General features: G+C 37.8%; 1 non-coding gene and 1 pseudogene across 1 annotated transcript; one reads left to right on the top strand and one right to left on the bottom strand.

Annotated features, from left to right (window-relative positions):
• The first annotated feature begins 56,851 nt into the window (after positions 1 to 56,851).
• LOC124972808 (U6 spliceosomal RNA) lies at positions 56,852 to 56,958 on the top strand. Its single transcript, XR_007106581.1, has one exon. It is a non-coding gene; the product is annotated as a U6 spliceosomal RNA (small nuclear RNA).
• Positions 56,959 to 63,890: 6,932 nt separating this feature from the next.
• LOC124972406 (elongation factor 1-alpha 1-like) lies at positions 63,891 to 65,638 on the bottom strand (annotated as a pseudogene).
• Positions 65,639 to 70,643: the final 5,005 nt, after the last annotated feature.

Below are 70,643 nucleotides of genomic sequence, written 5' to 3'. Positions count from 1 at the left end.
TTCATAACCAGAACTCTAGGATGTTGTTACCTAGAACACAGCATCCAGGGTCTAGCAAAATGAAAGGTAAATATCATCAGATAGCACTCAGACTCCAACAGTATGCTGCTTGGTAAACATGGCTAGGTAGAGCACATAGATAATGTTATCAGGTTGGGGAAATGGGAGTGATAATGACTAAGAGTTAACTTTTGTGACAGGATGTATAGATTAGAAGTCTTTTCTACATGGATCTCATCTGATTCTTGCAAAACCCATGAGGTAGTTTTAGTATGATATCTTTTTTATTGTGGTAAAATGCACCTATAAACTTAAAATTTACCATTTTAACCATTTTTAGGAATGAAGTACATTCATAAGGTTGTGCACTTGTCACTGTCATCCATCTCTAGAACTTTAAGAAAATCTTCCCCAAATGAAACTCTATACCTATTAAACACTAACTCTCCATTCCCTCCTCCCAGCCCCTGGTAACCACAATTCTTTGTTTCTGTGAATTTGACTACTCTAAGTACCTCATATAAGTGGAATCATACAATATTTGTCCCTTTGTGGGTGGCTTATTTCACTGAGCATGTCTTCAATGTTCATCTATGTTGTAATATGTGTCCAAATTTCTTTACTTTTTAAGACTGAATATTTCATTTTATGTATATACCACATTTTTTATTCATTGATTTGTTCAACTTCTGCCTATTGTGAATAAAGGTGCTGTGAACGTGGGTGTACTTTGAGTTTCTACTTTGAATTCTTTTTTTTTTTTTTTTTTTTACGTTTACATAGGGTAATGATGTTTATTATCTACTTTGAATTCTTTTGTGTTTATATCCAGAAGTAGAACTGCTGGATCATATTTTTTGAGGAACTGTCATACCATTTTCAAAAGTGGCTGCCACTATTTTTCATTGCTCAATGCAAAAAGGTTCCAATTTGTTCACATCTTTGCCAATACTTGTTATTTCTAAGTAATAGCCATACTAATAGGTATGATGTGGCATTTCATTGTGGTTTCTTTTTAAAAAAATTTTTTTGTTACTGGGGATTGAACCAAGGGATGCTTTTACCACTGAGATACAATCCCAACCCTTTTTTTTTAAATTTGAGACAGGGTCTTGCTAAGCTATTGGGGCTCGCCTCAAACTTATCATCCTCTTCCCTCAGTCTCCCCAAGTCACTGGGATTACAGGTGTGTGCTGCCACACCCAGTAATCATTGTGGTTTTGATTTACATTTCTCTAATGATTAGTGATGTTGAGTATCTTCTCCTGTTTTTGTTCATTTGTATATCTTTGGAGAAATCTCTATTCATGTCCTCTGACCATTTTTCTTTTAAAAAATTTTTATCTATTTATTTTTATTAGAACTTTATAGTTATATGTAGTAGGTTTATCCCAACACACTCATTCATGAATGGAATTCGATTTCAATTCTCTGATCATTTTTAAATCAAACTTTGCTTTCATTTAATTTTCAGTCATAGGAGTTCTTTATACTCCAGATATTAGCCCCTTATCACATAGATGATTTGCAAATATTCTCTCGCATTCCTTGAGCTGTCTTTTCACTTGGTTGATAATATCCTTTTAAAAAATTTAGGCTGGTCCTAACTCCTGTGCTCAAGGAATTCTTCTGCCTCAGTTTCCCAAGTACCTGGAACTTCAGGCATGTACTACCACACCCAGCTTAAATTAATTAATTAATTAATTAATTTATTTATTTATTTTTGCAGTGCTGGGGATTGAACCCAGGGCCTTGTGCTTGCAAGGCAAGCACTCTACCGACTGAGCTATCTCTCCAGCCCTTAAATTTATTTTTAATTGACAAATAAAAACATAAAATTGTACATATTTAAGTGGTACCTTGTGATGTTTCAAGGCATGTATACATTATGTATTGTTTAAATCAGGGTAAGCATATCTACTCAAACATTTGTTTGTGTTGAGAACATTCAACTTTCTTCTTGCTTTTTGAAATGTAGAGTACTTTATCAATATCTATATTCGCCCTACTCTGTAATAGCACACCAGAACTTCTTACTCCTATCTAACTATAACTTAGCACCTTCTGATCAACCTTTCCCCATCCCTCAACCCTCCTCAACTCTCCCCAAGACTCTGGAAACCAGCATTCTATTCTCAACTTTTATGAGATTAAATCTTTAGATTCCACATATGAATGAGACCGTACAGCACTAGTTCTGTGCCTGACTTATTTCACTTAGTAAAATGTCCTCCAGGTTCATCCATGTTTCACAAATGATAGAATTTCATTTTTTACCATTGAATAATATTCCATCGTGCATATGTACCACATTTTGTCTGTCCACCAGATAATAACACGTTCAGGTTGTTTCCATTTCTTGACTATTCTGTATGGTGCTGCAATAAATATGGGAGTGCTCTAGGCATGGTGGCGCATGTCTGAAATCCCTGTGGTTCGGGAGGCTGAGGAAGGAGAATTGGGAGTTCAAAGCCAGCATCAGAAACTGCAAGGTACTAAGTAACTCAGTGAGACCCTGTCGTTAAGTAAAATACAAAATAGAGCTGGGGATGTGGCTCAGTGGTCGAGTGCCCCTGAGTTCAATCTCTGGCACCAGAGGGAAAAGAAAAAAAAAAAACATAGGATGTACTGATTTCATTTCCTTTGGATATATATATCTAGTAGTGAGACTGCTGGATCATATACTAGTTCTATTTTTAGGTTTATTTTTTTGAGGAACACCCACATTGTTTCCCATAATGGCTGTGCTAATTTATAGTCCCAGTGTGCAAGACTTTCTTTTTCTCCACATTCTTACCAGCACTTATTATCTTTTGTCTTTTTGATAATGGTAATTCAAACTAGAGTGAGGTGAAATCTCATTATGGTTTTGATTTTCATTTCCATGGTGACTAGTGATGCTTCCATTTTTTCATACACCATTGTTGGCTAATTTTTTTCAGAAATGTCTATTTAGGTCTAGTGCCCATTTTAAAATTGGGTTATTTGGTTTTTTTTTATGTTGAGTTTTTTTAGTTCAATATGCATTCTAGATATAAACATTTTGTCAGATGTATAGTTTGCAAATATTTTCTCCAATTATGTAGGTCATCTCTTCACTTTGATGATTATTTCCTTTACTGTGCAGATTTAGTTTGAAGCAATCCCATCTGTCTGTTTTTGCTTTTGTTTCCTTTCCTTTTGGAATTTTGTTAAAAAAAATCCTTGCCCATTTCAATGTTCTTAAGTATTTTGCCCATGTTTTCTTTCACTAATTTCATAGTTTTGGGTTTTACACTTAACTTTTTAATCCATTTTGACTTGCTTTTTGTAGTTGGTGAGAGGTAGGGATCAAGTTTCATTCTTCTGTATGTGGGTTTCTGATTTTCTTAGCACTATTTATTGAAAGAACTGTTCTTTCTCCAATGTGTGTTCTTAGCACATTTGTGAAAGATCAGTTGCCAGTAGATATATGAATTTGCTCTCGGCCCTTTATTCTGTACCATTGGACTATTTGTCTGACCTTCCTCCAAAATCCCCAGTGCTATAGATTGGACTCACGGTCTATACATGCTAGACAAGATCTCTACTCCTGAGACACACCCCCAGCCCTCTTTCTGTTGTTGTTATTGTTGTTTTTTGTACTGGAGATTTAACTCAAGGGTTCTTAATGACTTAGTTGTATTTCCATCTACCTCTTTTTTTTTGAAGATTAAAGAAGAATTTTAATATTTAAAGCAAATATTGTCATCATCTAAAAACAACAGCAACAACAAAAACTTTTTTTGTACTCCTTATTCCACAAATATGCCAGATAAATTAAACTGTGCTAAATTTTACTGGTTTTTAGGTTTTTTAAAATTCATTGTACACAAATGGGAGACAACTATTGTTTCTCTGGTTGTACACAAAGTAGAGTCATACCATTTGTGTAATCATACATACACATAGGGTAATGATGTCTGTCTCATTCTATAATTTCTATATAATTCTATAATTTCCTTCCCCCTGCCCCTCCCTATCCTTCATTTTCATCTATACAATCCATTCTTGTTCCATTCTTCCCTTACCTCCTTGTCCCCCACCACCATTATGTATCATCATCCATTTATTAGAGAAATCATTCAGCCTTTGGTTTTTAGGGATTGGCTTATTTCACTTAGCATGATATTCTCCAACTCCATGCATTTACCTGAAAATGCCATAATTTTATTCTTCTTTATGGCTGAGTAATATTCCATTGTATATATATACCACAGTCTCTATATACATTCATCTATTGAAGGGCATCTAGGTTGGTTCCACAATCTAGCTATTGTGAATTGAGCCACTATAAATATTGATATAGCTGCATCACTGTAGTATGCTGATTTTAAATCCTTTGGGTATAGGCCAAGGAGTGGGATAGCTGGGTCAAATGGTGGTTCCATTCCAAGTTTTCTAAGGAATCTCCACACTGCTTTCCAGAGTGGCTACACCAAATTGCAACCCCACCAGCAATGTATGAGTGTACCTTTTTCCTCACAACCTTGCCAACACCTATTGTTGCTTGTATTCTTGATAATAGCCATTCTAATTGGAGAGAGATGGAATCTTAGGGTGGTTTTGATTTGCATTTCTCTCATTACTAGAGATGTTGAACATTTTTTCATATATCCGTTGATTGCTTGTAGATCTTCTGTGAAGTGTCTGTTCATTTCCTTAGCCCATTTGTTGATTGGGTTATTTGTATTCTTTTTTTTTTTGCAGTACTGGGGATCAAACTCAGGGCCTTGTGCTTGTGAGGCAAGCGCTCTACCAGCTGAGCTATCTCCTCAGCCCGGGTTATTTGTATTCTTGGTGTAAAGTTTTTTGAGTTCTTTATAGATTCTGGAGATTAGTGCTCTAGCTGAAGTGTGTGTGTTAATAATTTTCTCTCACTCTGTACGCTCTCTCTTCACATTGCTGATAGTTTCCTTTGCTGAGAGAGAACTTTTTAGTTTGAATCTATCCCAATGATTGATTCCTGCTTTTATTTCTTGTGCTTTGGGAGTCTTGTTAAGGAAGTCTGATCTTAAGCCGACATGATGAAGATTTGGACCTACTTTTTCTTCTGTTAGGTGCAGAGTCTCTGGTCTGATTCTGAGGTCCTCGATCCATTTAGAGTTGAGTTTTGTACAGGGTGAGAGATAGGGGTTTAGTTTCACTCTGCTGCATATGGATTTCCACGTTTCCCAGCACCATTTGTTGAAGAGGCTATCTTTTCTCCATTGTATGTTTTTGGCACCTTTCTAGTATGAGATAACTGTATTTATTTGGGTTTGTCTCTGTGTCCTCTATTCTGTACCATTGATCTACCTGTCTATTTTTTTTTACTGTAAACAAATGGGATACATGTTGTTTCTCTGTTTGAACATGGAGTAAAGGCATACCATTTGTGTAATCATAAATTTACATAGGGTAATGTTGTTTGATTCATTCTGTTATTTTTTCCCTTCTCCCCCACCCCTCCCACCCCTCTTTTCCCTCTATACAGACCTTCCTTCCTCCATTCTTGCCCCCCTCCCTAGCCCTAACTCTAAACCTAACACTAAACCCTCCTACCCTCCATTATGTGTCATCATCCACTTATCAGCAAGATCATTCGTCCTTTGATTTTTTGAGATTGGCTTATCTCACTTAGCATGATATTCTCCAATTTCATCCATTTGCCTGCAAATGCCATAATTTTATCATTCTTTATGGCAGAGTAATATTCCATTGTATATATATATACCACAGTTTCTTTATCCATTCATCAATTGAAGGGCATCTAGGTTGGTTCCACAATCTGGCTATTGTGAATTGAGCAGCTATGAACATTGATGTGGCCGTATCTCTGTAGTATGCTGATTTTAAGTCCTTTGGGTATAGGCCAAGGAGTGGGATAGCTGGGTCAAATGGTGGTTCCATTCCAAGTTTTCTAAGGAATCTCCACACTGCTTTCCAGAGTGGCTGCACTAATTTGCAGCCCCACCAGCAATGTATGAGTGTACCTTTCTCCCCACATCCTCACCAACACCTGTTATTGCTTGTATTCTTGATAATCGCCATTCTAATTGGGGTGAGATGGAATCTTAGGGTGGTTTTGATTTGCATTTCTCTCATTACTAGAGATGTTGAACATTTTTCCATGTTTGCTGATTGCTTGTAGATCTTCTTCTGTGAAGTGTCTGCTCATTTCCTTAGCCCATTTGTCGATTGGGTTATTTGCATTCTTGGTGTAGAGTTTTTTGAGTTCTTTATAGATTCTGGAGATTAGTGCTCTGTCTGAAGTATGATTGGCAAAGATATTCTCTCACTCTGTAGGCTCTTTCTTCGCATTGCTGATAGTTTCCTTTGCTGAGAGAAAGCTTTTTAATTTGAATCTATCCCAGTTATTGATTCTTGCTTTTATTTCTTGTGCTATGGGAGTCCTGTTGAGGAAGAATGATCCTAGGCCGACATGTTGAAGATCTGGACCTACTTTTTCTTCTATAAGATGCAGGGTCTCTGATCTGATTCCGAGGTCCTTAATCCATTTTGAGTTTAGTTTCGTGCACAGTGAGAGATATGGGTTTAGTTTCATTATGTTGCACATGGATTTCCAATTCTCCCAGCACCATTTGTTGAAGAGGCTATCTTTTCTCCATTGCATATTTTTGGCCCCTTTGTCTAGTATGAGAAAATTGTATTTATTTGGGTTTGTGTCCGTGTCCTCTATTCTGTACCATTGATCTACCTTTCTACTTTGGTACCAATACCATGCCATTTTTGTTACTATTGCTTTGTAGTAGAGTTGAAGCTCTGGTATTGTGATACCCCCTGCTTCGTTCTTTCTGCTAAGGATTGTTTTAGCTATTCTGGGTTTCTTATTCTCCTAGATGAATTTCATAATTGCTTGCTCTATTTCTGTAAGGTACGTCATTGGGATTTTAATTGGAATTGCATTGAATCTGTATAGCACTTTTGGTAGTATGGCCATTTTGACAATATTAATTCTTCCTATCCAAGAACATGGGAGATCTTTCCATCTTCCAAGATGTTCTTTAATTTCTTTCCATAGTGTTCTGTAGTTCTCATTGTAGAGGTCTTTCACCTCTTTTGTGAGATTGATTCTCAAGTATTTTATATTTTTCAATGCTATTGTGAATGGGGTAGATTTCCTAATTATTCTTTCCAAAGATTCATCACTTATGTATAAAAATGCATTAGATTTATGTGCATTGATCTTATATCTGACTACTTTACTGAATTCATTTATGAGTTCTAAAAGTTTTCTGGTGGAATTTCCTGGTTCCTCTAAGTATATAATCATATCATCAGCAAATAGGGATAGTTTGAGTTCTTCTTTTCCTATTCATATCCCTTTAATTTCTTTGGTCTGCCTAATTGTTCTGTCTAGAGTTTCAAGGACGATATTAAATAGAAGTGGTGAAAGAGGGCATCCCTGCCTTGTTCCAGGTTTTAGGGGTAGTGCTTTCAGTTTTTCACCATTTAGAATGATATTAGCCATGGGCTTAGCATAGATGACCTTTACAATGTTAAGGAATGCTCCCACTATCCCTATTTTTTCTAGTGTTTTGAGCATGAAGGGGTGCTGTATTTTATCAAATGCTTTTTCTGCGTCTATTGAAATAATCATGTGATTCTTGACTTTAAGTCTATTGATATGGTGAATTACATTTATTGATTTCCTGATGTTGAACCAACCTTGCTTCCCTGGGATGAAACCCACTTGATCATGGTGCACTATCTTTTTAATTTGTTTTTGTATGTTGAGAATTTTTGCATCAATATTCATTAAGGATATTGGTCTGAAATTTTCTTTCCTCGATGTGTCTCTGTCTGGTTTAGGTATCAGGGTAATATTGGCTTCATAGAATGAGTTTGGGAGGGTTCCCTCTTCTTCTATTTCATAGAATACTTTGAGAAGTATTGGAATGAGCTCTTCTTTAAAGGTTTTGTAGAACTCGGCTGAGAACCCATCTGGTCCTGGACTTTTCTTTGTTGGTAGGCTCTTGAAGACTTCTTCTATTTCATTACTTGAAATTGGTCTATTTAATTTGTGTATGTCCTCCTCGTTCAGTTTAGGCAATTCATATGTCTCTAGAAACCTGTCGATGTCTTCGAAATTTTCTATTTTGTTGGAGTATAGATTTTCAAAATAGCTTCTAATTATGTTTTGTATTTCAATCGTGTCTGTTGTGATATTTCCTTGTTCATTCCGAATTTTAGTGATTTGGATTTTCTCTCGTCTTCTCTTCGTTAGTGTGGCTAAAGGTTTATCAATTTTGTTTATTTTTTCGAAGAACCAACAATTTATTTTGTCATTTTTTTGTATTGTTTCTTTTGTTTCAATTTTGTTGATTTCAGCTCTGAGTTTAACTATTTCCTGTCTTCTACTACTTTTGGTGTTGGTCTGTTCTTTTTCTAGGGTTTGAGCTGTAGTGTTAGTTCGTTTATTTGTTGAGTTTTACTTCATTATTAAATGTGTTCCATGAAATAAATTTTCCTCTAAGTACTGCTTTCATAGTGTCCCAGAGATTTTGATATGATGTTTCTTTGTTCTCATTTACCTCTAAGAATTTTTTAATTTCCTTCCTAATATCTTCTGTTATCCATTCATCATATAATAGCATATTGTTTAATCTCCAGGTGTTGGAGTAGTTTCTGTTTTTTACTCTTTCATTTATTTCTAATTTCAATCCATTATGATCTGATAGAATACAAGGTAGTATCTCTATCTTCTTGTATTTGCTAACATTAGCTTTGTGGCATAATATATGTTCTATTTTAGAGAAGGATCCATATGCTGCTGAGAAGAAAGTGTATTCGCTCTTGGTTGGATGGTATATTCTATAAATGTGTGTTAAGTCTAAATTATTGATTGTGTTATTGAGGTCTATGGTTTCTTTGTTCAATTTTTGTGTGGAAGATCTGTCCAGTGGTGAGAGAGGCGTGTTAAAATCACCTAGTATTATTGTGTTACGGTCTATTTGGTTACTGAGATTGAGAAGGATTTGTTTGACATACATGGATGAGCCACTCTTTGGGGCATAGATGTTTATGATTGTTATGTCTTGCTGATTTATGCTTCCCTTAAGCAGTATGAAATGTCCTTCTTTATCCCTTCTGACTAACTTTGGCTTGAAGTTCACATTATCTGAAATGAGGATGGATACTCCAGCTTTTTTGCTGAGTCCATGTGCATGGCATGTTTTTCCCCATTCTTTCACCTTTAGTCTATGGGTATCTCTTTCTATGAGGCGAGTCTCTTGCAGGCAACATATTGTTGGATCTTTCTTTTTAATTCAATCTGCCAGTCTATGTCTTTTGATTGATGAGTTCAGGCCATTAACAGTCAGGGTTATTATTGAGATATGATTTGTATTCCCGGTCATTTAGCTCATTTTATTAATTTTATTTATTTATTTATTTTTTGACACTATTTGGTTCCTCCTTTATTTGACAATTCCTTTAGGATAATTCCTCCCTTTGCTGATTTGCTTCTTTGTTTTTCATCTCTTCCTCATGGAATATTTTGCTGAGAATGTTCTGTAATGCTGGCTTTCTTTTTGTAAATTCTTTTAGCTTTTGTTTATCATGGAAGGATTTTATTTCATCATCAAATTTGAAGGTAAGTTTTGCTGGGTATAAGATTCTTGGTTGGCATCCATTTTCTTTCAGGGCTTGAAAAATGTTGTTCCAGGTTCTTCTAGCTTTTAGGGTCTGGATTGAAAAATCTGCTGATATCCGTATTGGTTTCCCCCTGAATGTAATTTGGTTCTTTTCTCTCACAGCCTTTAAAATTCTGTCTTTATTTTGTATGTTAGGTATTTTCATTATAATGTGCCTTGGTGTGGGTCTGTTGTAATTTTGTGTATTTGGAGTCCTATAAGCCTCTTGAACTTGATTTTCCATTTCGTTCTTCAGATTTGGGAAGTTTTCTGAAATTATTTCATTGAATAGATTGTTCATTCCTTTGGTTTGTTTCTCTAAGCCTTCCTCAATCCCAATAATTCTCAAATTTGGCCTTTTCATGATATCCCATAGTTTTTGGAGATTGTGTTCATGATTTCTTACCATCTTCTCTGTTTGTTCAACTTTGTTTTCAAGGTTAAGTATTTTGTCTTCAATGTCTGAAGTTCTGTCTTCCAGGTGTTCTATCCTATTGGATATGCTTTCTATGGAGTTCTTAATTTTGTTTATTGTTTCCTTCATTTCAAGGATTTCTGTTTGTTTTTTTTTTCAATATCTCTAACTCTTTATTGAAATGATCTTTTGCTTCCTGTATTTGCTCTTTTAACTGTCAATTGGTGTGATCATTCAGTGCCTGTATTTGCTCTTTCATCTCATCATTCAATGCCTGCATTTGCTCTTTCATCTCATCGTTTGCTTCCCTGATCATTTTAATTATGTACATTCTGAACTCCCTTTCTGTCATTTCTTCTGCCATGCTGTCATTGGATTTTATTGATGTAACGTCTAGATTTGTTTGGGGCATTTTCTTCCCTTGTTTTCTCATATTGTTCAGGTGTCAGTGGACTGCAGAGATGTTGCAGATTTCCTCTATTGACTTATAATGTCCCTGAAGATTGCTAGTATATCCCCTCTTATCCTTCAGTAGCCTGAAGTCTTGGAAGAAGTTGATAATGCAGTGCTCCACAAGGAAGCTGCCTCTCTAGGGGAGGTGGCTTTCAGATGGGGTATATTCCCTGCTAGTGGGCAGAGGCGCCTCCACTTGTTGACCAATGGTCATCCAAAGGGGAACTAGGCTGCGGGCTGAGGCAAGGCCTGTTTGGGCCTGTGTCTCTGGTTTTACTGTCCTTGTGGGAAAACCTCACCTGGCGGGGAAGACTCAGCCGGTGGGGAGGTCTCGCTGGTCAGTTCCCCTCCTAAAGGTTCCCCTCAATCTACAACTACCGCCTGGGCTGGGCTGCCTTCCTCTGCAACGTTCCCAGAGGCCCAGACCTACCTCCTGGGCCTGGGAGCCTCACCCTTCACAGACGAGTCTCCTTAGGCTGCCTCTCCTCAGAGAATCTGCCTGCAGTCCTGGAAACTTCGCTCCGCCCTAAGTGTGTCTCTGTGCGGCTCTTCCACCTAGAAGCCGCCTAGGTCCTGGGACCCTGCTCTGCACCTAATCACCTGGTTATGCGGCCCCTCCTCTGAGCAGCCACCTGGAGCCCCGTACAGACGCTCTGAGCCCCAGCGACCCGCCGCATGCCTCTTCCTCCAGGCAGCCGCCCGGTGTCCGGTGCGGTCGCTAGGAGTCCAAGCAACTCACTGCGCACCTCCTCTTCCTGACAACTGCCCCATAGCCCTGGTGCAGTCACTCCCAGTCCAAGTCACCTGCTGCGCTCCTCCTCCAGGCAGCCCCCCGGGTGTTCAGGAGCGGTCACTCTGAGTCCAAACAACTCACCGCGGGCCTCCTCCTCTGGGAACCACCCGTAGCTCTGGTGCGGCCGCTCCGAGTCCAAGCGACCCGCGGTGCTCCTCCTCCTCCTCCCGCCAGCCCCCCAGTGTTCAGGAGTAGTTGCTCTGAGTCCAAACAGCTCGCTGTGCAGCTCCTCCTCTGGGCAGCCTCCCGGAGCCCCGGTGGTTGCTCTGAGTCCAAGCGCTGTGCTGAGCGGCCTCTTCTACGATGCTCCCAGTTGTCCGAGTTCACTGCTCCAGCGGGGAGAGGGGTGTCTCGCTGGGCAGCTCTACTTCACAAAGTTCCCTGTGTTCTGGGGCTACCACCCCATCCGGGATGCCTCCCCAATGGGAGAGACTCACCCGGTGGTTTTGAATTGATCCCAAGTCTCTCAATATCTCCTCTTTTGAATCCTGAGTCCTAGAGCAACATGAAATGCATCCACCCTCTAGTCTGTCATCTTGAAAACCCCCCCCCCACCTGTCTATTTTGATGCCAATACCATGCTGGTTTTGTTACTATTGCTCTGTAGTATAGTTGAAAATCTGGTATTGTGAAACCACCTGCTTCACTCTTCCTGCTAAGTATTGCTTTAGCTATTCTGGGTCTCTTATTCTTCCAAATGAATTTCATGATTGCTTTCTCTATTTCTATGAGGTATGTCATTGGGATTTTAATTGGAATTGCATTGAATTTGTATAGCACTTTTGGTAGTATGGCCATTTTGACAATATTAATTCTGCCTATCCAAGAATATGGGAGATCTTTCCATATTCTAAGATTTTCTTTCATTTCTTTCTTTAGTAGTTCTGTAGTTCTCATTGTAGAGATCTTTTGCATCATTTGTTAGATTGATTCCCAAGTATTTTTTTTTTGAGGCTATTGTGAATGGGGTAGTTTTCCTAATTTCTCTTTCAGAGGGTTCATCACTTATGAATAAAAATGCATTAGATTCATGAGTGTTGATTTTATATCCTGCTGCTTTTCTGAATTCATTTATGAGTTCTAGAAGTTTTCTGGTGGAAATTTTGGCACCTCTATATATAGAATCATGTCATTGACAAATAGTGATAGTTTGAGTTATTCTTTTCCTATTATATCCCTTTAATTTCTTTGGTCTGTCTAATAGCTCTGGCTAGAGTTTCAAGAACGATGTTGAATAGAAGTGGTGAAAGAGGACATCCCTGCCTTGCTCCAGTTTTTAGAGGGAATGCTTTCAGTTTTTCTCCATTTAGAATGATGTTGGCCATGGGTTTATTTTAGATAGTCTTTACAATGTTGAGGTATGTTTCTACTATCCCTAATTTTTCTAGTGTTTTAAGCATGAAGGGGTGCTATATTTTATCAAATGCTTTTTCTGTATCTATTGAAATAATCGTGTGATTCTTTTTTTTTCAGTGCTGGGGATTGAACCCAGGGCCTTGTGCTTGCAAGGCAAGCACTCCATTGACTGAGCTATCTCCCCAGCCGAATCATGTGATTCTTAACATTAAGCCTGTTGATGTGGTGAATTACATTTATTGATTTCCAGATGTTGAACAAACCTTGCATCCCTGGGATGAAACCACTTGATCATTGTGCACTATCTTTTTAATATGGTTTTGTATGCGATTTGCTAAAATTTTGTTAAGAACTTTTGCATTCGTGTTCATTAGGGATATTGGTCTGATGTTTTCTTTCCTTAATGTGTCTCTGTCTGGTTTTGGTATCAGGGTGATATTAGCTTCATAGAATGAGTTTGGAGGGGTTCCCTACTCTTCTGTTTCATGGAATACTTTGAGGAGTATTGGAATGAGTTCTTCTTTGAGGGTCTTATAGAACTTGACTGAGAATCCATCTGGTCCTGGACTTTTCTTGGTTGGTAGGCTTTTGATGACTTCTTCTATTTCATTGCTTGAAATTGATCTATTTAAATTGTGTATGTCCTCCTGATTCAGTTGGGTGGATCAAATGTCTCTAGAAACCTGTTGATGTCTTTGAGATTTTCTATTTTGTTGGAGTATAGATTTTCAAAGTAGCTTCTAATTATGTTTTATATTTCAAAAGTGTCTATCATGATATTTCCTTTTTCATCATGAATGTTAATAATTTGAGTTTTCTCTCTTCTTCCTTTTGTTTAATGTGGCTAAGGGTTTATCAATTTTGTTTAATTTTTTCAAAGAAACAACTTTTTGTCAATTTTTTGAATTGTTTCTTTTGTTTCAATTTCATTGATTTCAGGCCTGATTTTTATTATTTTTCCAGTCTTCTACTACTTTTGGTGTTGATCTGTTCTTTTTCTAGAGCTTTGAGTTGTAATCTTAGGTCATTTATTTGTTGACTTTTTCATCTTTTATTGAATTGCTCCATCCAATGAATTTTCCTCTGAATACTGCTTTTATAGTGTCCCAGACATTTTTATAATTTGTATCGTTGTTCTCGTTTACCTCTAAGAAATTTTTATCTCCTCCCAATGTCTTCTGTTATCCATGCATCATTCAATAGTGTATTATTTAGTCTCCAGGTGTTGGAGTAGTTTCTGTTTTTTATTTTATCATTGATTTCTAATTTCATTACATTATGATCTGATAGAATACAGGGCAGTATCTCTATTTTTTTGTTTTTGCTAAGAGTAGCTTTGTGGCATAACATATAGTCTATTTTAAAGAAGGATCCATGTGCTGCTTAAAAGAAAGTGTATTCACTCATTGATGGATGGAATATTCTATATATGTCTGTTAAGTCTAAATTATTGATTGTGTTATTGAGTTCTATGGTTTCTTTGTTCAATTTTTGTTTGGAAGATCCCTCCAAAGGTGAGAGAGGTGCGTTAAAGTCACTTAGTATTATTGTGTTTTGGTCTATTTGGTTCCTGGAATTGAGAGGATTTGTTTAATGTACATGAATGCACTATTGTTTGGGGCATAGATATTTAGGATTGTTATGTCTTGCTGATTTATGCTTCCCTTAAGCAGTATGAAATGTTCTTTTTTATCTCTTCTGACTAACTTTGGCTTGATGTCCACTTTATCTGATATGAGGATGGAAACCCCTGCTTTTTTACTGAGTCTATGTGCATGGTATGTTTTTCCCACCCTTTCATGTTTAGTCTGTGGGTGTCTTTTTCTATGAGGTGAGTCTCTGAAGGCAGCATATTGTTGGGTCTTTCTTTTTAACCCAATCTGCCAGTTTATGTCATTTGATTGATGATTTTAAGCCATTAACATTCAGGGTTATTATTGAGATATGACTTGTATTCCTGGTCATTTTGGCTTATTTTTGACTTTTAACTTGACTTGGTTTCTCCTTTAACTGACTATTCCTTTAGGGTAGTTTCTCCCTTTGCTGGCTTACATTGTTGATTTTAATTTCTTCCTCATGGAATATATTGCTGAGAATGTTCTGTAGTGCAGGTTTTCTATTAATTCTTTTAGCTTTTGTTTATCATGGAAATATTTTATTTCATCATCAAATCTGAAGATAAGTTTTGTTGGGTATAAGATTCTTGGTTGGCATACATTTTGTTTCAGAGCTTGAAATATGTTGTTCCAGGCCCTTCTTGCTTCTTGGGCTGAGAATTCTGCTGATATCTGTAATGGTTTCCCCCTACATGTAATCTGATGCTTTTCTCTCATAGCCTTTAAAATTCTTTATTTTGTATGTTAGGTATTTTCATTATAATGGGCCTTGGTGTGGATCTGCTCTAATTTTGTATATTTGGTGTCCTATAAGCCTCTTATATTTGATTTTCCCTTTCATTCTTCAGATCTGGGAAATTTTCTGATATTATTTCATTGAATAGATTATTCATTCCTTTGGTTTGTATCTCTGTGCCTTCCTCAATCCCAATAATTCTTAAATTTGATCTTTTCAGGATATCTCATAATTATTGGAGGGTCCATTCATGATTTCTTACCATCTTCTCTGTGAGGTCAACTTTGTTTTCCAGAGTAAATATTTTGTCTTCATTGTCTGAAGTTCTGTCTTCCAAGTGATCTAGCCTGTTGGTTATGCTTTCTATTGAGTTCTTTTTTTTGTTTTATTGTTTCCTTCATTTCAAGGATTTCTGTTTGATTTTTTTCATAATCTCTATCTCTATTGAAATGATCTTTTGCTTCCTGCATTTGCTCTTTTAACTGTTTATTGTTTATTCATTGCCTGCATTTGCTCTCTTATCTCATCCTTTAATTATTGGATCATTTTAATTATGTACATTCTGAACTCCCTTTCTGACATTTCTTCTACCATGCTGTCATTGGATTTTATTGATGTAGCATCTAAGTTTGTTTGGGATACTTTCTTCCCTTGTTTTCTCATATTGTTCTTGTATCTTCCCCCCTAGGAGTGCAAATCTGAGGTATTGCAGTTCACCCCCTATAGACTTATAATCTCCCTGCAGGTTTCCAATTCCTCACCTTGAGGTGAGAGATCAATATTTGCAGCACACCATACAAACAATATGCATTCTTGACCCAAACAGTCCCTATTAAGATATTAACCATATTCTTAATAAGCACAGGTGATGAGTTCAATTATTATCTACAGCATAACCAATAGGTTTGCAATAAGGAGCACAATTTCTAGTGGTGGACAAAGAGGATGGGAGGGGTAAGACATAATGTTAATGAGATAAGATGTGAGTCTATAGAGGTATTATGTCGTAGGAATAGTGAAAGCAGAATTAAAAGAAATAGGTTGTTAGAATGAGAGAAGGGAGAAAGAGTCTCCAAGAAAACAGATAGACAAGAGGAAAATAGAGTGAGAAAAATATTAATAAAAGATAAAAGTAGGAATAATAGTAGGTATAATAGGAATAATTATAATAATACTACTAATAAAAATTCTACAATAAAACTATACTGTACTGTTCAAACGTCCTAATCTTCAGTAACCTGATGCCTGAGAGGAACTTAATAATATGGTGTCCTATGAAGAGTGCTGTCCCACTATGGAGGGCGGCCTCCAGGTCAGGAATAATCAATGCTAGCAGGCAGTGGCGACCCTACATATTGATAGATGGTCAGCTGCAGCACAGGCACTAGATCACAGGCTGGGGTGCAGGCACTGGAGACTGCATGCATGGGCTGGGGTGTGGGCCTCAGTGCTGGAGATGGTGGGTTGTGGGCCTGGTGGCTGGACCTGGCCTCGATGGTGCGAGAGATTTTCCCTCCCTTTTTTTTTAACTGGGTTATATGACAATTTTATTTTCAATTTTTTGAGAAACTTCCAGATTGATTTCCATAATGGCTATAACAATATACATTCCCACCAACAATACCATCATTGTGGTGTGTAAATTTCATCACCAGCACTTAGTTTTTGTTGGTAATAGCCACACTAACAGGTTAGAGATCATATCTCATTGTGATTTTCTTTTCTTTTTTTTCTTTTTGAGCCTAACTTCTCATTCCTCTGGTTTTACATGTGCTGAGTCATATCAGTAGTGTAATCATACATGTATATAGGGTAATAATGTCTGTCTCATTCTACCATCCTTCCCATCCACACCACCCCACTCCTCTCTGCACAATCCAAAGTTCCTTCATTCTTCCCTACCTACCCTCCACTATGGATCAGCATCCACTTATTAGAGAAAATATTTGGCCTTTAGTTTTGGGGGATTGGTTTATTTCACTTAGCATGATATTCTCTAGTACCATCCATTTACCTGCAAATGGCATAATTTCATTCTGCTTTAAGCCAGTCTCCTTTTTTTGAGACATGGTCTTGCTAAGTTGCTTAGGGCCTCATTATGTTGTTGAGGCTGGTTTTGAACTTTCAATCCTCCTGCCTCAGTCTCCAGAGTCACTGGGATTATAGGTATGCACCACTGTGCCTAGCTAATCTGTTTTGTTTTTGATATGGGGTCTCTTTATGTTGTTCAAACTAAACTGGCTTCAAACTCCTGGACTCAAACAATCCTGTCTCAACCTCTTGAGCAGTTGGGACTACAGGTGTGTGCCACCCTGCCTGGCATTACATACCTGATTTTATGCCAATACCATACTGTTTAGATTACTGTAGCTTGTAGTATATTTTGAAGTCTGTTAGTATAGTGTCTCCTCTTTTGATCTTTTTGCTCAAAATTGCTTTGACTATTAATTTGTTTTTGTGATTCCATGCAGCTTTTAGGATTTTTCCTAGTTCTGTGAAGAATATCATTGTTATTTTGATAGGAATTGCTTTTAATCTGTATATCATTTTGGGTAGAATGGACATTTTAACAATATTGATTATTTCAGTGCATAACATGTGATATCATCCATTTTTTTGTCCTCTTTAATTTTTATCAGTATTTTATAATTTTTTACTACAGAAATCGTTCACCTCTTTAGTTAAATTTATTGTTTACTGTAGATATTGTAAGTGGATTGCTTTCTTAATTTGCTTTTGGTATATAGCAACACTACTGATTTATGTATGTTAAATTTGTATCCTGCAACTTTGCTGAATTTATTTAGTAGTTCTTATAGATTTTTGGTGAAATCTAAAGGGGTTCTACATATAAATTATGTTATATGCAAACAGTTACAATTTGGATTCCCTTTCATTCTCTTGCATGATTACCCTAGCTAGAACTTCCAGTACTGTGTTGAGTAAAAGTGACAGCAACAGGCATCCATGTCTTGTTCCAGTTCCTAGAGAGAAAGCTTTCAGCCTTTTCCCATTAAAAATGATATCAGTTGTTGGCTTATTATATATGATCTTTATGAATTTTCTTAAGGACTATGTTGAGGCACATTCCTTCTATAACTAATTTTTTTCAGAGTTTTTACCATGAAGTGATGTTGAATTTTATCAAATGCTTTTTCTGCATCTATTAAGATGATCATATGTTTTTTGTCCTTCATTTTGTTGATGTGTTGTGTCACATGTATTGATTTGTGTATGCTGAACCATTCTTGCATCCCTGGGACGATCTCGTTGTATCTTATTTTATTTTTTTATTTTTTTTATTTTTTTTTATTTTTTTTATTTTTTTTTATTTTATTTTTTATTTTTTTACGTTTACATAGGGTAATGATGTTTATTTTATTTTTCCCCTCCCCCCCACCCCTCCCACCCCTCTTTTCCCTCTACACAGTCCTTCTTTCCTTCATTCTTACCGCTCTCCTTAGCCTAACTCTAAACCTAACCCTAAACCTAATGCTAGCCCGTCCCACCCCCCATTATATGTCCTCATCCGCTTATCAGCGAGATCCTTCGTCCTTTAGTTTTTTGAGATTGGCTTATCTCACTTAGCATGATATTCTCCAATTTCGACCATTTGCCTACAAATGCCATAATTTTATCATTCTTCATTGCGGAGTAATATTCCATTGTATAAATATGCCACAGTTTGTATCTTATTTTAATATGCTTTTATATTTGGCTTGTTTCGTTGGGGATTTTTGCATCTATTTTCATTAAAGGTATTGGCCTATAGCTTTTTGTTGTTGTTGCATCCTTGTCTAATTTTGTTTTCAGGGTAATGCTGGTTTCATAAAATGAGTTTGGAAGAACTCTCTGTTCTTCAAATTTGGGGGAATAATTTCAGAGGATTTATATCGTTTCTTCTTTAAATGTTTTGTAGAATCTAGGAGTGAAGCTATCTGGTCCTGGATTTTTCTTTGTTGAGAGACTTTTTATTACCAAATCAATCTCTTTATTTTTTTCTAGGTCTGTTCAGGTATACTATTCCCACCTTGGTTAGATTCTATCTTGGTAAGGCATATGTGTCCAGGAATTTGTCCATTTCTTCTAGGTAATCAAATTTCGTGACACTTTATTTTCTTGATTTGAATGGGCCTATTTTCCTTTTTCTTTGTACTCTTTGTGGGTTTTTTTGTTATTGTTGAAAATTGGGCATTTGAAAAAATTTTCACCTTCCACTTTTTTGTGGGTAGGTTCTGTTTCAGGGAAAACCTTCAATGATTATCAGAGCATATTATAAACCTTGGGAATGGCCTTAAGTGAGTTCTTAAGTCTTCTTAAGACATTTGTGGGCATGTATCTTGCCTTGGCCTGTGTATGTGCTTTTTTTCAAGTCCCTGAATACACAACTGCTATTTATTTACTTATTTATTTATTTTAAGAGTTGTTCTAATTAGTCATACATGACAGTAGAATGCAGTTTGACACATTGTACACAAATGGAGCACAATTTCTCATTCCTCTGGCTGTACATGGTACAGAGTCACACCAGTAGTGTAATCATTTCCCTAAGAACCTTAGTCCTGTTTCCTGTGGAAGTTTTAGATGTTCTATTATATTCTTCTACCTCTAATGTCTTGCCCCAGATGTCTGCAAGTATGTTGCTCTCCTGTCAGGAAGTCTTTGTATTCCTGTAGCTTTTATGGGCAGTGCCCACCATTTCCTGTGGCTTTTTATAGCCTGAGTTGTAAGCTTTGCTTTTTTTTTTTAAAGGTGAAACTGAGACCAGTACCTCAGGCAGCCACCATACAGGTTAGAATGTTGCAAATAAAATCCACTTTTCCCTAAAGTCCCAGAGAAGAAATTGAAAGCTGGGCCATGGCTCCCCCTAGTGCCAAGAGGGAGGGAGTGACAAGGAATAGGCAGGAAAAGATGCCACAAAATTTCCTATTGTTTTGAATGTGGCTTTTTCTTGATTAGGTATTTTCTTGATTGATGTGGAAGTTCGACTATTTCCTAGATCTCATATAAAGTTATTTTAGACAATCTCTCTTTTTAAAAGTTTTCATGGGGTGAGGAGTGTCTGAAGCTTCTTTGTCTGCCATCTTGCAGATGCCACTCAAAACAAAAAGTGATTAATTACATACTCAGATAAAGAATACAGCTGGGATTTGATTCTATTTCTTCTTTTATCTGCTTTTGTGTGTTCTTTTAAAAGAAACTTTGTATTCTGGAGTAGTTTTAGATTCATCAGAAAGTTGCAAAGATAGTACAAAGAATTCATATATCTGTTACTCTTTTTAATCACACACAGAGCCCTTTTCTTAACAACTAATATTAGATACATATGTTACAATTAATAAACCAATATTGATGCTTAATTATTAACTAAAGTCATACTTTATTCAGATATCCTTAGATTTTACCTAATGTCATTTACTGTTCTAGTATCTAATTCATGATATCACATTCTATTTTATTGTTGTAACTTCTTAGGCTACACTTGACTGACAGTTTCTCAGACTTTTCTTGTTTGATGACCTTGTCAGTACTGAGGAGTACCACTGAGGTATTTTATTGATTGCTCCTCAATTGGAATTTGTCTGATGCTGGAGTAATGGTGTTTAGGAGGAGGGAAAGGGAAGTAAAGTACTATTTTTATCACATAGTATCAATGCTTTGATCAACAGGACAAGTTAGTGTTCGCTAGGTTTTGCTAGTAAAGTTACTTCACCCTTTTCTACATTATATTCTTTGGAAGGGAGTTACTAAGTCCAGACCAAATTTAAAAGGGGTTGGAGGATTAAGTGCCACTTCATAGAGGGAAAACAACCACAAAAATCACTTAGAATTCTTCTTAAGGAAGAATTATTGTTTCTCACAATGTACCAGCTGTATTACCAATTGGAAGTTCTTTAGTTTGGTTTTTATGTCCCGTTGGCCTGCCCTTATAATTTTGGTTGGTTGAGCACTTCCTTATTTTTTTGTTACTATAAGAGACCAATTATATATATATATATATATATATATATATTTTTTTTTTTTTTTTTTTTTTTTTTTTTTTTTTACCATAGCCCTAGAATGCCCCCTGTGACTCGAAACAGAAACCAACATACTACAAGAAAAAAGGGGGCATATGTTGAGGTGGATCTTCTCTTTCTATCTATGGATTCCTTTCCCTCTCTTCTCTATATCTTTTCTGTTCCTTCACCATCTTGCTTTGTCCTGACCCCTATATGATTTCATGACATCCTTTTACTTTCAACTCCAGTGCTAACAAGATCTGTCCCTGTTCCTCAACTCCTATTCCTAACAATAAAGTTTCATTGATCTAGTTTTTCTTATGCTGCAAGTCAGATGTGGTTGCTGGCCAGTCTATGGAATGGGGTGGCTTATCCTTGGGTTAGGTGACAATCCCTTGGTAAAACAGTTAATGTGATTGTAAATTAGAACTTGGATGCTGAGGCAAGAGAAGGATATGAAATCCTTTAGAATAGAATTATGTCATATACAGAGTAGACAATCCTTTATACCTCTAATATGGAAAATTCATCTCTTGAGGACCCTATTTTGTGGCATTTTGTGGCTTGAGTTGCAGGCCTAAATGAATAGGTTTGGATAATGAGTTTCAGTTCTACCATGGAGAAATTATAGGAGAATTATTAGGTGAATATGGGTCAAGTAATATCAAGATTCTTAATGCTTCAGTGAACACCATGGAATGTACTATGGTCTGCAAAGAAACCTTCACTCAGATCTCTGTTGCCTCCATTGCTTTGAATTGGAACTTCTTTGGCTCTGACCATGAAACATCTGGTCACTTGACAGTTGCACAGCCCCCTCTTCTAAAAAAAAGACAATATTGCTTTTAATGAGACCAGAGAAAATGGGAGGTGAAGAGTTTAAGTAGGTCAGTTTAGCATCTCCAACATGGTGTGTATTTTCAAAATTTGAAATGATATTCGTCCTCCTCATTCCACTACAAATAACTCTTTCCTTAGCCTGTTGTAAGGCAGGAAGTCCCTACCATCAGAATTATTCCTTTGAGCAAAAGCACTGTCCCCAGAAGCCATGGTTCAATCCCATTGTTACTTTGTGGTGGTGAAGGGGTGAGGAGTTGATCTTCTGTCTGGGGAGGGAGGGGGAGTAATTCATCAACCCACAATCACCTGCTTCTCATATTCTCACAGAGAGCATGTCCAGAGAGATAGGAAGCCAGCAGAGGTAAATCTGAAGGTGGGGCAAAAACACAAAGATCTGTAACAGGTGCATCTGGTAAAAAAGGGTAGTTAGAATAGGCTGCTGCAGCAGAGGACTCTGAAAAACAGGAGAAGAGGAGTGCGTGGGGCATTTGGAAATGGACTGGAGCCAAAATAAGTTCCTAAAGGAGAAGATTTAAGACCCATTTGATCCACCCCAATTCTCTCCCCAGACACACTGAATTAGAATTTTCATTTAAACAGGATCATGAGGTGATTTAAGTGCTTTGCTCCAAGGGGTCCGCAAACCACAAGGACTTAAAGCCACTGACTTAAGCAGGTTGGAGAAAAGATTCAGAAAGTTGGGGATTGATCTCAAAAAATGGTTTAAGCTCCTTCTTCCCGTTCTTTAAAAGATTGTTGTCTTTTTTTTTTTTTTTTTTTGTACAGGAGATTGAACCCAGTAATATTATACCACTGAACTACATCCCAAGTCTTTTTTATTTTTTATTTTGAGACAAGATTTTGCTAAGCACCCACAGCCTCCCTTGAACTTGCTGTCCTCCTGCCTCAGCCTCCCAAGTAGCTGGGATTACAGGCATGCCCCACTATACCCAGCCAGCTAAGAAGATTTGTCTTTTCAGAGAAATAGCTTTTAAAAATCAACCTTCCTCCCTACCTTTTAAGACAACTAGTTTTTCAAAACCACCTTTCCTCCCCATCTTGCTTCAATCTTCACAAACAATCCCTCCTTTTTTATTACAGGAAAAGCCCAACTTTAGTTAGATAAACATTAAAGATGTCGGTTAGAGGCCTCTTTTGATTGTTCAGGAGATATGAAAATAAACGAGAATGAAAAAACCCAAGAGGCTTTGTCAAGATATCCATTTATCTTAGCACCTGTCATAGGTCCCACAGCCTGGAGCTGGGAGGCAGCTGGGAGTTCCTTAGGTTTCACCCCTCTATGTTCAGGCTGGCCAGAACTCAAAGTGGACAATTCTAAAAAACAAAACAACAACAACAACAAACCAATAACCTTATGAGGAACAAATCAGAACCACCACTTTGATTCAAGGTCTTGGGCCTTTCTGAGTCAGTTGATCTAATGGAAGGGATTCTCTTTTTTCCTTCCAAGTTGTTGAGTCTGGCCCATTAATGCGTGCCTCCTGGACCTGTAAAGAACTAGCAAGGCAGAAGAGACAGCAGGTGATGGACAGTCTTTGAGTAAAGCCCGAAAATATATCTCTCTCTGGGAACAGACCTCTCTCCAGTTGACCCTATTTCTGCTGCCACCAGGTGGTTTCCTGGTAGTACAAGTAGAGGGAAAACAGGTAACTTTTGGAGAAAGGAGTAAAATTATTTTATTGTTTTATAATTGGTGCCTTAGATAAGATTGATTTACTTCACAGGGAGGAGAATGAGTATCTTCAGGAGTTTTAGATAAGCACCATTTCCCTCAGGGAAAACTTGATTCCATTGTACTTTCCAGAGACTCAATCAGAGAACAAAGTGAGCATTCACTCATTCAGTGTTCACTCAAGAAACATTTATTCTTTAACTTGTAATGGAATCTAAACTGTATTGAAGTAAGTAACTATAGTATAAAATCAATAACTTTATATACTATATATATTATATATCTGTATAAAACTTGGGTCAGCAAAGCCAAAGGGGCAGAGCTGCCCAAGCCCACACCTCATCTGGTCACCTTGTGCCCCGGTGCTCAACCTAGAGCTGCAGGGCATGTTTGCCTGGCTGGTTTTATGTCTTGCTTTGGTCCCATTCTTTTTTTGCCCCGATTCCTCCCTTTTGGAATGGCAATGATTACCCTGTGCCATTGCGTATTGGAAGCATTAAACTGGATTTTGATTTATACTGGAGGTCACAGATAAGAGTTTGCCTTGAGTGTAGGAGGAGACTTTGGACTTGGACTTTGGAGCAATGCTGGAACTCTTAAGATGTGGGGACTCTTGGAAATGAACTTAAAACATTTTTCATTGCAAGATGGGCACAACCTTTGGGGACCAGGGCCAAAGTTTGGATCTGGAATGCCCCCAAAAGTCCATGTTGGAAGCATGGTCTCCAATATAGCAAGGTTCAGAGGTGGGACTTTTAGGCCATGATGACAGCTGTAACCTCATCAGGGGATTAATCCATTCAATGGATTGGTAATTTGAATGCTCTACTGGGTGGTGACTGTAGGAAGGTGGAAGTGGCTGAGGAAGGCATGTCACTGGGGGTATAGCATTGGACTTGTCTAGTATCGCGTCCCCTCTGGCCGCAGAGAGAGACACGACAAATGTCTGAAGCTTTGGAAGTTTATTGTGCACAGTTCCTCTCCTACGCTTCTCTTACCCCTAGCTTCTGTGCACTCCCAGCTTCCCTTCTCCCAGCTTCTTCCAGCTCCCGCGTACTCCCTGCTTCCAGCTCAGCTCCAGCCTCTGCCGCTGCCGCCGCCGCCGCCGCCGCCGCTTCTTCCGTCCCCCCTCGCTCTCCCACCCACCAGGCTTATATACACTTCAACCAATCAGGGGAGAGTACACGAGATAAATGCGGACAGCTGCAGGCACAGGATGGGTACACGAGGGGGGCATGCTCTAGTCACATCGTTAACTAGCCAATCATTGGAATTCGCTGGTTGTTTACTGTATAGCTGGCCGCTTTTGGCTCAGCGTCAGGCGCCATCTTGACCATGCCCAAGGCTGGGGGCTCTAGAAACCCCGACAGATCCCCCTTCTTTAATATTAAACTAAGGCTCGGGACCGTGTCTGTCTTAGGCTGAGTGGTCAGCATATGTCCTTACCCGTCATCAGAGCCTGCAGAGCATGCTGCAGCTCCTGTCTTAGGTCGGTACACAGCCACCTCCTTCATTACCCGTCTTTGACTACCGATCCAGCATCAAGAGCCATACTAATGGGGGGCTGTCAGCCTTTAGGGCAGTCATGGCCTGATAAAAGATAATTTGATCTCTCTATTGGCTAGCTTGTAGATGCATGCCAAAACGAATGAAGAGAAGAAGGCCATGGCAGAGGAGTACCACCATAGCTCCTAAGCTTGCCCGCTGTTTGACAAATCTATAAACAGAAGAAAAACCATATAGCCATATTAAATACAGAAACAATATACATCCCAATGGAGTTACAATATGGGTAACACAAAGCAGCTCTCAGGGAATAAACGCATCCCAGTCCCAAAAGTTCTTGCAAGGTATCCACTTGTTCTTATAATGAGTCCATTCTCTGATAGAGTCTCTATGGTCTGTAAGGCTGCAGCTGCATTCTCGGCCGAATGATCGTTGTTATGGTTGTGTCAATGCTGCTACTGCAAGGACTGTGATGACAATGATCACGGCTGTTGCAATGTCAAAGCATCTTCTGTTTCTTGATAATAGCACTGGCAATTCTATATCTGCAACAGAAACTAGGACTGGTAGGAAGATAGAAATGTGCAAATTGCACGGGTGGCAAAAGAACCATTCCAGCATTGTGAGAGATAGGACACAGTTAGTGAACAGTTAAGAGGTGTTATTAGAAATGTTAGTTGGTAGAAACATAAAAAAGAGGAAATACACAAGCTGACGTGGGAGGAAAAGCAACATCACAGCTAGGGTCAGCAGAACGAGTTGCTCTACTCTGGGTCTGATTTGTAGCATGATTCCAACGGCAAAGTGCAGAAATTCCTCCTGTTAAAGCAAAGAAAGGCTAGAAATATCCTTGTCACCAAAAGCAGCACGACCTGAAAAATCATCAGTAGAATTGACAGACTTGTAGAGAAATTGGTGAAAAACAAGAAAAGGAAGGATAAAAAATGTGTTAGTTAGAAATGAAAAATATGGCCAGGCTAACAATGGCCCATAGGTTCCGGGTTTGCCTTTCCGTCTGAGTTTTTGTTATTGGAGGAAGGCTCAGACTCGCCATTGTGAGGAGGAGCAGCATCACTTGCATGCTGTAAAACTCTGATTAGCCTTTCTGGAATCCAGACTGGAGTCTGTTGATCCTGTGGGAAAATACAAACAGACCCTCGGACCCAACGAAGGACTGGATCCGGTCCTTTCCAACAACCTGTCAGGATATCTTTCCATTTTGCCCATACTTGAGGAGTATTATGGGGATTATAATGTCGATCAGCTGCAGAATGGCCGTCCCTATCCAGAGTTAAGAAATTTAGAATGAAAAGAACTAAATTAAGTTTATCTTTAGGAGACTTGTAGGAGGCTCCTATTCCCCCTTTTTGTTTATTTAAACAATTTTTTAAAGTAAGATGTGCTCTTTCCACAATGCCCTGTCCCTGAGGATTATAGGGGATGCCAGTGACTAATTGGATGTTAAATGTTTGTAAAAACAACCAGAAGCTTTTGGAAGTATAAGCAGGACCATTATCTGTTTTAATAACTTTAGGTATGCCCCAGCCAGCAAATGCTTGTAGGCAATGTTGAATGACATCTTTTACCTTTTCTCCAGAATGAGCGGAAGCCATAATGACCCCTGAAGCAGTGTCTACTGACACATGTACATACTTAACAGTACCAAATTCAGAAATATGGGTTACATCCATCTGCCAAATATGACCAGGCAGCAGTCCCCTGGGGTTAACTCCAAAGGATTGTACTGGAATTAAAGGAGCACAATGTTGACAATTTTTTACTATTTGTCAAGCCATACATTTAGATATAGGAAATTTTCTGCTCAAAGTAGTGGAATTTACATGAAATTTTTCATGAAAGAGTTTTGCCTGTTCCTCTATGGAAAAAACAAAAATTGATTTGGTGGCCATATCTACCAAGTCATTAGCATTGGCCAAAGGTCCTGGTAAATTAGAATGAGCTCTAATATGTCCTACATAGAATAGATGTTTACGCTGTAGGATAAGGTTTTGTAGCGTAGTAAAGTAAGAAGCTACCGTGGACATGGAAGAAATATGGGGTACCGTTTCAAGAACCTGTAAAGCGTTAACGATATATAAGCTATCAGATAGAAGATTGAATGACTGATTATCTGCTAATTTAAAGGCTAATATTACAGCTGCAAGTTCAGTAACCTGTGCGGAGTTGGGTGGAACTATTATGGTGTGAAGTTGTTTACCGATAAGTACTGCACCTACTCCATTTTTGGAGCCATCAGTAAAAATGGTTACACAGTCTTTAAGAGGCTGGACACTAGTCACTTTTGGAAAAACTATGGGAGTATTTTTACAGAATTGAATCCAGGGATGTTGGGGATAATGGTTATCGAACTGAGCTGAAGTGGAACAATATAATACTGACCAATCATCATCATTATTAATTAACCATTTTATTTGCTGAGTGGAATAAGGAGTTATAATAATAGACGGATGGATTCCAAAAACAGTAATGCAAGATTCTATTCCCTTGAATATTACCTGAGCAATAGCTTGGGGATATGATTGTAATGTTTTAGCCGGAGAGCTAGGGAGATTTATACTTTGCAGAGGTCCTCCTTGCCAAACTATGCCAAAAGGGGTATGCTTCTCTGAGATTATGATTAAACTTAATGGTTGAGTAGGATCACAACGATCAACGTAACACTGCTGAAGTCTATTCTCTACTAGCTGTAAGGATATCCGTGCTTCAGGAGTAAGTTTCCTAGGGGAATTCAAGTCAGGATTACCTTTTAATATATCGAATAGAGGTTTTAATTCCCCTGTGGATAATTTTAAATAGGATCTGATCCAGTTAATGTCACCTAAGAGTTTCTGAAAATCGTTCAAGGTATTCAATTGATCTGTCCTGATGGTCAACTTTATTGGTCTGACTGTAGTAGCAGTGAGCCTTGTACCCAGATATTCTTGGATCTCCTCTAATTGTAATTTTTCAGGAGCTATCATTAGTCCTCTCTCTTCTAATGCTTGAGTTATAAATTGTAATGCTTCTAACAAGACTTCTTTTTCTGGATGGCAAATAAGTATGTCGTCCATATAGTGATAAATCAACAATCTCTTAAACTTTTGTCTAGTAGTTGTTAACGCTTTATCTACGTATATTTGACATATAGTAGGACTGTTAGCCATACCTTGAGGCAACACAGTCCATTCGAATCTCTGGTCAGGCTGAGTGTGATTAAGAGAGGGCAAAGTAAAGGCAAATCTCCAGCAATCATTTTTGTGTAAGGGTATAGAGAAAAAGCAATCTTTTAAATCCAAAATAATAGTAGGCCAATTTTTTGGTAGTGCAGTGACAAGAGGGAGTCCACATTGGATGGGTCCCATAGGGTACATTTGTTCGTTTATGGCTCTTAAATCATGTAATAACCTCCATTTTCCTGATTTTTTCTTTGTTAAGAATATTGGAGTATTCCAAGGAGAGGTAGAATGTTGTAAATGACCTGCTTGTACCTGCTCTTGTACTAACTTATGAGCTGCCTCTAGCTTTTCTTTTGTTAGGGGCCACTGTGGAATCCAGCGAGGCTTATCATCTTTCCATATTATAGGGATTGATGGTTTATCAGTGGCCCCTAGGAAAAACCCAATCCATGAGAATCATTTTTTGGTGGAAGTAAAGGCAGTGGTTGGGTAGATCCTTGACTATGTCTTCCTAATCCTTTTTTATCATCATAGTTCATATTTTGTAACATATTTCTTACAGGAGTCCCTTGGTAAATCTGGTCAGTGGTGAGTTTCATATCCATTTGCTGCAGGACGTCTCGTCCCCATAGGCTAATAGGAACATTACAGACATATGGCTGAAATATTCCTGTGTGTCCCTCTGTATCTTTCCACGATAATGAGGAAGCACTTTGATTGGGGCTCTCTGCTACTCCTAAGCCTCTCAAGCTCTGAGCTGCTGTGATCAATGGCCAGTGCTTTGGCCAGACCATTGCGCTAATAATACTTTTGTCTGCTCCCGTATCTAATAAACCTGTAAATTCCATATTTCCCACTTTTAATTTTAGGAGGGGCCTCTGTTCCATATCCATAGTAAGGTTTATTAAAGTGGTTCCTGTTGATCCAAAACCTCCTTGTCTTTTATTTGTATTTTTACTGGGCCACAAAGAATGTTGACTGGGCAATATAAGCATTTGTGCAATGCGATCCCCTGAGAGATGACCGTAATTCCTTTTGGTGAAGAGACCAAGGCTTTTATTTGTCCAGTGAAATCAGGATCAATAACCCCTGGGTGTACTATAAGTCCTTTTAGTGTTGAGGAACCTCTACCTAGTAATAGTCCTACACTGTTCTGTGGGATTTTTTCATGCCAATCAGTATCAATCATCTGCACCCCCATATCTGGGGTTAGTATGAGTCTGGAGGTGGCACAGATGTCCAATCCGGCACTTCCTGAGGTGGCTCTGCGCTCCCCTTCTCTGTGGGAGGATACCACCATCGGGGAACTTGTTGAATTACCCCGTATATTTGTTGCAGGCCCCGGGGAGGGCCCTGTCTCCCGTTTTTTTGAAGTTCAGGATTCAACCCTAGGAAATTATCCTCCCTATCTCTAATAGGCTGACAGGCACTATTCCGATGACTTCCTCTTCTGCATCTTGGACATAGCCCTGGGGCATAAGGTGTAACAGATTTTACTATAGTTATCTCTTATCTTTTGTTAGGGCATTATCTCCTTGCTGCTGATTTTGTGCATCTATTGAAGCGTATTGGCCTTCTCCTATTAACATTTCTATCGGGAAACCTTGCCACTATGTTTCTGCAAGCAGTTTCAACAGCTGAGCTCTCCAATTAGCCATTGTTCTCCAAATAACACTGCTCTGCATAGTCTTAACTGCCTCTTTAAAGTTTTTTCAATGGTTGATGGTATCTCCATTTGCTCCTCAAATACAGGCAGGTTCTACAAATTTTGAAGCTCTTTTTATTAGGCTTAGGTTTCTCCTACCTTTTTCCCTTGTTCTTAAGTTTTCACTACCACTTGGTTATTCCTTTTTGGGGGGGTTCTTTATGTTAGACTTAATTCCCCTTTTTTCCCTTGTTCTTAGATTTTTTGAGCAATTATTTTTTAGGTCACTACCACTCAATTTTTCCTCACTTTATTCTCTTTAAGGGTTCTTTTCTGTTACTATTAGATCCTGTTCATGAAGATCCCCCTTGTGGCACACTAAGCAGCTTTTCTTACTTAGCTGTTTTTTTCCCTTTAATGGCGTCCCATTGTTTTTTAATAGTTCCCTGAGGGGTTGCTGCATTCAGACCCCATTGTTACTAATTTGAATAGCTTTAGTTATGGCAATTACAATAACAAACAGTAGCCTAGCCGCCAGGAGCAACAAAATTACTGAAGGGAAAACTATCAAGTGCGCATTAAAATTTTTATAGCGGCTTTTCACGTACTACCTAATTGGACCGCTCCAAGCGTGTTTCTACTTTCACTTTAATTAGACCGCGTTCCACGCGTCAGGACCGCTGATGGCGTGTCCCGATACCCCCCGACCCGTGTTCTACGTGTTAGGATCCCGATACCCTTCAACCCACGTTCTACGCGTCAGGACCGCTGATGGCGCGTCCCGATACCCGCGTTCCACGCGTCAGGACCCCGATACCTTTCAACCGGACCGCACTCCGTGTGTCCCCAGGACCGCCAATGGCGCATCCTGACACCCTTTAACTTTTTTATAACCGGTTTAACTTGTATACAAAAAAATTTTTTCAAATATCTTACCTTGTTTTCTTTTATAAGGCCTTCATCTTCCCGGGTCTCGGCACCAGTTATCGCGTCCCCTCTGGCCGCAGAGAGAGACACGACAAATGTCTGAAGCTTTGGAAGTTTATTGTGCACAGTTCCTCTCCTACGCTTCTCTTACCCCTAGCTTCTGCGCACTCCCAGCTTCCCTTCTCCCAGCTTCTTCCAGCTCCCGCGTACTCCCTGCTTCCAGCTCAGCTCCAGCCTCTGCCGCCGCCGCCGCCGCCGCCGCCGCCGCCGCCGCTTCTTCCGCTTCTTCCGTCCCCCCTCGCTCTCCCACCCACCAGGCTTATATACACTTCAACCAATCAGGGGAGAGTACACGAGATAAACGCGGACAGCTGCAGGCACAGGATGGGTACACGAGGGGGGCATGCTCTAGTCACATCGTTAACTAGCCAATCATTGGAATTCGCTGGTTGTTTACTGTATAGCTGGCCGCTTTTGGCTCAGCGTCAGGCGCCATCTTGACCATGCCTAAGGCTGGGGGCTCTAGAAACCCCGACAGTCTAGGAATCCTCTGCAAGGCATCCTTATACAAGGGAGAACATTCGAACACAGACATGCACAGGGAGAGCCCCATGCAAAGATGAAGACAGAGACACGCTTCTACAAGCCAAGGGAATGCCAAAGATTGCCAGCAAACCACCAAAAGGTAGGAGACAGGCCTGGAATGGATTCTTTCTCACACCCCTCAGGATGTATGAGACAACAATTTTGGTTGTTTAAACTACTACTTAGTCTGTGGTACTTTGTTATAGAAGTACAGTAAACTAACAATATCAGTTTTGTTGGAGAGAAGTGAGGGTAGGTGGTTAGAGAGGACTGCAGGGAGGTACATAGGTCAGGTTACCTAGCGCCTCGCAGGCCTTTGCAAATGCCTTTACCAAAATTCAGTTTTGGTAAATTTGGGTAGCTTCTGAAGATTACAAGTAGGTGAGGGCTATACATTTCTTGTCCCACAACCTCCTTGCTTTGTGGAATATTATAATGAAGTAATTACCTTCATTATTTTATCAAACTGAATGTGATGACACATACAAGTATTAGCAATCAGGAACAAAAACAGTCATACAGTGTCTTCTTATAAACTGGGTCAAGTACATGCTCCCTGAGTTTTATGAACTCCTGTAAGTTCCTGAAAGATTCACCTGAAATAGCTTAATATTATGGTAACAGATCATCCTAATCTCTGGTTAGGTCAAGAAAATCTTCCACCTATGAGTTATATTTGCTGTGTTACAAATTGCCCCAACTTGTTCTGGCTAAAAACAACAAACATTTATTATTGTGGGGGACCATGTGTCAGGCTGCCAACCACATGGTTGGACATAGGGCCACACAGTGTCTGAGACCTAGATGACACTCCAAAGGAAGCTGAGACATTGGGTTGACTTGTCAAATGTTTTTAAAAAATTTTTAGATGTTGATGGACATTTATTTTATTATTTATATGTGGTGCTGAGAATCAAACCCAGTGCCTCACACATGCTAGGCAAGCACTCTACCATTGAGCCACAACCCCAGCTGTGACTTGCCAAATTTTTATGTGCTATTCATCTAGGGTGGAGGCACCTGGTCTATATTTCTAGTCATTTCACTTTGTTTTGGGAGAGAGATGGGGATTGAGCACAGGGCCTTGTTCATGTTAAGCATGATTCTACCACTCAATTACACCACCAGCCCTTTATTCCACATACTTGGGACACAATTTCAACAATTAAACATTATTTCTTACACCCCTTTTACTTAGTAATGGACTCTGCTATAATGTTTCCTAACCTTGAGTTTTATGGAGAGAATTCAGATTGACCTATGAACTTTGATGGGAAAAATACATCCTTATTTTGATCAATTTCCAACTGAAGGCCATCAACATATCCAAGTCTTTTTAGCAATGACTGCGACTTTGTCACTAACAAAGAGCAAACATATTTTCACATCACATTACAGCTGTTGTCAATATCTCAAAAGATCAATTATGCTCATCCTTACTTCAAATTATGGAGATTATTAGGCTTGCCCCTAGGTTTTTTCTGGGTTAATAAGAACATGCATACAAAATTATTAGAATGTCCACACTGAGCTGAGGGTGTGGCCCAGTGGTAGAGCACTTGCCCAGCATGTATGAGGCCCTGTGTTTAATAGCCTGCACCACAAAAAAGTATCCATAGTAACCACTGAATTTACAGGCTCAAGCAGCCCCTACCAAAATTCTAATGACATTTTTTACAGAAATAGAAAAAAATCCCAACATTCAAATGGAACCACAAAAGACTCTGAATAGTTAAATCATCTTGACCTAAAAGCCCAAAGCTGGAGGCATTACACCATGTGCTTTTATAATATACTGCAAGGGTATATGGAATGGTTTAGATAAGAGGTGACCCCCCAGACCTTGATTGGGAGATAATGCAAGAAAGCTTAGAGGTGAAATGATCAGGTTAGGAGAGCCTTAATCTAATCAGCACATTAATCCACTGATGTGGATTAACTGAGTGGTAACTGTAGGCAGGTGGGGTGGGGCTATATGAGGTGGGTCATTGAGGGTATATATGCTTTCGGGGTGTATATTTTGTCAGTGGTGGTGGAGTCTCTCTCTCTCTACTTCCTTGTTCCATGTTATTAGCTGCTTTCCTCTGAGACACTGTTCCTCCTTGATGTTCTTCCTCACCTCATGCCCAGAGTAATGAAGTCAGCCATCTAAGGAGTGGGAACTCTGAAACCATGAGCCCCCAAATAAACTTTTCCTTTTCCAGTTGTTCTTGACAGGTCTTTTGATCACAGTTGTGAAAAAACTGCCGAAACACTAAGAATTTCTTTGGCTCTTCTGGATCTTTTATTCTTCCATATGAATTTTAGACTTTATTTTTCTGGTTCTATCTGCCTACATTTACCACTTTATCAGGGATAAATTTGTTGATTGGGTTAAGGCTCTCATAACCCAATCATTTCACCTCTAAATTTCTTGCCTTGTCTCACACATGAGCTTTTTGCGGGAGTAACTCAAACCTAAATCAGAAGATTCTGCCTCAGAACCCCAAAGCTCATGATTATATCACAATGCAAAATACATTTGGTCCATTTTCCATAGTCCTTGTCATCTCCACAGTTCCAAGAATCCAATGTCTCCTCTGAGACTCAAAGCAGACTCAGTGAGCTCCAGTAAAAATAAGAAAGAAGTTACATATATACAATAGATAAAGGTACAGTAAACATTTCCAGTCCAAAAGAGAGAAATTGGGGCATAGAAAGAAGGGATGGGATCAAAGCAAGACCAAAATCCACCTGGGCAAACAAGTCCTGTGGTTTCACGGCCAGCATCTGGTGCACATGGCAATGTGATGTTCTCTCCAAAGGTCTTATAGCTCCACCCCTTTGCTTTGCTGGTTGCAGTTCATATGGCCTCTCTGCTAGCTTGTCTGTGCTCAATTTTTGCAGCTTTCCTTGGCAGATGTTCCTTGGTACTTTTTTTTTTCTTTGTAAATCTCAGATATCTCTGCAGCAGTTTCAGCTTCCTCCTCACATCTCCATGTATGGCCCTATCAGGGAAGGCTCACAGGGCTCTTGACCCTGTTGCACTTTTCCTGGCCTCCTAGGCTTTCTTTTGAAATCTCAGTGGAAGCCTCTGTAGCCTCTAACTCCAGCATCCTGTAATGCTGCAGAAACAAAACAGTACCACATGGTTACCTCCAGGTTGTGCACCACCATCTTGAGCAGTAGCCAAGCCTCCAGAGACCATGGCTGTGGCAGCCCCTGAGTGCCTGATTGACTGAGTATGGTGAAACAACTTCCTAGGCCCCTCCGTACAAGTAGGATGCCCTACTGGTTCCCCCTCCCACTGGTTTCTTATCAGAGGAATTTTTACATTGATGCCCTTGAAACTGAGATGATTATGGTCTTGCAAATTCCTGAGATGTCCTCAATCCATCTTTCCTATTGTCTCTGGGTAGAATCTTTAGCTTTTCTTTAGTGGCTTTAATGTCTGTAACAACCACACTTTCCTTAGCCCCAGTTTTACTCACAGTTTTCTAGCTAAAGTGCAAGTTTCCCAAGTCTTTCTGCTCCTGATTATCACAATAAACTTGACTAAGAATAACCAGCAATATTCATGCCACTGTCTGAATGCTATACTGCCTAGAAATTTCTTTCACCAGATTGATTAGTCCATCATCTTTAAATTCAACCTCACTAAAAGTCTCAGGACAAAGGAAAAATGCAAACACAACTTCTTAGTCAGAACGTTACAGGAATAGCTTCTAGTTCATTTTCCAATAGAGTCCTCCTTCTCCTCTGAAACTTCACGAGACTCATCTTCACTGTCCACCATCCTGTTGGCATTCTGGTCTTCTAAGCTCGCACTGGAATTATCCATAAACCTCTGGTTACAACAATCTAAAGTTTTTCACGCTTGTACCACTAAACTTTACATTGCTTGTGGAGTTGCAAATTGGCGCAACCACTCTGGAAAGCAGTATGGAGATTCCTTAGAAAACTTGGAATGGAACCACCATTTCACCCAGTTATCCCACTCCTCAGTTTATACCCAAAGGACTTAAAATCAACATACTACAGTGATGCAACCACATCAATGTTTATACCAGCTCAATTCGCAATAGCTAAATATGGAACCAATCCACATGCCTTTCAACAGATGAATGAATAAAGAAAATGTGCTATATTTGCACAATGGAGTTTTACTCAGCCATAAAGAAGAATAAGGAGCTGAAGAAATGGCTCCTTCTGGAGAGCGCTCGCCTTTCATGCCTAAGGACCCCGGTTCAAATCCCCTGCCGGGAAAATGAGAGGGAAAAAAAAAAACTACAAAAAAAAATTTTAAAAAAAAGAAGAATAAAATTATGGCATTTGCTGGTAAATGGATGGAACTGAAGAACATCATCTTAAGTGAAATATGTCAGACTCAGAAAGGGTCAAATATTTTCTCTCATATGTGGAAGCTAGAACAAAATAAGGGGAAAAGGGAGGTGACACCATGAAAATAGAGAGATCAGTGCAGTAGAGGAAGGAGATGAAAGGAGAGGGAGGAGAGACAGGAAAAGGGAGGAATAATGGAATAAAATTGACCAAATTATGCTATGTACACATATGGATATACCATTGTGATTTTCACCTTTATGTATATCTACAAAACATCCATTTAAAAATAAATACGTAGAAGGAAGACTAGTGGAGTAGAGGAATGGGAACAGGGGGAGGGAGCAGAGAAGGGAAACTGGAAGTACTGGATATTAAAATGGAGCAAATGAGACTCCATGCATGCATGAATATCCCAAAATGAAACCCACTATTATGTATAACTATAAAGCACTAATAAAAACATCAAAAACTACAGACCAGGGACTGGGGTTGTGGCTCAGTGGTAGAGCACTTGTCTAGCATGTGTGAGGCACTGGGTTTGATTCTCAGAATCACGTAAAAATAAATGAATAAAATAAAGGTCTATCAATATCTAAAAATATTTTTAAAATTACAGATCATATTCCTTATGAATATAAATACAAGATTCCTCAACAAGGTAATTCCTATTCCAACTTGATGAGACTTGTTTTGCTGAGACTTTAAAAATAGATTTACACATGGGTATTGAATCATCAAATGTTTTTCAGAATGAATTGATATCACATGATTTTTTCTTTAGCCTGTTAACATAATGGATTACATAATTGGTTTCCAAATATTAGACCAGTTCTACATACTTTGAAGAAATTGGTTTTGGTATATATTTCTTTTTAAATAGTACTGGGTTCAATTTGTTAATATTTTGTTGACTGTTGTTGCATCTACTTAAACAAAATAAATTTATATATTTACTTTCTGTATATGTGGTATAATCATATGATTAATAATTTGGCCATAAAATAATTAAATTATATATATATACACATAAGTATATTACAACATGAATGAACCTTGAAAACATTATACTAAGTGATATAAGACAGTAAAAAAGACAATGTCTTATATAATTCCATTCATATGAAATGTCCTGGATAGAAAAAGCATTTGACAAAAGACAGCACTTCTTCATGTTCAAAACACTAGAAAAACTATGTATATAGGAACATACCTCAACATTGTAAAGACCATCTATGCTAAGTCCATGGCCAACATCATTATAAATGGAGAAAAACTGAAAGCATTCCCTCTAAAAAAATGGAACAAGGCAGGGATGTCCTCTTTCACCACTTCTATTCAACATAGTCCTTGAAACTCTAGCCAGAGCAGTTAGACAGACCAAAGAAATTAAAGGGATATGAATTGGAAAAGAAGAACTCAAACTATTCCTATTTGCTGATGACATGATTCTATATTTAGAAAATCTAAAAACTCCACCAGAAAACTTCTAGAACTCATAAATGAATTCATCAAAGTAGCAGGATATAAAATTAACACCCATAAATTGATTGTTTTTGTATACATCAGTGATGAATCAACTGAAAGAGAAATTAGGAAAACTATTCCATTCACAGTAGCTCCAAAGAAAATAAAATATTTGCGAATCAATCTCACAAAAGAGGTGAAAGTCCTCTACAATGAAAACTACAGAACACTAAAGAAATAAATTAGAGCCTTTGCAAAACAGCTACAGAAATGGAGGACACGGAGTGGCGATCCAAGATGGCGGCCTAGAGGGAGACTGCACCCCCAGTCGCTCCAGAACCCAGGAGTTAAGAAGGGGAGGCATTGAGAGACTCGGACTGAAGTGGAGCCACGGGTGAGTCTGCCCACTGGGTAAAGCGCGGCCCGGGTGGCAGGCCCAGATAGAGGTGGCTTATCGGAGCCGGGCAGGGCAGCTAGAGTCATCCACAGGCAGTCCTGCGCACTCCGGCGGTGGGCCCCGCCCACACAGCCAGCTTCTCCAGGTTCTCGGAACGGAACTGGCCCGCTAGTGAGAGCCTGTCTGAACAGAGCAGGCTCCGAGTCCCGGAGCCGCTGCAGCGCAGTGTACTCCTGCAAAGAACCAGCGGAGAGCCTCGATCTGCAATCAGCCTCAGGGATAAGGGCAGGGCAGCCGGAGACCTCTTCAGGCGGCTCTGCCCACTCCGGCTGCGGGCTCTCTTCACGAGGCGATCCAAGATGGCGGCCTAGAGGGAGACTGCACCCCCGGTCGCTCCAGAACCCAGGAGCTAAGAGGGGAGGCATAGAGAGACTCGGACTGAAATAGAGTCACGGGTGAGTCTGCCCACTGGGTAAAGCTCAGCCCGGGTGGCAGGCCCAGATAGAGGTGGCTTAGCAGAGCCGGGCAGGGCAGCTTGAGTCTTCCCAAGGTAGTCTTCCACACTCCGGCAGTGGGCTCTTCCCACACGGCCAGCTGCACGGTGCAGGCCCACAGTGAGAGCATTTCCGCACAGAGCCAGTTCCAAAACGTGGAACCAGTAGGGGGCTAGGGGCAGTATTCTTCGAATGAGCTGCTTTATCAGATTCCTCCAAGACATCAGGCTACTGAAGGCTGGGAGGTGATACACTGGAAATCTACTGGGACTCTATAAGCCAATAGTGGAAAACTGCAATATCTCAGGGTCCCACTGACAACTGACCATTATGAGAAAACAAGGGAAGAAAATGTCCCAAACAAACCTAGATACTACATCAATAAAACCCAATGACAGCACAGCAGAAGAAATGTCAGAAAGGGAGTTCAGAATGTACGTAATTAAAACGATCAGGGAAGCTAATGAGGAGATGAAAGAGCAAATGCAGGCATTGAAGGAGGAGATGAAAGAGCAAATGCAGGCATTAAATGATCGCACCAATCAACAGTTAAAAGACCAAATACGGGAAGCAAGAGATCATTTCAATAAAGAGTTAGAGATACTGAAAAAAAAACCAAACTGAAATCCTTGAAATGAAGGAAACAATAAACCAAGTTAAAAACTCCATAGAAAGCATAACCAATAGGATAGAACACCTGGAAGACAGAACCTCAGACATTGAAGACAAAATATTTAACCTTGAAAACAAAGTTGAACAAACAGAGAAGATGGTAAGAAATCATGAACAGAATCTCCAAGAACTATGGGATATCATGAAAAGGCCAAATTTGAGAATTATTGGGATTGAGGAAGGCTTAGAGAAACAAACCAAAGGAATGAACAATCTATTCAATGAAATAATAACAGAAAATTTCCCAAATCTGAAGAACGAAATGGAAAACCAAGTACAAGAGGCTTATAGAACTCCAAACATACAAAATTACAACAGACCCACACCAAGGCACATTATTATGAAAATACCTAACATACGAAATAAAGACAGAATTTTAAAGGCCGCGAGAGAAAAGAATCAAATTACATTCAGAGGGAAACCAATAAGAATATCAGCAGATTTTTCAATCCAGACCCTAAAAGCTAGAAGGGCCTGGAACAACATATACCAAGCCCTGAAAGAAAATGGATGCCAACCAAGAATCTTATACCCAGCAAAACTTACCTTCAAATTTGACGATGAAATAAGATCCTTCCATGATAAACAAAAGCTAAAGGAATTTACAAAAAGAAAGCCAGCATTACAGAACATTCTCAGCAAAATATTCCATGAGGAAGAGATGAAAAACAACGATGCAAATCAGCAACAGGAGGCGCTAGCCTAAAGGAATAGCCAAATAAAGGAGAAACCAAATCATGTCAAAAACAAATATGAGTCAATTGACTGGGAATACAAATCATATCACAATAATAACCCTGAATGTTAATGGCCTGAATTCATCAATCAAAAGACACAGACTGGCAGATTGGATTAAAAAGAAAAATCCAACAATATGCTGCCTGCAAGAGACTCATCTCATAGAAAGAGACACCCATAGACTAAAGGTGAAAGGATGGGGACAAACATACCATGCACACGGACACAGCAAAAAAGCTGGAGTATCCATCCTCATCTCAGATAATGTGGACTTCAAACCAAAACTAATCAGAAGGGATAAAGAAGGACATTACATGCTGCTTAAGGGAAGCATAAATCAGCAAGACATAACAATCATAAATATCTATGCCCCGAACATTGGCTCATCCACGTACGTCAAACAAATCCTTCTCAATTCCAGAAATCAAATAGACCACAACACAATAATACTAGGCGATTTTAACACACCTCTCTCACCACTGGATAGATCGTCCAAACAAAAATTGAATAAAGAAACTATAGATCTCAACAACACAATCAGCAATTTAGACTTAACGGACATATATAGAATATACCATCCAACAAAGAATGAATACACTTTCTTCTCAGCAGCACATGGATCCTTCTCTAAAATAGACCATATTTTATGCCACAAAGCTACTGTTAGTAAATACAAGAAGATAGAGATACTACCTTGTACTCTATCAGATCATAATGGATTGAAATTAGAAATAAATGACAGAATAAAAAACAGAAACTTCTCCAATACCTGGAGACTAAATAATACACTATTATATGATGAATGGATAACAGAAGACATCAGGAGGGAAATAAAAAAATTCTTAGAAGTAAACGAGAACAAAGACACATCATATCAAAATCTCTGGGACACTATGAAAGCAGTACTTAGAGGAAGATTTATTTCATGGGGTGCATTCAAAAAAAGAAGTAGAAATCAACAAATAAACGAGTTAACACTACAGCTCAAAGCACTAGAAAAAGAAGAGCAGACCAATACCAAAAGTAGTAGAAGACAGGAAATAGTTAAAATCAGAGCCGAAATCAACGAAATCGAAACAAAAGAAACAATCGGAAAAATTAATAAAATAAATAGTTGGTTCTTTGAAAAAATAAATAAAATTGATAAACCCTTAGCCACACTAACAAAGAGAAAGAGGGAGAAAACTCAAATTACTAAAATTCGGAATGAACAAGGAAACATCACAACAGACACGAGTGAAATACAAAACATAATTAGAAGCTATTTCGAAAATCTATACTCCAACAAAACAGAAAACCTTGAAGACATCAACAAATTTCTAGAGACATATGAACTACCTAAACTGAATGAGGAGGACATACACAACTTAAATAAACCAATTTCAAGCAATGAAATAGAAGAGGTCATCAAAAGCCTACCAACAAAGAAAAGTCCAGGACCAGATGGGTTCTCAGCCGAGTTCTACAAAACCTTTAAAGAAGAGCTCATTCCAATACTCCTCAAACTATTCCATGAAATAGAAGAGGAGGGAACCCTACCAAACTCGTTCTATGAAGCCAATATCACCCTGATACCTAAACCAGACAGAGACACATCAAGGAAAGAAAATTTCAGACCAATATCCTTAATGAACATCGATGCAAAAATTCTCAACAAAATTTTAGCAAATCGCATACAAATATATATTAAAAAGATAGTGCACCACGATCAAGTGGGTTTTATCCCAGGGATGCAAGGTTGGTTCAACATTCGGAAATCAATAAATGTCATTCACCATATCAACAGACTTAAAGTTAAGAATCACATGATTATTTCAATAGATGCAGAAAAAGCATTTGATAAAATACAGCATCCCTTCATGCTCAAAACACTAGAAAAAATTGGGGTAATGGGAACATTCCTAAACATTATAAAGGCCATCTACGCTAAGCCCATGGCTAATATCATTCTAAATGGTGAAAAACTGAAAGCGTTCCCCCTAAAAACTGGAACAAGGCAGGGATGCCCTCTTTCACCGCTTCTATTCAACATCGTCCTTGAGACTCTAGCCAGAGCAATCAGACAAACCAAAGAAATTAAAGGGATACGAATAGGAAAAGAAGAACTCAAACTATCCCTGTTCGCTGATGACATGATTATATATTTAGAGGAACCTGGAAATTCCACCAGAAAACTTTTAGAACTCATAAGTGAATTCAGTAAAGTAGCAGGTTACAAGATCAATGCTCATAAATCCAATGCATTTTTATACATAAGTGATGAATCTTCAGAAAGAGAAATTAGGAAAACTACCCCATTCACAATAGCATCGAAAAAAATAAAATACTTGGGAATCAATCTCACAAAAGAGGTGAAAGACCTCTACAATGAGAACTACAGAACACTAAAGAAAGAAATTCAAGAAAACCTTAGAAGATGGAAAGATCTCCCATGTTCCTGGATAGGCAGAATTAATATCGTCAAAATGGCTATACTACCTAAAGTTCTATACAGATTCAATGCAATTCCAATTAAAATCCCAATGATGTACCTCGCAGAAATAGAGCAAGCAATTATGAAATTCATCTGGAAGAATAAAAAACCTAGAATAGCTAAAGCAATCCTCAGTAGCAAGAGCGAAGCAGGGGGTATTGCAATACCAGATCTTCAACTCTACTACAAAGCAATAGTAACAAAAACGGCATGGTATTGGTACCAAAATAGACAGGTAGATCAATGGTACAGAATAGAGGACATGGACACAAACCCAAATAAATACAATTTTCTCATACTAGACAAAGGTTCCAACAATATGCAATGGAGAAAAGATAGCCTCTTCAACAAATGGTGCTGGGAAAACTGGAAAACTATATGCAATAGAATGAAACTAAACCCCTATCTCTCACCCTACACAAAACTCAACTCAAAATGGATCAAGGACCTCGGAATCAGACCAGAGACCCTGCATCTTATAGAAGAAAAAGTAGGTCCAAATCTTCAACTTGTTGGCTCAGGATCAGATTTCCTTAACAGGACTCCCATAGCACAAGAAATAAAAGCAAGAATAAACAACTGGGATAGATTCAAACTAAAAAGCTTTCTCTCAGCAAAGGAAACTATCAGAAATGTGAAGAGAGAGCCTACAGAGTGGGAGAATATCTTTGCCAACCATACCTCAGATAGAGCGCTAATTTCCAGAATCTATAAAGAACTCAAAAAACTCTACACGAAGAATACAAATAATCCAATCAACAAATGGGCTAAGGAAATGAACAGACACTTCACAGAAGAAGATGTACAAGTAATCACCAGATATATGAAAAAATGTTCAACATCCCTAGTAATAAGGGAAATGCAAATCAAAACTACCCTAAGATTTCATCTCACCCCAATTAGAATGGCGATTATCAAGAATACAAGCAACAATAGGTGTTGGCGAGGATGTGGTGAAAAAGGAACACTCATACATTGCTGGTGGGGTTGCAAATTAGTGCAACCACTCTGGAAAGCAGTGTGGAGATTCCTCAGAAAGCTTGGAATGGAAACACCATTTGACCCAGCTATCCCACTCCTTGGCCTATACCCAAAGGACTTAAAATCAGCATACTACAGAGATACAGCCACATCAATGTTCATTGCTGCTCAATTCACCATAGCCAGATTGTGGAACCAACCTAGATGCCCTTCAGTTGATGAATGGATAAAGAAACTGTGGCATATTTATACAATGGAATATTACTCCGCAATGAAGAATGATAAAATTATGGCATTTGTAGGCAAATGGTCGAAATTGGAGAATATCATGCTAAGTGAGATAAGCCAATCTCAAAAAACTAAAGGACGAATGATCTCGCTGATAAGCGGATGAGGACATATAATGGGGGGTGGGAGGGGCTAGCATTAGGTTTAGGGTTAGGTTTAGAGTTAGGCTAAGGAGAGCAGTAAGAATGAAGGAAAGAAGGACTGTGTAGAGGGAAAAGAGGGGTGGGAGGGGTGGGAGGGGTGGGGGGGAGGGGAAAAATATAATAAACATCATTACCCTATGTAAACGTAAAAAAAATAAAAAAAAAAAAAAAAAAAAAAAAAAAAAAAAAAGAAATAAATTAAAGAATACCTTAGAAGATGGAAAGATCTCCCATGTTCTTGGATAGGCAGATTAATATTGTCAAAATGGCCATACTACCTAAAGTGCTATACAGATTTAATGCAATTCCTATTAAGGTTCTGATGACATTCTTCACAGAAATAGATAAAGTAGTTATGAAATTCATATGGAAAAATTAGAGGGCCAGAATAGCCAAAGCAATCCTTAGCAAGGAAAGAAAAGCAGGAGGCATCATAATACCAGACCTTAAATGGTACTACAGAATTATGGTAACAAAAACAGCATGGTGGGCTGGGAATATAGCTCAGTTGGCAGAGGACTTGCCTTGCATGCACAAGGCCCTGGGTTCAATTCCCAGCACCACACACACACACGCACACACACACGCACACAAACCCAGCATGGTATTGGCACCAAAACAGACAAGAAGAGCAATGGAACAGATAGAGATAATCCCACAGAGAAAAACCCACAAAAAATAGTTACCTCATACTTGATGAAAGCACCAAAAACATACATTGGAGAAAAGATGGCCTCTTCAATAAATGGTGCCAGGAAAATTGGAAATCCATACAAAGTAGAGTAGTAGAATGAAATTTAACTCTTATCTCTCACCTTGCACAAAACTCAACTCAAAGTGGATCAAGGACCTAGGCATCAGACCAGAGACCCTGCACCTACTAGAAGGAAAAGTGGGCTCAAATCTCCATTATGTCAGCTTAGGAACTGACTTCCTCAACAAGACTCCTAAAACACAAGAAGTAAAATCAAGAATCAATAAATGAGATGCTATCAAACTACAAAGCATCTTCACAGCTGAAGGAAACAATCAATAATGTAAACTGAGAGCCTAGAGAATGGGAGAAAATCTTTGCCACTTGCACCTTGGATAGAGTATTAATCTGCAGCATATATAAAGAACTAAAAAAACAACACCAAAAAAAAAAAAAAAAAACACAAACACACAAAACAAAAATTCCCCAATCAATAAATGGGCAAAGGAACTGAACAGACACTTCACAGAAGAAATACAAATGGTCAACAAATATATGAAAAAATGTTCGACATCCTAGCAATTAGAGAAATGCAAATTAAAACTACACTGAGATTTCATCTAACTCTAATGAAAATGGAAATTATTAAGAATATAAGCAACAATACATGTTGGTGAGAATATGGAGGAAAGGTACACTTATACATTGCTGGTGGGACTGCAAATTGGTACAACCACTCTGGAAAGCACTGTGGAGATTCCTTAGAAAAGTTGGAATGGAACCACCATTTCACCTAGTTATCCCACTCCTTGGTTTATACTCAAAGGACTTAAAATCAGCATACTACAGTGACACAGTCGCATCAATGTTTATAGCAGCTCAATTCAAATAGCTAAGCTATGGAACCAACCTAGGTGCCCTTCAATAGATGAATGGATAAAGAAAATGTGGTACACAATGGAATATTACTCAGCCATAAAGAAGGATGAAACTGTGGCATTTGCTGGTAAATGGATGGAACTGGAGGCTATCATGCTATGTGAAATAAGCCATTCCCCCAAAACCAAAGGCAGAATGTCCTCTCTGATATGCGGATGCTGATTCACAATAGGGAGCAGCAGGGGAGGAAGGAGTGGAGTTTCACTGGATTGCACAGGGAGGAATGAGGGGAAGAGAGAGGGCATGGGAATGGGAAAGACAGTAGAATGAATCAGACATAACTTTCCTATGTTCATATATGTGTACCCAACCAGTGTAACTCTACATCATGTTCAGCCACAAGAATGGAAAGTTATACTCCATGTATGTATGATATGTCAAAATACATTCTACTGTCATGTACAACTAAAAAGAACAAATAAGAAAAAGAAATGTCCTGGATAGAGAAATCTATAGAAACAGAAGGTAAATTAATAGTTGTTTAGGGATTTGGAGGGTAGAGATGAAAAGGAAATAATAATTAAGTGGTACAGAGCTTCTGTTTGAGGTGAAGTAATGTTCTAAAGTTTAATATGGTGGTAGTTGCACATATCTGTGAATCTATAGAAAACCGTTAAATTATATACCTTAAAGGATGAATTGCATATTTTAATTGTAACTCAAGAAAACCATTAAAAAATAGAAAGTTAGATTCAGAGGTATGACAGCAAGATGGCAGAATACAAAGTGCCAGATCTTACTTTCCCCATAATAACAATACATGGGTCAATTACCTTTAAGAAACCAGTTAAGGGCTGGGGTTGTAGCTCAGTGGTAGAGCACTTGCCTAGCATGTGTGAGGCACTGGGTTCCATCCTCAGCACCACCTAAAAATAAATAAACAAAATAAAGGTACTGTGTCCACTTACAACTAAGAAAAAAAAATTGAAAAAAGATACCAGTTAAGAGGTGCCTGCATCCCAGGCCAACAGGGAGCCAAACACATTGAAAGCGGAGGGAAAATTTGTGACACTCACTCACTAGAGCTCCTTCTAGAACAGCAGGTGCAATTGGGAGAAAATTCCCAACTCTTTAGTTCTTCCTAAGTAGGGAAGGAGAAGAGTGGAACATACACCCAACATTCTGACTTTTTCAGGGGATGCCAGACAGACTAGTTTCTGTTTTGCCTAAACCTAAGTGCTGACAAGAATGACAAGCCACGTTGGTGCCTGCTGTAAACAAATATCAATATGCATCACGGTATGCAGTACCACATATGGACATTAGGTGGAGCTGCAGCGCTGCAGTTAATTAGGCCAGCAGGAAAGCTGCAGTACTAAAGATGGACACCAGGGTGAGCACGTAAGTACAAAACAGCAAATCTCTCGAATTAGATTACATGCAGATCAGAGAAAATGGATCCCTAGGAAAAGCTTGAGAGGTCTCCAGAATCACCTCTCTGCATGAGATCAGACTCCAAAGACTGTGAGAAGTGGCTGATTTTTGAATGCCGGAGTCCCAGCAGAAGATAATGAGGCATAAAAAAGAATAGGGAGATACCACCATTAAAAGAACAAACTAAATATCTGGAAACTGACCCTAAAGAAACAGAGATATATGAATTACCACACAATAAATTAAAAATGACCATTATAAGTACACTCAATATGAATTAAAAGAGCACAGACAGCCAATAAAACAAAATCAGAGAAATGATACATAAACAAAATGAGAATGGGAACTGAATAATAATTGAATGTGTTGTCTTTCCACTTTCTTGAAGCACAAAGTTTTAAAATTTGATGGATTCTAATTTATGTATTATTTTTTGTTGCTTGGGCTTTGGTGTCATGTATAAGAAACCATGACCTGATCTAGAAGTAAGATTTTATCTTTATGTTGTTTTCGAAGCATTTAAGTGTTTTGACTTTTATGTATATTTGACTAATTTGACTTAATTTTATTAATGTGTGGGGTTTCATTTAATGTTTTTCATACAGATATACGATTATATTGGCATCTTTTTCAGAAGGACTAGTGTTTTTTCATTAAATTTTTTGGTATCTATTAATCTATATGTGTGTCTTTATGCCAGTACAATATTGTCTTGATTCTGTAGGTTTGTAGTGAGTTTTAAATCTGGAAATATGAGTCCTCAATTTTGGTCTTTTCCAAGACTATTTTGGCTATTTTGGGTTCATTGAATTTCCATATGAATTTTAGAGTCAATTTGTTGGTTGCTTCCAAGAAGATAGCTGGAAATTTGACAGAGATTGAATTAAATTTGGGAAGTGTTGCTATATTAACAATATTAGGTCTGATCCATGAACATGGGTTGTTGCATCTGTGTGCTGTTGCTAATATAACATTTCTACAAATATAGTGATATAAATTTGTTATTGTAGAGTACTGCAGGTCAGAAAGTTTAAAATGAGTTTCACTGGGCTGAAAACATGATGGGGAAGAATCCATTACTCTGCCTTTTCTATTTATTAGAAGATGCTTCCATTATTCCTCATGGTTCATGGCTCATGTGCCTTACTCTATTCTTCAAGCCAGCAGTGAAGCATTTTCTAATTCCACCATAACATCTAGGGTAGGCTAAGTTTATAAAGAAAAGAGTTTGTTTCATCTTATTATGGAGACTCAGGGCACTGTACTGGCATCAGCTCAGTTCTGGTGAGGACCTCACGATGGATGGTTATGTGTGTGCAAGAGGAGGAGATCAACTTGCTAAATAGGAAGACAGAGACTGATTCAGGAGTTGGGCTTATGCTTATAATAACTCACTCTTGTAAGTGCTCAGGGGTTCCATGAGGGCTGCTTTAGTTCTTTCCAAGGGGAGTTCCTGTAAGACTTTAAGGATCTACCACTAGGCCTCAACTTTTAAAGGTTCCACCACCTCTTGGCACTGACACACTAGGGACAAAACTCACAATAAAGAAACCCTTGGGGGACACACTCAAATTATATTCAAATCATAAAGAGACCTACCCATATATTATTTTCCCTATCACAGATATGTTTCCAGTTATTTAGATATTCCTTAATTTATTTTCACAATATTTTACAGTTTTTAGAGAATAGGTTTTGTATTTCTTTTGTTAAATTTATCCCTGAATATTGAATTATTTTTGTTGCTTTCATAGATGGAATTGTTTTATTCTTTTGTTTTATCTACTTTTGTACCATTCACTGCTGATGTGTTGAAATACAATTTATCTTTATGTATTGATCTCTTGTATCTTGCAGTCTTGTTGAACTCACTTATAAGTGCTGTCTTTTGATTCCTTAGAATTTTTCTTGTATACGAGATCATGCCATTTATGAATAGAGATTGTTTCAAAACATGTTTCTTTTATTTATTTGTCTAGCCTAATTGTCCTGGCTACAACTCCAGCACATTGTTAAGTAGAAGTGGCACATACAGCTACCCTATCTTGTTTACAATCTTAGAGGTGAAGCATACAATTTTTCTTTCTTTTATTTGTTTTATTAGAGTTTTAAGGATATACGTAGTAGTTGTGTTCATCCAAAGTCATACAGGCTTGGAAATCAATTTCAGTTCATGATCCCCGCTTTCCCCTCCCATCTTCCCTCCCCTCTTCGATTTTTCTTCTACTCTACTAGACTTCCTTTCACTTATTAATTTGTATTTGGTTGGTTCTTTATGTTATCTTATCCTTCCCTCCCTCTTTCCTTTATTTTTCTCTAACTTCTGCATATCAGAATAAACATTCAACATTTGAGTTTCTGAGTTTGACTTATTTCACCTAGCATGATATTCTCCATTTCCATCCATTTACCAGCAAATGCCACATTTCATTCTTAAATTTTCATCATTAAGTATTATGTTAGCTATGGGTTTTCACAGATATTCTTTATCAGGTTAAGGAAATTCCCTTGCATTCCTAATTTGTTCAGTGCTTTTTTTCATGAAGAGGGGATTAATTCTGTCAAATCCCTTTTCTGCATCTCTTTTCACAATCATATAATTCTTGTGCTTTACTTCTCTTGATACAATGTATTGCATTAATTAATTTTTTGATGTTAAACTAACCTTGTATTACTTGGTCATGGTATATAGTTCTTTTTTATCTAGCTGGATTCATGTGCTAGTATTTTTTATGTTCTAATTAGTTATACACGACAGCAGAATGCATTTCAACTCATTGTACACAAATGGAGCATGACCTCTCATTTCTCTTATTGTACACAATGCAGAGTCACACCATTCGTGCAGTCATACATCCACATAGGGTAAAAATATCCTTCTCTTTCCACCATCCTTCCCACCCTCACACTCCCTCCTCTTCCCTCATTCCCCTCTGCCCAATCCAAAATTCCTCCATTCTTCCCTATCCCTCCCATATTAAATATCGTCATCCACTTATCAGAGAAAACATTTGGCCTTTGGTTTTTTGGAATTGGCTTATTTTGCTTAGCATGATATTCTCCAACTCTATCCATTTACCTGCAATTGCCATAATTTTATTCTTCTTTAAAGCTGAGTAATATTCAATTGTGTATATAGACCACATTTTCTTTATCCATTCATTTGTTGAAGGGCATCTAGTTTGGTTCCATAGTTTAGCTATTGTGAATTGAGCTGCTATAAACATTGATGTGGCTGTGTCACTGTAGTATGCTGATTTTAAGTCCTATGGGTATAAACTGAGGAGTGGGATAGCTGAGTCAAATGGTGGTTCCATTCCAAGATTTCTGAGGAATGTCCATACTGCTTTCCAGAGTGGTTACACCAATTGGCAACCCCACCAGCAATGTATGAGTGTACCTTTTCCTCCACATCCTCGCCAACACTTATTGTTGCTTATATTCTTAATAATTGCCATTCTAACTGGAGTGAGATGAAATCTCATATATTTGTTGATCAATTGTATATCTTCTTCTGTGAAGTGTCTGCTCAGTTCCTTGGAAGTTCTATTCATTGTTTCTTACCATCTTCACTGTGTGGTCAACTTTATTTTCAAGATTATATATTTTGTCTTCGTTGCCTGAGGTTCTGTCTTCCAAATGACCTAGTCTGTTGTTGATGGTTTATATTGAATTTTTAATTTGGTTTATTGTTTCCTTCATTTCAAGGATTTCTGTTTTTTTCTTCAGAATCTCTATCTCTTTATTGAAGCAACCTTTTGCCACCTGTATTAGTTCTCTTACATTATCCTTTACTTTCCAGATTAGTTTAACTATGTACATTCTGAACTCCTTCTCTGACATTTCTTCTACTGTGTTGTCAATGGATTCTGTTATTGTAGCATCTTTGTTTGTTTGGGGGACTTTCTTCCCTTGTTTTATCATGTTGTTCGTGTGTCTTCCCGTGTAGCAGTGTGGATTTGAAGTATTATAGTTTCTAACCTATAGACTTATAGTGTCCCTGAAGTTTTCCAATACCTTGCCTGTAAAGGGGAGATCAATATTAACAGCACCCAGTGCAAACGATATGCAGCCTTAAACCAAATAACTCCTATTAAGACATTTACAGTTTTGTCACAATAAACAGAAATCATGTATTCAATTATTGTCTACAATATAAATAGTAGGTTTGCAAAAGTGCCTACAATTTCTAATGATCAACAAAGAGAGAAGAAGGGTGGTATAGGATTTGATGTTTATGAGGTGGGGGAGGAAGATAGAAGTATTAGATCATAGGAAGAGTGAAAGAGGAATCAACAGAAGTTGGCTGTTAGCAGGAGAAAAGAGAGAATGGGGGAAAGAGATAAGTGAGAGGAAAATGGAGAGAGTGAAAAATAAAATAAAATTTAAAAAATTAAATTAAATTAAAAAAATAAGCCTGGCACAGTGGAGCACACCTGTAATCCCAGCAGCTTGGGAGGCTGAGGCAGGAGGATGCAAGTTCAAAGCCAGCCTCAGCAAAAGTGAGGCACTAAGCAAAATAGACTAAGAGTCTCTTTATTTAGAGACTCTGTCTCTAAATAAAATACAAAATAGGATGGGGATGTGGCTCAGTGGTCAAGTGACCCTGAGTTCAATCCCCAATACCCAAAAACAAAACAAAAAACAAAAAATACAAAATAAAATAAGAAAAAAAGAAAAATAAATAAAAATAAAAATAAAAAATGTAAAAATAAAAGACTATACAACAAAGTTGTAATATATTATTCTGACATCCCAGTCCTCAATAGCCTGATGCATGAAAAGTACTTGGTTTAAAAAGTGGTGGAAATGTGAGAGTGGGAAAAGAAAAAAGAAAAGAAAAGAAAAGAATCTCCAAGGAAAATTGAAAAATTGTTTCTGTTGGAGTTCAATAGTTTGTCTGCTTCCCTTCTCATCTCATAGTTGGGGTTGTCTGCAGTTTTCTGATATCCTCATCCTCAGTGAAGGTGAGGGTTACTAGGGTGGGAGGCTTAGTCTTGGAGGTAGAACTCCTGGAGGCAGGGTATAGCAATTGCCAGTCCCTGTTGGAAGACTGCACCCCAGGAATCTCCTTTGGAGTCCACTTGTGTGATGTAGAAGCCTGATCTTAGACCCTTACGTTGCTTGTGGCCCCACAATTCCTGGTCTCTAATTTAGTCTGTAAACTATCTCTCTCCTGTCCCTGCCCTTTCAACTTCTGAGTCAGGGACCTCTCTCGCTGGAGGTACTGATGGCTGAGCACCAGGATCTGTGTGCCTGTCTTGGATAGCTGTTTTGTATCGGGAAGATCAGGACCAGGTGTTGAGAGCTGTGGGTTGGCCATGTAGCTGCAAGCACTGGTCAGGGTTGGTGGCTAGGGAGGGTTTGGGAGACTGGGGATTTGGGAGGCAGAGGGACCTGTTGATTGCCAAATTGGTGGGATCAGGGGATCATTGGATACCAGACTAGGGAGGGAGTTGGGGATCAGGATGGTGTCTGGTCCCAGCAAGTGCTGGCCTGAGTTGGCCCTGGAAACCTGGTGGGTGCTGGACTGGTTGACTGGTTAAGTTGAGAGCAAGATCCCTCACACCCTGTTCAAATCTTCTCACCCTGTGCAAGGTTCTCTCCTGCCTCTGCAGCAAGATGTTGGCTATTAGCACACCTAGTAGGGAAACCTCAGGTGTTACCAAGGCTTCAGGGACCTTGATGATGGTCTTCCAGGCCTTGGCTGGGTCCCTGGATGGAAGTGACTGTGTCCCTAGATGGTGGCGGCCACAGCAGCAAACCTGTAGTTACCTTGATGTTGGACTTGCAGGCCCTGGCTAGTGTCCCAAGGTGGAGGCTGCCACAACTCAAGATGGCAATGGCAGTAGCAGTGGTAACCCAAGATGGCTACAGAGGTGTCCCAAGAGGTGACTGCTTTCAGAAATGGGGCAGTGAGGGTGGGCTATGCAGTGATGGTGGGTGGCCATGTTCAGAGATGCAGTACTGTGTGGGCAGGCAGCTACCTTCAGGCCCTGTCCAGTGTCCCAAGGTAAAGGAAACCATGTTGAGGTGGCTATGGTGCCAGTTGCGGTGTCCCAAGATGGAGGCAGCTTCAAAGGGAGATGAGGCAATAGTGGCAGGTTGCTCAGTGATGGTGGATGGCCATGTTGGTAGATGGGGAGCTCTTAACAGCAGGGAGCTATGAACAACCATGTGGTAGTATTTTGTTGAGGAGTTTTGTGTCTGTATTCACTAGTGATAATTGTTTATCATCTTTCATTTTTTGTGAAATCTTTGTTTGGTTTTGGTATCAAGATAATACCAGTCACAAAGAATGAGCTACAAATTGTTCCCTTCTCTTTTATTTTTAAGAAGATATTGCAAATAATTTAGATTAATCCTTCTTCAAATTTTTGGTAGAACTTACGAATGAAGCTATCTGGACTTGGGTTTTTCCCTATGGGTAGTTTTAAAATTCTGACTTAATGTCGTAATGTGCTACTCAGATTTTCAAGTTCTTTTTGAGTCAGTTTTAGTAGTTGTCTTATTACAGAAGTAAGACGGTTCATTTCTTCTAGTTAACATAATTTTTTGGCAGAGAGTTTTTCATAATATTCTCTAATTCTTTTTATTTCTGTCACATCAGCAGTGATTTTTCCCTCTATAGTTCCTGATTTTATTTGGTACTGGGGATTGAACCCAGGGACACTTTACTACTGAGTCACAGCCCCAGGTTTTTTTTTTTTTTTTTTTTTGAGACAGGGTCTATCTAAGTTGCTGAGGCTGGCCTCAAACTTGCAATCTTTCCTCCTTAGCCTCTGGAGTCACTGGGATTACAGGCATGCACCATCGCACATCTATAGTTCCTGATTTTAGAAAATTGAATCTCTTAAATTTTTGTCTTATCACTGTAGTTAAATGTGTATCAATTTTATCAACCTTTTAAAAAATTACCTTTTCCTTGATTGGTTTTCATTATTGTTTTTCTATTCTGTATGCCATTTATTTCCACCTTATCTTTATTTATTCTCTTCTATTTTCTTTAGACTGAGTATTCTTTTCTTTTTCCAGTGTCTTAATATGGATGTATTATGGTATTGGTTTGAGATCTTTTTTAGTGGAGACATTTACACTATAAATTTTCCATCTATGAATTGCTTTAGCTGTATCCCATAAGTTTTTGCATAATGTGTCTCTTCATTTCTTTTATCTTAAAGCATTTTCTAATTTCCTTTATAATGACTTCTTTCTTCCAATTGTTATTTAAGATTATGTTGTTTAATTTGCACATATTTGATAAATTTCCACATACTTTTATGATTTCAATTCTTTTAAATTTATTGAGGATTGTTTTATGGCCTAGAATATGATCTATCTTAGAGAATCCTCTATGTGTACTTGAGGTGAATATGTATTCTGCTGTTGGTGGGTTTAGTGTTATATAGATACCTGTTAGATCTAAGCAGTTTATAGTGTTCAAATTTTCTGTTTCCTTGCCGATCTTCTGACTAGTTACACCGACTTTTAAAAGTGGGATATTGCAGTGTCCAACAATTATAACCCATCTATTTTTAGGTTAAGTTACATTTTTGTGCTGGGGTATTGAAGTCTTTATCATTTAATTGTGTATTTATCCTTTCATTTCTATCAGATTTTGCATTATCTAATTTATTTAGATCCACATATGTTTATAATTATTGTCTTTTCCTGGTGCATTGACCGTTTGATTATTGTAAAATGATCCTCTTTCCCCCTAGAGACTTTTTTGTTTGTTTTAAAGTTTGCTTTTTTCTGGTATTAATATCACTACTCCAACTTTCTTGTGGTTGCTGTTTGAATGATATCATCTTTTTCCATTCCTTACTTTCAAACTATGTGTATCTTTGACTCTAAAGAATGTCTCCTCTGCATGGCATGTAGTTGAATCTATTTTTATCCAGTTTGACAACATCTGCTGTTTGATTAGATTGATTATTCTACCCATATTTACTCTTATGATTGATATATTCGCATTTTATCCACCACTTGAAATTTTGTATTCTTCAAGTCTTGTGTGTTTTTTGTTACTGTACTACTTTTTTTATTGCTTTCTTTTACAATATGTGAATATATTCTAATGTAACATTTTTTAATTCCTTAAATAATTTTTATTATGTTTTGGAGATATTTTCTCAGTGTTGCTCTATGACTTAACACATACACTTTAATCTATCAGAAACTATTTTAGATTTATACTAATTTAGTTCAAGTGAGATGTTGAAACATTACTCCCATATAGCTCTATTCCTTTTTTCCCTTTTAATGCAATTATTGTTATAATATTACATTTATAAATGTTACAAACCCAAGAGTACATTGTTACAGTTATTAGTTTACATAATTTTATGTTTATTAAAGAAGATCAGAAAAGAAAGATTAACTATGTATTTATAAAATTTGTGATATTAACCTTCTTATTTGCAATTTCTGGTTGTCTTCACTTGTTCCTGTGGATTTCAGTTATAATCTAGTGCTATTTCCTTACTCCAGGGTAGCTTTTCTCCTATCCACCTCCTTTGTACTGTTATCATATATGTTATATTACTGTGCATAATAGACCAACAATACAATTATATGCAAATTGTTTTTATACAGTTGCTTTTAAATAAGATAGAAGAAGAAATTATTTATATTATCTTTTATAATTACATAGTTGCCTTCATCAATAATTTTTTTTGGGTGTTTTCAAACTACCATCTGGGGTCACTTGCTTTCAGCCTAATGTACTTTAACATTTCTTATAAGGTGTGCTTGCTAGAAATGAATTCTCAGTTTTCTTTATCTTGGAATATATTTCCTCTTCATTTGAAGGATAATTATGCTAAGATATGATTCTTGGTTGACAGATGTTTTTCATTCAGAACTTTGAACATGTTATCTTACACCATTTTGGCCTTCATTGTTTTGTATGAGAACTCAGATGTTAATTTTTTGGTTTCCAATGAACATGATAAATTGGTTTTCTCTCACAAGATTTTCTTTTTGTTTTTCACTTTCAATGTTTTTACCATGATGTGTCTTGGTGTGAGCAATTTTTAACTTATCATATTTGGAGTTTACTGAGACTCATTTGGAATTTGCGCCGAGTGCAGCTTCACTTAAAGTTCACTTAGAGATTCCCTGAGATCAAGCAGTCTTTCATATGATTCTTTTAGTCATATGAAACTATTGTTGATCTCCTCTGGTGAATTATTTATTTAGGCTATTGTACTTTTGATTCCAGAATTTCTACTTGGTTATTTTTTTTTATGATTCTCACCTCTCCAGTGCTATTCTCTATTTGATGCTATGTTATCATTGTACTTTTATTTATTTCTTTAAGCATGATTCCCTTTTGTTCTTTAAACATATTCATAATGCTAACTTCAAAATTTTAGTCTGTTAAATACAACATCTGGTCACACTCTCAGGAAGTTTCTTTTCTGCTTTTTTCCTGTGTATGGGTCACTCTTTCCTTCCTTTTTTATGCATGTCTTTTAATTTTTTTATTGAAAACTAGATATTTTGTTACTGGATGGCACTAATGTTGCTCAGGGGAAGAGACTAGGCTACACTGTTCACCATTCCACAAATATTAACAGTCAAATTTGTAGGAAGTGTCTGTTCAGTTCCTTTGTCCATTTATTTATTGATTGGGTTTTCTTTTTTTGTGTGTGTTAAGTTTTTCAAATTATTTATATATCCTGGAGATTGGTGCTCTATCTGACGTGTTGGTGGTAAAGATTTTCTCCCACTCTGTAGGCTCTTTCTTCACATAGCTGATAGTTTCTTTTGCTGAGAAAAAGCTTTTTAGTTTGAATCCAGCCCATTTATTGATTCTTGATTTTATTTCTTGCTCTTTAGGAGTCTCGTTAAGGAAGTCAGGTCCTAAGCTGACATGGTGAAGATTTGGGTCTACTTTTTCATCTATTAGGTGCAGAGTCTCTGGTCTAATTCCTAGGTCCTTGATCTACTTTGAGTTGAGTTTTGTGCAGGGTGAGAGATAGGGGTTTAATTTCATTTTGCTGCATATGGATTTCTAGTTTTCCCAGCACCATATGTTGAAGAGGCTATCTTTTCTCCAATGTATGTTTTTGGTGCCTTTTTCTAGTATGAGTAAATTGTATTTATGTGGGTTTGTTTCTGTGTCTTCTATTCTGTACCATTGATCTATGTGTCTGTTTTGGTGCCAATACCATGCTGTTCTTATTAATATAGCTCTGTAATATAATTTAAGGTCTGGTATTGTGATGCCTCCTGCTTCACTCTTCTTGGCAAGGATTGCTTTGGCTATTCTGGACCTCTTATTTTTCCAGATGAATTTCATGACTTCTTTTCTATTTCTATGAAGAACCTCATCAAATAACCCAATCAATAAGTGGGCAAAGGATGTGAACAGACACTTCTCAGAAGAAGAAATGCAGCCAACAAATATATGAAAAATGTTTCATCTCTCGCAATTAATGAAATGCAAATTAAAATTACAGTGAGTTCTCACTTTGGCAGCACATACACTGAAGTTGGAATGATACAGAGAAGATTAGCATGGCAACTGTACAAGGATGACACACAAATTCATGAAGTATTCCATATTTAAAAATAAAAAAAGCAAAAAAGTACACTGAGTTTTCACATCATTCTAGTCAGAATGGTAATTATCAAGAATATAAGCAACAATACATGTTGGCAAGGATGTGGGGTAAAAGGTACACTCATACATTACTGGTGAAATTGCTAATTGGTGCAGCCACTCTGGAAAGGAGTATGGTGATTCCCCAAAAAAGTAGGAATGGAACCACCATTTGAGCCAAGTATCCTACTTCTCAGTTTATATCCAAAAGAGTTAAAATCAGCATACTACAGTGACACAGCCACATCGATGTTTATAGCAACTCAATTCACAATAGCTAAGCTATGGAACCAACCTTGGTACCCTTCAACAGATGAATGGATAAAGAAATTGTGGTATACATACACAATGGAGTATTACTCAACCATTTCAAAGAAGGACTTTATGACAATTGCAAGTAAATGGATGGACCTGGATATTATCATGCTAGGTGAAATAAGCCAGTCCCCCAAACCAAAGGTTGAATGTTTTCTCTGATATTTGGAAGCTAACCCACAATAAGGGGGAGAGGGGAAGATTAGATATTCAGTAGATTAGACAAAGGAGAATGAAGAGAAGGGAAGGGCAATAGGAAAATGAAGGACAGTGGAATGAATCCAAAATCATTTTCTTATGTACTTATATGAATACACCATGGTGAATCCTACCATCATGTACATCCATAAGAATGGGGTCCTAACTAGAATAAGATATATCCTATGCTTGTACAATTATATCAAAATGATTCTTCTGTCATGTATAACTAAAAAGAACCAATAAAATTATTTTTAAAAAATTATACAAAAATAGATTTTATTCAAAGCCAGCTTTGAAGGAAAGTAGAAGAAACTTTTTGCTTAAAAAAATCCCTCCATGTTGCTGGGAATATAGGTGTGTGTCATTGCACCCAGCTTCATTTTGTTTTATTTGTATAACTAAGGTCAGGGGGGACAGTCTCCAGAATTTACTCTCAATATGAGGAACTTACTCTCAATTGTAGAGGGAGCTCCAACTTCAGGCTGTTTCAATTTTAGGTAATATAGTAAGTCTGGATACTGATTTCCTCTCATATCTGTGGCTTCTCTTTGTTGCTTGCTTGTTTAGTTGTTGGGTAGCTTGGCTAGACTATTTTAGTGAAATGTTTTTATGTGCAGTATGAAACCTTTGATGTTTCTGCTTAGAAGGTGCAGTCTTGAGTACACCACCATCTCTCTGGAAAGAGTGATTTCAGCAGGGTTGCCTTTGAGTGTCAGTTTCTCTGATCTGTCTCTTGAGCTCTCTACTTCTGTTGATATCACACCCAGTTGTTAGGCTTCTCTAATTTTTGGCTTGTATAATTTGCTTCATGCCCTAATACAATTAATTTGAGCCTTTTTCAAGGGTAGTATTTGATGTTTGAAGATTTTAATGATCCCTCTGCTATCTAATTGTAGCTTTATCTACCCGTGGTTCAAGCTGGTAAGTTGGCTGGTCTACAATTTATCTTGTTCACATAGAATCAACAATTCTGCTTAATTGCTTTTTACCAAAAATGCCCATTGTTTCTAAGAGTACTCCTAGGCTTGAATTTCCCCCCATGCTGCTTCAAATAACATCAGTTCCTATGGGGAGAGGTTTAAAGCTCCCTCTTCTTATAGGCTGCCTCTCTTCCCATAGCAAAAATCCCTGAGCCATTCTCTGTTTACTAGGTGTGTGCAGTAGCTTCTGATCATATCAACTTGCTTTTCCTGACACATAGCCTCCATTTTTAGAGCGAGCTGCAGCAAGGACAATTGGAGCTCCAATACTCTTGGACTGCCACACCTGGCATAGGGCTTCTGTGAGTTGGAGCTAGGAGAGAAAAAAAAAAAAAAAAAAAAAGATCCTCAACCCCTCAGTGGTATTCATCAGAAATTTAATTTCTTAAACTTGGAGAAAGAGGAGATGAGAAATTCTGGTGACCTGCATTTCCCAAGGAGATATGGTAAACTTTGATTTGGAGTTTAGAAGTGAGAAAGACCTTCTTGATCACATTCTTCTGGAATGGAACTTCCATTAATCCACCTGGGGGTTAGGGACAGAGGGAATGGGTTTTGCTGAGCTGCCATAGATTCTTGTTCTTACTGAGCGTTAATAGATTTTCTTAAAGAAATGTTTCTGCATTTGTTGTTTGGTCTTAGGAAAATTTCCAGGAACTTTAAGTGATTATCTTAAAATTATCTTTTCCAGTTCTTTCTCTACTTTCATCTTTAATAAAACACCGCTTTGTGTGAGCAATTTTATGGTTTGTTGGATCAGGTAGCATTCAGTTCATGAAAACAAATTTGGGCTGTATAGCTACTTCGTGCCCCATGGTGAGGTGTTCAGTCTCTACCATGGCCCAGTAGTAAATCAGTAGCCATTTTTCAAATGGGGAATAGTTGTCAACAGAGGAAAGCATGTCCTTACTCACAAACCATAGTGATCTTCACAGTGATTTCCTGTTGGGGTTTTCCAGGTGTGTTAGTCAGCTTTTGTTGTTGTGACCAAAATACCTGACAAGAACATTTAGAGGAGGTAAAGTTTATTTTGGGCTTATGGTATCAGAGGTTCAGTCCATGGTCAGCTGATTCCATTGCTCTGGACCTGAAGTGAGGCAGAACATCATGGTAGATGGATATGGCATAAGGGTATGCCAGGGAAAACTACTCAGCTCATGGAGGCTAGGAGGCAGAAAGAGTAAAGTAGGAGCCAGGGGAAAAAGATATAATCCCCAAGGGCATGTACGTAGTGATCTACCTCCCTCAACCATGCCCCACCTGCCTATAGTTGCCACCAAGTTTTCCATTCAAACTAGGATGGACTAATTAGGCTACAACTCTTATAATCTAATCATTTCACATCTGAACATTCCTGCATTAACACAGGAACTTTTTGGGGGTCACCTTATATCCAAAACATAACACAAAGGTTTTGTATGGTTTCTTTGCCTACAATAGACATGACTTTTTTTTTTTAAAGTATAGTACTTTTTAAAAAATACTATTAATTAATTAATTAATTTTTATTTTTACAGAATGCATTATTGATTCATTGTACACAAATGGGGTAAATCCTTTCATTTCTCTGGTTGTACACGCTGTAGATTCACACCATTTGTGTACTCATACATGTACATAGGGTAATGATATTTGTCTCATTCCACTATCTTTCCTTTCCCTGCCCCCACCCCTCCCCTCATTTTCCTCTACACAATCCAATGCTCCTCCATTCTTCCTTTATCCTCACCCCCATTATGTATCAGCATCCACTTATCAGAGAAAACATTTGGTCTTTGTTTTTTTGTAATTGGCTTATTTCACTTAGCATGATATTCTCCAACTCCATTCAGTTACTTGCTCATGTCATAATTTTATTCTTCTTTGTGGCTGAATAATATTCCATTGTGTATATACCTTAATCCTAAGATTTCATCTCATTCCAATTATAATGGCTATTATAAAAAATACAAGCAATAATAGGTGTTGGTAAGGATGTGGGGGAAAAGGCACACTCATATATTGTTGGTGGGACTGCAAATTGGTGAAGCAACTCTGGAAAGCAGAATAGAGATTCCTCAGAAAACTTGGAATGAACCCATCATTTGACCTAGTTATCCCACTCCTCAGCTTATACCCAAAGGACTTAAAATCAGCATACTACAGTGATGAAGCCACATCAATGTTTATAGTAGCTCAATTCACAATAGCTAAATTGTGAAACTAGCCTAGATGCCTTCAATAGATGAATGGAAAAAGAAACTGTGGTATATATACACAATGGAATATTTTTTTTATTTTTTATTGTCTATTTTTTATTTTTATTTTTTATTATTGTATACAAATGGGATACATGTTGTTTCTCTATTTGTACATGGAGTCAAGGCATACCATTTGTGTAATCATAAATTTACATAGGGCAATGCTGTTTGATTCTTTATTTTTTTCCTTCCCCCCCAACCCTCCCACCCCTCTTTTCCCTCTATACAGTCCTTCTTTCCTTCATTCTTACCACCCTCCTTATCCCTAACCCTAAACCTAACCCTAACTCTAACGCTAACCCCTCCTACCCCCATTATATGTCCTCATCCGCTTATCAGCGAGATCATTCGTCCTTTAGTTTTTTGAGATTGGCTTATCTCACTTAGCATGATATTCTCCAATTTCATCCATTTGCCTGCAAATGCCATAATTTTACCATTCTTCATTGCAGAATAATATTCCATGACACAATGGAATATTACTCAACCTTAAAAAAGAATGAAATCATGGCATTTGCAGGTAAATGGATGGAGTTGGAGCCTATTATTCTAAGCAAGATGAGCCAATCCCAAGAAAAGAAAGGCCAAGTGTTTTCTCTGATAAGTGGATGCTGATACATAAGTGGGGGAAGGGAAGAATGGAGGAATTTTGGATGGGGCAGAGGGGAATGAGGGGAGGGGGAGCAAGGGGTGGGAAAGATGGTGGAATGAGATAGACATCATTACCCTATATACATGTATAATTGCATAAATGATGTGACTCTACATTGTATATAATCAGAGAAATGAATAGTTGTACTCTATTTGTGTACAATGAATTGAAATGCATTCTGCTGTCATGTATAACTAAGTAGAACAAATTAAAAAAAGAAATTGCCTTTAGAGCACCTCCGAATTTTTGATAAGGCACTGATTTCTAAAGGTCCCCCAGGGAATGTTGCTTTTGGTTGACTATCATAGCAGGGGTGGGTCAGTTGCAGGGGCTTCCTCTTGAATCTTCCTACAATATTTTCCCTCACACTATTGGTCAGATAATTAATTTGGAAATTCTTTTTTCCTCTTGTGGTGCTGCAGATCAAACCCAAACCTCACACATACCAGGTAAGAGCTCTACTACTGAGCTTCATCCCCAGTTCTCATTTGGGAATTATGCCAATTAAAAAGTAAGTTTTTCCCTACCATATTTGATTAATCTTGAGAAATAACCATAGGACATGTCCTTAGTCCTGCTTTAAGACATATTCAAACAAAGGCTCTATCATCTATACTCCATGGGACCCTACTCTGATAGGTGTTTAGGGATCAGCATATATTCAGAGCTGTTTTCTAAAAATTTCCAGGAGTTCTGAGTTTCTCTTTCTTCAGTGCAGTTTTCTTGATAAATTGCCCCAAGACCTTCAGGGGAAGATTTGGTACATATCTAATGACTATACTGTAAGGTCCTTCCTTGATCAAGGGGCTCTGTGCTTGTAAACTGGGTTAGGACTGGGAACTGTATAAGAGACCATGAAATTCCTTTAGGGTGATCAAAAGAAGTTAGAATTCTGCTTAGTAGAATTTTCCTCTTGTACATGTGTATTAGTCAAGGTCCTTCAGAGTAAGAGAACCAATAGGCCAGATAGAAAGACAGAGGTTGGGGGAAGAGAGAGAAACAGAGAGATATGAGAGGAAATCTATAGAGAGAATTGACTAAAATGTGCATGGAAACTGAGAAGTTCTATGACATGCCATCTTCAAGCTGGGGTACCAGGGAAACTGGTAGCATGACTCTGTCCAAGGCCAAAGATCCAAAAATCTGGGGTCTATTTGGTATAATCTGTAAAGATCAAAGGACAGAAAAGCTTGAGTTACTATGTCCAATACATGAGAATATAGGTATCCCAGCTCCATAAGTTACAGATTGAGAGAGAGAGAGAGTGAAAGAGCATGTGAGAGAGTGTAAATTCACCTTTTCTATGTCTTTTTTTTTCTAACCAGGCTCTCAGTCAATTGGATGGCATCCACCCACATTTGGATAAGGGTACATCTTTGGTAGTCCACTGATTCATATGACAATCTCTTTTCTGGAAACAATCTCACAGATATACTGAAAAAGAATGCTGTATCAACTGTTGAGTCATCCATTAATCCAGAAATGTCCATACCTAAAATTGGCCATTGAAATATATCAATATGACTAATCATATTATTTTATTTCTAGAGATCTTATGATCAATTAGCCATTGCCACAGATCCTTGTGGACTGAAACACCCAGTTATATTCTATCTCTATGTATTAATGTGGTATTGGATCACCTTGTCTACCAGCCAGTGACCACTTTGGGATCCAATTTTTTCCCATTTGAGATCAGGGAACCCAATTCCTTTGTAGTATCCCTCTTCATCTATGACCTCTAGAGTATGGCCACTATACTTTTCAAGAATGCAGGTGCTCCCCTGACCAATGCATATTTTTAAAATAATTTAAAAATATTAAAGCAATCAGAAAGGAACAGAATATAAATAGATAGATGACAAGTACAAATAAGTTTTTTCTGGACTCTTTAGAATAATTTTGCGAATCTGCACCTGTTCACTATCAAATACCTAGGTGTCCATTTCCTCATATATTTAAGTGTGTATTTCTTACAAAAGGACATTATCCTATAAAACTACAAGAAAACCATCACTATTGAGAAATTAATACTGGTATATCATTACTTTCTAATCATCAGACCCCATTCAAATTCTACCAATTATATTTCAGAGCAAAAGGATTCAGGACAGAATTACACACTGAATTGAATTTTAATGTCGCTTTAATCTCTTTTAGTGTAAAATCGTTCCTTAGTCAAAAGTTAGTTCCCTAACTTTTTTTTGTTTGTTTTTTTTGTTTGTTTTTAAACTTAAAAAATGGAACGTTATTATTCAGTATTAATGGAACTACACAATTTCAGAAGCAACAGCCTTTATTATTACAGGATTTGGCCCTCTAAATTACAAAGTTTTCTCTACCCTAATGAAGTGTTGTAATCAATAAGCCCTCCCAGATACCTACTAGGTTCTTGAGACAAGATCCCTCCCAGTTTTCTTTCCAAACTAAAATTCCCAACCAGAAAACTTAAATATACTCATTAAGTTAACGGATTCTCAACACCAGAATAGGTTGAGAAACTGTTGCCTAATGTTTGTATAGAAGTTCAGGTTGACCAAAAGAAGACACGGGTTTCTCATTAAACTTTTGTTTTAATGGGTCTCAAAATTCTGTGACAGATTTTTGGTCAAGTTGTTTCCATTAAAAAGTACTGATTTTAAAAACTAATAACTTAAAACTGCCACACACACACAAAAAACAAATGGTCCACAAAATATTCTCCTTTCCTTCTGAAGGTTTTACGATGCATTGTTATCATTAACCAGTCTTTTACTATTAAACTTAAATGGCCAATTGAGACAAATGGTTCTGAGATGGTTCTTCCACCACTGATTAAGACTGGGGTGGCAGGTGTTAGGGGTAATATTCATTTAGCCTTCTGAGCTTTCTGGGCAGACTTGGTGACCTTGCCAGCTCCAGCAGCCTTCTTGTCCACTGCTTTGATGACACCCACAGCAACTGTCTGCCTCACATCACAAACAGCAAAACCACCCAGAGGAGGAGAGTCAGAGAAGCTCTCAGCACACATGGGCTTTCCTGGAACCATATCAACGATGGCAGCCTCACCAGACTTCAAGAATTTAGGACCATCTTCCAGCTTCTTACTGGAACAGTGATCAATCTTTTCTTTCAGCTCAGCAAACTTGCAAGCAATGTGAGCTGTGTGACAATCCAGTACAGGGGCATAGCCAGCACTGATTTGCCTGGATGGTTCAGGATAATCACCTGAGCAGTGAAACCAGCTGCTTCCATAGGTGGGTCGTTTTTGCTATCACCAGCAACATTGCCACGATGAACATCTTTGACAGACACTTTATTGACATTGAAGCCCACATTACCTCCAGGAAGAGCTTCACTCAGAGCTTCAGGGTGCATTTCAACAGACTTTACTTCAGTTGTGACATTGACTGGAGCAAAGGTGACCACCATGCCAAGCCTTGAGAACCCAGTCTCCACTTCACCCACAGGGACAGTACCAATACCACCAATTTTGTAGACATCCTGGAGGGGCAGACGCAAAGGCTTGTCAGTTGGACGAGTTGGTGGCAGGATGCATTCTAAAGCTTCAAGCAGTGTGGTTCCACTGGCACTGCCATCTTTATGGGTGACTGTCCATCCCTTGAACCAAGGCATATTAGCACTTGGCCCCAACATGTTGTCACTATTCCAACCAGAAATTGGCACAAATGCTACTGTGTCAGGGTTGTAGCCAATTTTCTTAATGTAGGTACTGACTTCCTTAATGATTTCCTCGTATCTCTTCTGACTGTAGGGTGGCTCAGTGGAATCCATTTTGTTAACACCAACAATTAGTTGTTTCACACCCAGTGTGTAAGCCAGAAGAAGCGCGTGCTCACGGGTCTGCCCATTCTTGGAGATACTAGCTTCAAATTCACCAACACCAGCAGCAACAATCAGGACAGCACAGTCAGCCTGAGATATGCCTGTAATCATGTTTTTGATAAAGTCTCTGTGTCCTGGGGCATCAATGATAGTCACATAATACTTGCTGGTCTCAAATTTCCACAGGGAGATGTCAGTGGTGATACCACGCTCACACTCAGCTTTCAGTTTATCCAAGACCCAGGCATACTTGAAGGAGCCCTTTCCCATCTCAGCAGCTTCCTTCTCAAATTTTTCAATGGTTCTTTTGTTGATCCCACCACATTGTAGATCAGATGACCAGTAGTGGTAGACTTGCCCGAATTTACGTGTCTGATGACAACGATGTTGATATGAGTCTTTTCCTTTCCCATTTTGGCTTTGATTTCGCGGTGGTTTTCACGACACCTGTGTTCTGGCGGCAAACCCGTTGTGAAAAAGCTCCCTAACTTTTATGATCTTGAAACTTCTAAAGATTATAATTATTTGTATATTGTTTCCCAAATTAGATTACTCTAATATTTCTTCATGATTAAATTCATGTTATATATCTCCAGTGGCTTTGTAATATATTAACTGATTAGGCTGACATTCATTTTCTAGAATTAACTTTTCCATATATTTCTTATTAGAGTGAACCACAAGAGATTCTTGTGGGGCATTTGGAGTGTGGAATTGAAGCATCAGTCATTTTGTACCTTATATCACATTGTTGCTTATATATTCTGAATACTCTTTAAGCCTCCATTTTCCCCTAGATTCAATGCCTACAACTTTTGGGCCAGGTGTGTGTGTGTGTGACTTTAAATATAACTTAACTTAAAATTTTTAATTTGCTCTTTTTATATTCATACCCCAAAACATAACAGTGTATATATTAATGGAATGCCATGTAGTGTTTGAAACATGTATGCATTACATAATATTTAAACCAGGTAAAACATTTATCATTTCTTCAGGGTTAAAACTTTCTAGCTTTTTAAATTGTGCAGTATATAATTGTTATCTATAGTCACCCTACTGTGCAATATTACCCCAGAGCTTCTTGCTACTATCCAACTGTAACTTAGTACCCACTGATCAACCTTTCTCAATCTCTCCCCCTTAATTTTCCCCAGACTCTGGTAACTACCATTTTATTCTCAACTTCTATGAGATCAATTTTTTTTCAGAATCCATATATGAATTAGATCACAGGGTACTTGTTTTTTCTATGCCTGACTTATTTCACATAACCTAATGAACTCCAGTTCCATCCAAGTTGTTGAAAATGACAGGATTTCAGTCTTTTATGGAGGAATCCTATTCTGTTGTGTATATGTAACATTTTATTTATCTATTCATCAGCTGATGAACACTTAGGTTGTTTTCCATTTCTTGGTTGTTGTGAAGAGTGCTGCAATGAACATGGGAGTGCAGATGTCTCTTCAACATGTTGATTTTATTTCCTTTAGATATATACCAAGTAATGGAATTGCTGGACCATATGGTAGTTTTACTTTTAATTTTTTGAGAAACCACCATACTGTTTTCTATAATGGCTATACTAATTTACATTCCCCCAACAGTATGCAAGAGTTTTCTCCACATAATTGCTAATACTTGTTATCTTTAGTCTTTTTTAAGATGAAAAGAAATACTTTATTAATATTTTATATTATTTTAAAATTATAAATATTAACTGATATTAATTGTACAAATTGATGGGTTTCACTATGACATTTCCATACATGCATGTATAGTGTTTTCATCACATGCACCCTCCCAATTATCATCTCTTGCTCGCCCCTCTCTCCCCCTTCCTTCATTCCTTTCCTAATAGTTCCTCCTGTACTTTCAGGCCTTATTTATTTATTCATTTAAGTTTCCAAATATGAGAGAAAACATGTGGTACTTGTGTTTCTGTGTCTGGCTTATTTTAGCAAGAAGATTCCCAGTTCCATCCATTTTCCTGCAAATGCCATAATTTCATTCTTCTTTATGGCTGAAGAGCATTCCATTGTGTACATAGACCACATTTTCTTTATTCATTCATCTCTTGATGGACATCTAGGCTGATTCTATAACTTGGTTATTATGAACAATGCTGGAGTAAAGATAGGTATGCGGGTATCTATTTTATATGCTGACTTCATTTCCTTCAGATATACACCCAGGAATGGTATAGTTGGATCAGATGGTACTTCAGTTTTTAGTTTTTGAGATATCCCATACTATTTCCATAATTGCTGATTTACATTACCACCAACACTGTGTAATGGTTATTTTTTTTTCAGAATTGCTGACCTTCTTGTGAGCAATTATGTTTAGTCTTTTTTTTTTTTTTTTTTTTTTTTTTTGCGGTACTGGGGATCAAACTCAGGGCCTGGTGCTTGTGAGGCAAGCACTCTACCAGTTGAGCTGTCTCCCCAGCCCTAGTCTTTTTTATATTAGCCATTTTAACAAGTGTAAAATGATATCTCATTGTGGTGTTGATTAGCATTTCCCTAATGATTAGTAGTGCTCAGCAGTTTTTCATATACTTATTGGCCATTTGTATGTTTTCTTTTGAGAAATGTCTATTTAAATCTATTGCCCATTTTTAAATTGGGTTAGTTGTTTTTGTCATTTTTTATTAAAATTTAAAAATTTTTTACAGACTTCATTTTGATTCATTGTACACAAATGGGGTACAACTTTTCATTCCTATTGTTGTACACAATGTAGATTCACACCATTCATGTAATCATACATATACATAAGGTAATACTGTCTGTTTCATTCTATTATCTTTCTGTCCTCCACCTCCTTCCTCTCCATTTTCCTCTACACCTTCCAAACATTATTCATTCTTCTCTTTCCCTCGCCACCCCACCTCATTATATATTGTCATGCACTTATCAGAGAAAACATTCAACCTTTGGTTTTTTGGGCTTGACCAATTTCACTTAGCATGATATTTTCCAATTTCATCCATTTATAAGCAAATGCCATAATTTTATTCTTCTTTATGACTGAGTAAACAGTTTCTTTATCTATTAGTCAATTGAAGGGCATTTAGGTTGGTTCCACAATCTAGCTATTGTGAATTGAGCTGCTATGAACATTGATTTGGCTGTATCACCGTAGTATGCTGATTTTAATTCCTCTGGGTATAAACCGAGGACTGGGATAGCTGGATCAAATGGTGGGTCCATTGTCATTGTTGTTTGTTTTTGCTATTGAGTTTTAAAGTTCCTTATATATTCTGATGTCAGCCTTTTGTCAAATATTTGCAAATTTTTATCCCATTCTGTACATTGTCTCTGCATTCTGTTGAGGGTTTCTTTTGTTGTGCCTACATTTGCTTTATTCCCCCTGTGATTTTATCATTTCGTCCAAAAAATTTCTTGCCCATTCCAATGTCCTGAAGCTTTTACCTTCTATGTCTTCTTCTAGTAGTTTCATAGTTTCAGACTTACATGTAAGTCTTTAATCCATTGTATGTTGATCTTCTAACAGGTGAGAGATATCAGTCTAACTTCATTCTTCTGCATGTGGATATCCAATTCTTCCAACACCATTTATTGAAGACTGTTCTTTCTCCAGTGTGTGTTCTTAGCACCTTTGCCAAAAATCGGTTGTCTATAGATACATAGTTTACTTCTAGGCTCTCTATTCTGGCACTTTGGTCTATGAGTCTGTTTTATGCCAATATTGTGTGATTTTGATTACTGAGGCTTTATAGTATGATTTGAAGACAGTTAGCATAATATATCATGATATACTGAATAAAAATGAAAGCAGACATCCTTGTCTTTTTCCAGATTTCAGAGGGAAAGCTTTAAACTTTTCCCCATTCAATATAATATTCAGTAAAAATTCACTGTTGATTTGTTATGAATAACCATTATTTTGTTAAGGTACATTCCTGGTGTCTAATTTGTTCAGTGTTTTTATCATAAAATTTATTGAATGACTTTTTTGCATTAACTGAGATGACCATATGGTTTGTCCTTCATTATGTTGATATGGAATATCACATTTATTGATCTATGTATATTGAATCATGCTTGCATTCCTGGATGAATTCTACTTAATCATGGAGAATAATCATTTTAATGTGCAGTTGGATTTGGTTTGCTAGCATTTTGTTGAAGATTTTTGTACTTACATTCATCAAAGATATCAGCCTATAATTTTCTTTTTTTGTGTTGTGGACTCAATTGATTTTGGTATCAAAGTTATGCTGGTTCATATAATGTGTTCGGAAAAATTCCTCTTTCTTATTTTTTCTTGGGATAACTTAAGGGAAATTAGAATTAATTCTTCATTAAATGTTTGAAAGAATTAATCAGTGAAGCCATCTGGTCCTGGGTTTTTATTGATTGGAGAGTTTTTATTGCTGATTCAATGTCCTTACTTGTTATTGATCTTCTCAAGTTTTCTATTTCTTCATGATTCACTTTTGGTAAGGAGTATATTTCCAGGAATTTGTTCATTTCTTCTAGACCATCAAAAATTTTAGCATATAGTTTTTCATAGAAATCACTTATGATTTTTGTATTTCTGTGGGGTCACATGTAATGCTTCCCTTTTCATCTTGGATTTTATTTATTTTAATCTTTTTTATCTTTTTGTTGGTTAGCCTAAGAGTTTGCTTATTTTATCTTTTCAAATAATCAGCTGTTAATTTTACTGATCTTTTGTATTGCTCTTTAAGTCTGCATTTCATTTACTTCTGCTCTAATTTTTATTATTTCATTCCTTTTACTAGTTTGGGATGTTGTTTATTCTTGTTTTCCTAGTTCCTTGAGATGCAGTGAAAGATGTTTATCTGTGATCTTTCTACTTTATGTGGACATTTATTGCTATAAACCTCCCTCTTACTACTGCTTTTACTTTATCCATGGGTTTGATTTGCCATGTCTTTATTTTAATTTGTTTCAAGAAGTTTTAAAATTTCTTTCTTGATTTTCTCCTTGATATGTTGGTTGTTCAAAGCTTGTTTAATTTCCATGTATTTTTTAATAGATATCCAAGTTTTACTTGTTAATTTCTAGCTTGGTTGCCTTGTTCAGAAAAGATAGTTGCAATGATTTCAGTGTTTCAAAAATCATTGAGAATTGCTTATCAATCATCTATCCTGGAGAATATTCCATGTGTTAGTGAGAAAAATGTATATTCTGCTGCTGTTGGATGGAATGCTCTACAGATGTCTATTAGGTCCTTTTGACCTAGGGCACAATTTGACTCCAATGTTTGTTGATTTTCAGTCAGGATGATCTGTCCATTGCTGAAAGTGGGGTGTTAAAGTCCTCAACTATTACTATATTGGTACCTATCACCTATCACTCCCTTTGGGTGTATTAATACTTGCTTTACATATTTGGCAGCTCTGATTTTGGATATATATATATATATATATGTATATATGTATAT

This window comes from Sciurus carolinensis, chromosome X (assembly GCF_902686445.1).
Source record: "Sciurus carolinensis chromosome X, mSciCar1.2, whole genome shotgun sequence".
NCBI classification, from domain to species: domain Eukaryota; kingdom Metazoa; phylum Chordata; class Mammalia; order Rodentia; family Sciuridae; genus Sciurus; species Sciurus carolinensis.
Note: the sequence above shows the minus strand (reverse complement) of the source record. Positions and strands in the feature narration are given on the sequence as shown.